The sequence below is a fragment of the Rutilus rutilus genome, assembly GCF_951802725.1.
Source record: "Rutilus rutilus genome assembly, chromosome: 15".
NCBI lineage: Eukaryota > Metazoa > Chordata > Actinopteri > Cypriniformes > Leuciscidae > Rutilus > Rutilus rutilus.
The window spans coordinates 15522480-15583427 of NC_140220.1; the positions used below are offsets into that span (position 1 = coordinate 15522480).

Genomic DNA, 60948 nt, shown 5'->3' on the forward strand with positions numbered 1-60948 from the left:
ATTTAGTGCTATTTGGTTCAACAAAAAAGCAAACATAGGGCTATACTGCCCTCTTGTGTCCAAAAGGACATCAAAATAGTATATAAAACTTTTTACCAGGTAGGCCAATATTGTATTTAAATATACATTTATTAGGTATGTGTCTGAGGATATTTTCCCACCGGTTAATCGACGTGTGACACGAGTGGGTGCTTTTAAATCTCTAATATAATAGTGAAAGAAAAATAATGATAATGTTGCACACACAAATCACACACATGTGGGAAAGAATGATGCTTTTAAACAACACTAAACCGCCATTAGGTGTCGCCAGGCATCCATCTTAATAAGCGAGTCATTGATTCATTCGTTCAAACGATTCGTTCGAATGAGTCGATCATGATTAAGACAGATGTTTATGGATTGATCATTCAATCTTTGAGTCAACCGATTCGTTAAAAATGCTGAATCGTTCAGTTATGAGAAAACACGTGATGCGTGATGGTTCTGCCGTGATCTTTGTTTAACTATTTTCGCTGCTGAAACAGAACAAAAACAGTCAACATTGCATTTAAAATGTAAGTGACTTAATTGTAACTGTTTATTAACCTGTTGTATGAAATCTAGGGGTGGGAGAAAAAATTTATTCTTAGATGCATCGCGATGCGGACGTGGACGATTCTGAATCGATTCACAAATGTCAAAAAATCGATTCTCTAAAAAAATATTTTTCTAATAACGTAATATTGACGGAAGGCAAAAGGCGGAACTCTAAGCGGACGTGCGTGCAGTCTGTGGCGCGCACATAACAGAGAAGTTTCTTCTGCTCACCAAGGCTGCATTTATTTGATTAAAAATACAAACAAAAACAGTAATATTGTAAAATAGTATTCCAATTTAAAACAGCTGCTTTCTATTTTAATATATTTTAAACTGTTATTTATTCCTGTGATCAAAGCTGAGTTTTCAGCATCATTACTCCAGTCGTCACTGTCACATGATCCTTCAGAAATTATTCTAATATGATGATTGATACTCAAGAAACATTCATTATTATTTTAAATGTCGAAAACAGTTGTGTACAGTCTTTGATGAATAGAAAGTTCAAAATAACAGCATTTATCTGAAATCTAAAGCTTTTGTAACGTTAAACACTACCGCTCAAAAGTTTGTGGTTAGTAATAATTAAAATTTTATTTTTGGGGGAAAGAAATAAAATAAATCAGTACTTTTATTTATGAAGGATGAGTTAAACTGATCAACAGTTACAGTAAAGACATTTATAATGTTAAAAATATATATATTTGAAATATATGCTGTTCTTTTGAACTTTACATTCATCAAAGCATTTTGAAAAAAAAAAATCTGTACACAACTGTTTTCAACATTGAAAATAATAATGAATATTTATTGAGCATCAATCATCATATTAGTATGATTTCTGAAGGATCATGTGACACTGAAGACTGGAGTAATGATGCTGAAAACTCAACTTTGATCACAGAAATGAATTACTATGTAAAATATTTTAAAATTGAAAACAGCTGTTTTAAATTGGAATAATATTTCACAATATTACTGTTTTTGTTTGTATTTTTAATCAAATAAATGCAGCCTTGGTGAGCAGAAGAGACTTCTCCTAAAAACATTAAAAATCTTCCTGACCCCAAACTTTTGAACGGTGTATATATATATATATATATATATATATACACACATATATAAATATATATATATATATATATATACATAAATAAATATATATATATATATATATATATATATATATATATATATATATATAAATATAGCTGCGAGCAGCGATGGAGGGCCAAAGCCGGCGGTACCGCCACCCCGGTGCCTTTAGGTAACTAAAGGCACCGGGGTTGCGGTGCCACCGGCTTGGGCCCGTAATCGCTGCTTGCAGCTATATTTATTATTATTATTATTATTTTGTCAACCTTTCGGGCACTTTTGGGGCCCTTAACATGCTCGAAAACTCTTGAAACTTTGCACACAGGTCAGAACCCGCGGCCATCAGGGCCGGGCTGAAGCTGGTACCCGGGCGTGGCAGGGGGGCTCGACAGCGCCCCCTGGAACGGGATCCGAACACGTGTCCATAAATCAAACACGCTTGCATGTAATAATATGAAACTCGGTACACATGTAGATCTCATCGGGCCGAACAACTTTCGTGCTCTAAGTTTTACGCCAGCCCAACAGGAAGTCGGCTATTATGGGTTGTTTGGAAACGCATGGTCTGGTATTTGAAACACTTCTCCTAGGGAATTCACCCGATCGCCACTAAACTCGGTGGGAATGAAGTCAAGACATTGAGGATGCTAAATTGCGGACGGATTTTTGATATCTCAAACGGTTTGGCCGTGGCGAGGAAACGAATTTATGGCGAATAATGGAAACAGGAAGTGTGTTATAACTTCTGCATACATTAACTGATCTTGATGAAACTTCAGCAGTGTGTTCGTGGTAAGAGGCCGATCACATGGATGTGACTATTGTGAGTCAAAGTTATAGCGCCACCAACTGGCAGCAGGAATATGTCACTTTCAAAATGCTTTGAAATCACCCTCTTATTTTTACCCGATTTGCTTCAGACTTTAGGTGTACAATGTAGACACACGGCAGATGTAGACCTGTGTAAGGATTATTTATATCTTAGATACTGTTGCCGTGGCAACGCATCAAACTTTAATATTCTTTTTTGATGCTTTTGAGACTCTTAACATACTTGAAATTGCATGAAACTCGACAGACACATCACATTTATTAGCCAGTAGACATGTGCAAAGTTTCAGAAACGGGCGTGGTGAGGGGCTCAGTAGCACCACCTTTAGTCAAAAATGGGGGCTTAGTTTTACATAGAGTCACTAAACTCGCTATGTATATTGTTCTCATTAAACCGGACAACTTTCTAATTCACACTTATTAGCTGAGAGCAACAGGAAGTCAGATATTTTGGTTTGAATGTGATTTTTTGGAGAATTTTCTCTCTCTCTCTCTCTGTCTCTGTGTGTGTGAGGGGTGGGAGGGAATTTCCAATTGATTTCAGTGTGTTTCAAGGTTTCAGGGGCTTTTGGGGCCCTTAACGTGCTCGAAAACTCTTGAAACTTTGCACACAGGTCAGAACTCGCGGCCATCAGGGCCGGGCTGAAGCTGGTACCCGGGTCTGGCAGGGGGGCTCAACAGCGCCCCCTTGAACGGGGTTCTAAAACTTGGTCCATATATCAAACACGCTCGCATGAATTAATATGAAATTCGGTACACATATAGATCTCATCGGGCCGAACAACTTTACCCCGGTCAAGTTTTACGCCAGCCCAACAGGAAGTCGGCTATTATGGGTTGTTTGGAAAACGCTTGCTGTGGAATGTGAAATACTCCTCCTAGAAAATTCACTGTGTCCCCTTCAAACTCGGTGTGCATGTAGTCAAGACTTTGAGGATGCTAAATTGCGGACGGATTTTTGATATCTCGAACGGTTTGGCCGTGGCAAGGAATCGAATTTATGGCGAGAAAAGAGAAACACGGAAGTGTTATAACTTCTGCATACATTAACTGATCTTGATGAAACTTCAGCAGTGTGTTCGTGGTAAGAGGCCGATCAGATGGATGTAGCTATTGTGAGTCAAAGTTATAGCGCCACCAACTGGCAGCAGGAAGTGTGTCACTTTCAACATGCTTTTGACAAAAGTGGGGGGGTTAGTTTTAACCACAGTAAAAAAAAAATAGTTTGTATATTGTTCTCATCAAGCCGGACAACTTTCTAATTTACATTCAATAGCTCTGGCCATCAGGAAGTCAGATATTTTGGTCTGAATGTGGATTTTTTTGCAAAATCAGCCTCTGAATTTTTAGCCACTCCTCTTAAACTATTTATTTTATTCGTACCAAACTTTTTCAACATGATGAAACTATATTAAATATGCTAAATTGTGAATGGATAATAAATATCTCAAACGGTTTTGCTATGGCGAGGGATTAAAGTAATGTCCAAAAAGGAAACACTAAAAATCTTCTAAAAATGTAATTATATACCATTTATTTCTATATAAAAGTATACAAATATCACAACTAAACCCATTTTATTCTGTTTTTTGCAATTCAAGAAGAATGAAAAAGTTAAAAACAGGCTATTTAGTGCTATTTGGTTCAACAAAAAAGCAAACATAGGGCTATACTGCCCTCTTGTGTCCAAAAGGACATCAAAATAGTCTATAAAACTTTTTACCAGGTAGGCCAATATTGTATTTAAATATACATTTATTAGGTATGTGTCTGAGGATATTTACCCACCGGTTAATCGACGTGTGACATGAGCGGGGGCTTTTAAATCGCTAATATAATTGTGAAAGAAAAATAATGATAATGTTGCACACACAAATCACACACACGTGGGAAAGAATGATGCTTTTAAACAACACTAAACCGCCATTAGGTGTCGCCAGGCATCCATCTTAATAAGCGAGTCATTGATTCATTCGTTCAAACGATTCGTTAGAATGAGTCGATCATGATTAAGACAGATGTTTATGGATTGATCATTCAATCTTTGAGTCAACCGATTCGTTAAAAATGCTGAATCGTTCAGTTATGAGAAAACACGTGATGCGTGATGGTTCTGCTGTGATCTTTGTTTAACTATTTTCGCTGCTGAAACAGAACAAAAACAGTCAACATTGCATCTAAAATGTAAGTGACTTAATTGTAACTGTTTATTAACCTGTTGTATGAAATCTAGGGGTGGGAGAAAAAATTGATTCTTAGATGCATCGCGATGCGGACGTGGACGATTCTGAATCGATTCACAAATGTCAAAAAATCGATTCTCTAAAAAAATATTTTTCTAATAACGTAATATTGACGGAAGGCAAAAGGCGGAACTCTAAGCGGACGTGCGTGCAGTCTGTGGCGCGCACATAACAGAGAAGTTTCTTCTGCTCACCAAGGCTGCATTTATTTGATTAAAAATACAAACAAAAACAGTAATATTGTAAAATAGTATTCCAATTTAAAACAGCTGCTTTCTATTTTAATATATTTTAAACTGTTATTTATTCCTGTGATCAAAGCTGAGTTTTCAGCATCATTACTCCAGTCGTCACTGTCACATGATCCTTTAGAAATTATTCTAATATGATGATTGATACTCAAGAAACATTCATTATTATTTTAAATGTCGAAAACAGTTGTGTACAGTCTTTGATGAATAGAAAGTTCAAAAGAACAGCATTTATCTGAAATCTAAAGCTTTTGTAACGTTAAACACTACCGCTCAAAAGTTTGTGGTTAGTAATAATTAAAATTTTATTTTTGGGGGAAAGAAATAAAATAAATCAGTACTTTTATTTATGAAGGATGAGTTAAACTGATCAACAGTTACAGTAAAGACATTTATAATGTTAAAAATATATATATTTGAAATATATGCTGTTCTTTTGAACTTTACATTCATCAAAGCATTTTGAAAAAAAAAAATCTGTACACAACTGTTTTCAACATTGAAAATAATAATGAATATTTATTGAGCATCAATCATCATATTAGTATGATTTCTGAAGGATCATGTGACACTGAAGACTGGAGTAATGATGCTGAAAACTCAACTTTGATCACAGAAATGAATTACTATGTAAAATATTTTAAAATTGAAAACAGCTGTTTTAAATTGGAATAATATTTCACAATATTACTGTTTTTGTTTGTATTTTTAATCAATAAATGCAGCCTTGGTGAGCAGAAGAGACTTCTCCTAAAAACATTAAAAATCTTACTGACCCCAAACTTTTGAACAATAATATATATATATATATATATATATATATATATACATATATATGTATGTGTGTGTATGTATGTATGTATGTATGTATGTGTATATATATATATATATATATATATATATATATATATATATATATATATACAGTGCAATGCATAAGTGAATACACCCATGCTAAAGTTGACTAAAAAGAGGAATAAAAAATCATATTTTGGAAATTGAACTTAATGCCTTAATTTAAAAAATTAGGAAAAATCCAACCTTTAAGGACACCAATTTTCTTTGTGAATGAATAATGTATCGTAAATAAATAAATGTTCTTCCTTAAAATACATGGTGCATAAGTGAGTACACCCCTATGTTAAATTCCCATAGAGGCAGGCAGATTTTTATTTTTAAGTATTTAAAAAAAATTTTTTTTAGGACACTATGCATCCTGATAAAGTTCCCTTGGCCTTTGGAATTAAAATAGCCCCACATCATCACATAGCCTTCACCATACCTAGAGATTGGCATGGGGTACTTTCCATAAGATCATCTCTCAATGCAAATCAAACTAGCTTTTAGGCTAACTGAAATAAAACCATGCCAATCTCTAGGTATGGTGAAGGCTATGTGATGATGTGGGGCTATTTTAATTCCAAAGGCCAAGGGAACTTTATCAGGATGCATAGTATCCTAAAAAAAATGTAAAAAAAATACTTAAAAATAAAAATCTGCCTGCCTCTATGGGAATTTAACATAGGGGTGTACTCACTTATGCACCATGTATTTTAAGGAAGAACATTTATTTATTTACGATACATTATTCATTCACAAAGAAAATTGGTGTCCTTAAAGGTTGGATTTTTCCTAATTTTTTTAATTAAGGCATTAAGTTCAATTTCTAAAATATGATTTTTTATTCCTCTTTTTAGTCAACTTTAGCATGGGTGTATTCACTTATGCATTGCACTGTATATATATATATATATATATATAAATATAGCTGCGAGCAGCGATGGAGGGCCAAAGCCGGCGGTACCGCCACCCCGGTGCCTTTAGGTAACTAAAGGCACCGGGGTTGCGGTGCCACCGGCTTGGGCCCGTAATCGCTGCTCGCAGCTATATTTAGGGCCCAAGCCCTGAAAGGGCGAAGGCCCTATTGTTTTCGTTAGGATTATTATTAGGGCCCAAGCCCTGAAAGGGCGAAGGCCCTATTGTTTTCGTTAGGATTATTATTATTATTATTATTATTAGGGCCCAAGCCCTGAAAGGGCGAAGGCCCTATTGTTTTCGGTAGGATTATTTATTATTATTATTTATTATTTTTCTGTCAACCTTTCGGGCACTTTTGGGGCTCTTATCATGCTCGAAAACTCTTAAAACTTTGCACACAGGTCAGGACCCGCGGCCATCAGGGCCGGGCTGAAGCTGGTACCCGGGCGTGGCAGGGGGGCTCAACAGCGCCCCCTTGAACAGGGTCCGAAAACTTGGTCCATAAATCAAACACGCTTGCATATAATAATATGAAACTCGGTACACATATAGATCTCATCGGGCCAAACAACTTTCGTACTTTTACTTTTTACGCCAGCCAAACAGGAAGTCGGCTATTATGGGTTGTTTGGAAAACGCATGCTGTGGAATTTGATGTACTCCTCCTAGGAAATTCATCCATTCGCCTCAAAACTCGGTGTGCATGAAGTCAAGACATTGAGGATGATAAATTGCGGACGGATTTTTGATATCTCGAACGGTTTGGCCGAGGCGAGGAAACGAATTTATGGCGAATAATGGGACACAGGAAGTGTGTTATAACTTCTGCATACATTAACTGATCTTGATTAAACTTCAGCAGTGTGTTCGTGGTCAGAGGCCGATCACATTGATGTGACTATTGTGAGTCAAAGTTATAGCGCCACCAACTGGCAGCAGGAAGTGTGTCACTTTCAAAATGCTTTGAAATCACCCTCTTATTTTTACCCGATTTGCTTCAAACTTTATGTGTATAATGTAAACACACGGCAGATGTAGACCTGTGAAAGGATTTTTGATATCTTTAATACTGTTGCCATGGCAACGCATCAAACATCAATATTCTTTTTTGATGCTTTTGAGACTCTTAGCATGCTTGAAATTGCATGAAACTCGACAGACACATTACATTTATTACCTAGTAGACATGTGCAAAGTTTCAGAAACGGGCGTGGTGAGGGGCTCAGTAGCGCCACCTTTAGTCATAAGTGGGGGGGTTAGTTTTATCAACAGCAACAAAACTTGGTATGTGTATTGTTCTCATCAAGACGGACAACTTTCTAATTTACATTAACCATCTCCGACCATCAGGAATAGAGATATTTTGGTTTGAATGTGGATTTTCTGAAGAATTTTCTCTCCCTCTCTCTGTGTCTGTGTGTGTGTGAGGGGAGGGGGGGGGGGGATTTGACTATTGCTTTTACATTGTTAATCAAGGTTTCAGGGGCTTTTGGGGTCCTTAACGTGCTCAAAAACTCTTGAAACTTTGCACACAGGTCAGAACCCACGGCCATCAGGGCCGGGCTGAAGCTGGTACCCGGGCGTGGCTGGGGGGCTCAACAGCGCCCCCTTGAACGGGGTTTTAAAACTTGGTCCATATATCAAACACGCTTGCATGAATTAATATGAAACTCGGTACACATATAGATCTCATCGTGCCGAACAACTTTCCCCTGGTCAAGTTTTACGCCAGCCCAACAGGAAGTCGGCTATTATGGGTTGTTTGGAAAACGCTTGCTGTGGAATGTGAAATACTCCTCCTAGAAAATTCACCGTGTCCCCTCCAAACTCGGTGTGCATGTAGTCAAGACTTTGAGGATGCTAAATTGCGGACGGATTTTTGATATCTCGAACGGTTTGGCCGTGGCGAGGAATCGAATTTATGGCGAGAAAAGAGAAACACGAAGTGGAATAACTTCTGCATACATTAACTGATCTTGATGAAACTTCAGCAGTGTGTTCGTGGTAAGAGGCCGATCAGATGGATGTAGCTATTGTGATTCAAAGTTATAGCGCCACCAACTGGCAGCAGGAAGTGTGTCACTTTCAACATGCTTTTGACAAAAGTGGGGGGGTTAGTTTTAACTACAGTAAAAAAAAGTTCATATATTGATCTCATCGACCCGGACAACTTTCTAATTTAAAGTCATTAGCTCTGACCATCAGGAAGTCAGATATTTTGGTCTGAATGTGGATTTTTTTGCAAAATCAGCCTCTGAATTTTTAGCCACCTTTATCTAAGTGGTTTATTTTATTCCCACCAAACTTTTTCAACATGATAAAAATATATTAATGATGCTAAATTGTGAACGGATAATAAATATCTCAAACGGTTTTGCTATGGCGAGGGATTAAAGTATTGTCTAAAAAGCTAACACTCAAAGGGTCATATATTCTAAAAATGTAATTATACACCATTTATTACTATATAAAAGTATACAAATATCAGAACTTAACTCATTTTATTCTTTTTTTTCAATTTAAGAATGAAGTTTAAGTTTAAAAACTGCCAGAATGGTTGTTTAGTCTAAACAATAAATAAATAAAGTCAAACATAGTGCTATACTGCCCTCTTGTGTTCAAAATCAGGTAGGCCTATTATATCTATATAAAAATATACTAGGTATGTGACGGTGGGAATATTTTACCACCGGTTAACTGACGTGTGACACCGCTGGGGGCTTTTTAATCGCTAACTTAAAAACGAAAGTAAAATATGTTCGTCCGCACGGACATTGATAATGGTGCGGAGCAGAGCGAGCGTTTTCAATAAATTTCTATGGAAGGAGGAATGACCTAAAAAACGTTGACTCTGTTCTGCTCGTTCCTCGCTGAGGACGCGCACCATTATGAATGCCTGTGCAGCCGTGAGCATTTTAGTTTCATTTTCTAGGCGGATTGCTTAAATGTATTTTAAAAAAGCACAATGTTGTGTTTTTTGCTACTGTACAAAAATATAAGTTAACACTTTGCAGTTTGAATGATGTTCTGAACAAAATGACAGTATGTTTTTATGTGTCCACTGTTCAATCGCGCCCTCGTTTTAGTGATTCCATTTTTTCATTTAAGTTTTTTCATTGTTCTAATCAGGTCAGGCAAGTAAAATTACCTGTGTCTTATCCCTTACATTTTAATATAATATATATACACTACTGTTTGGCGTCAGTAAGATTTTTAAGCGAAGTTTCTTCTGCTCACCAAGGCTGCATTCATTTGATTAAAAATACGAACAAAAACAGTAATATTGTAAAATAGTATTCCAATTTAAAACAGCTGCTTTCTATTTTAATATATTTTAAACTGTTATTTATTCCTGTGATCAAAGCTGAGTTTTCAGCATCATTACTCCAGTCGTCACTGTCACATGATCCTTCAGAAATTATTCTAATATGATGATTGATGCTCAAGAAACATTCATTATTATTTTAAATGTCGAAAACAGTTGTGTACAGTCTTTGATGAATAGAAAGTTCAAAAGAACAGCATTTATCTGAAATCTAAAGCTTTTGTAACATTAAACACTACCGTTCAGAAGTTTGGGGTCAGTAATAATTTAAATTTAAATTTTGGGGGAAAGAAATAAAATAAATCAATACTTTTATTCATCGAGAATGAGTTAAACTGATCAAAAGTTACAGTACAGACATTTATAATGTTAAAAAAAAAATATATTTGAAATAAATGCTGTTCTTTTGAACTTTACATTCATCAACGCATTTTGAAAAAAAATCTGTACACAACTGTTTTCAACATTGAAAATAATAATTAATATTTATTGACCATCAATCATCATATTAGAATGATTTCTGAAGGATCATGTGACACTGAAGACGGGAGTAATGATGCTGAAAACTCAGCTTTGATCACATAAATTAATTACAGTGTAAAATATTTTAAAATGGAAAACAGCTGTTTTAAATTGGAATAATATTTCACAATATTACTGTTTTTGTTTGTATTTTTAATCAAATAAATGCAGCCTTAGTGAGCAGAAGAGACTTCTCCTAAAAACATAAAAAATCTTCCTGACCCCAAACTTCTGAACGGTGTGTGTATATATATATATATATATATATATATATATATATATATGTTTGTATAATATATATATATATATATATATATATATAAATATAGCTGCGAGCAGCGATGGAGGGCCAAAGTCGGCGGTACCGCCACCCCGGTGCCTTTAGGTAACTAAAGGCACCGGGGTTGCGGTGCCACCGGCTTGGGCCCGTAATCGCTGCTCGCAGCTATATTTATTATTGTTCTTCAAGGGTTCGGGGGCTTTTGGGGCCTTTAACGTGCTCAAAAACTCATGAAACTTTGCACGCATGTCAGAACCCATGGCCATTAGGGCCGGGCTGAAGCTGGTACCCGGGCGTGGCAGGGGGGCTCAACAGCGCCCCCTGGTACGGAATCCGAACACTTGTCCATAAATCAAACACACTTGCATGTAATAATATGAAACTCGGAACACATATAGATCTCATCGGGCCGAACAACTTTCGTGCTCTAAGTTTTACGCCAGCCCAACAGGAAGTTGGCTATTATGGGATGTTTGGAAACGCATGCTGTGGAATTTAATGTACTCCTCCTAGGGAATTCATCCAATCACCTCCAAACTCAGTCAGCATGAAGTCAAGACATTGAGGATGCTAAATTGCGGACGGATTTTTGATATCTCGAACGGTTTGGCCGTGGCGAGGACACGAATTTATGGCGAATAATGGAAACAGGAAGTGTGTTATAACTTCTGCATACATTAACTGATCTTGATGAAACTTCAGCAGTGTGTTCGTTGTAAGAGGCCGATCACATGGATGTGACTACTGTGAGTCTAAGTTAAAGCGCCACCAACTGGCAGCAGGAAGTGTGTCCCTTTCAAAATGCTTTAAAATCACCCTCTTATTTTTACCCGATTTGCTTCAAACTTTATGTGTATAATGTAAACACACGGCAGATGTAGACCTGTGAAAGGATTTTTGATATCTTTAATAATGTTGCCATGGCAACGCTTCAAACTTTAATATTCTTTTTTGATGCTTTTGAGACTCTTAACATACTTGAAATTGCATGAAACTCGACAGACACATCACATTTATTAGCCAGTAGACATGTGCAAAGTTTCAGAAACGGGCGTGGTGAGGGGCTCAGTAGCGCCACCTTTAGTCATAAGTGGGGGGGGTTAGTTTTATCAACAGCAACAAAACTTGGTATGTGTATTGTTCTCATCAAGACGGACAACTTTCTAATTGACATTAACTACCTCCAACCAACAGGAAGAGAGATATTTTGGTTTGAATGTGGATTTTCTGAAGAATTTTCTCTCCCTCTCTCTGTGTCTCTGTGTGTGAGAGGGGAGGGGGGAATTTGACTATTGCTTTTATATTGTTAATCAAGGTTTCAGGGGCTTTTGGGGTCCTTAACGTGCTCAAAAACTCTTGAAACTTTGCACACAAGTCAGAACCCCCTGCCATCAGGGACAGGCTGAAGCTGGTACCCGGGCGTGGCAGGGGGGCTCAACAGCGCCCCCTTGAACGGGGTCCCAAAACTTGGTCCATAGATCAAACACGCTTGCATGAATTAATATGAAACTCGGTACACATATAGATCTCATCGGGCCGAACAACTTTCCCCCGGTCAAGTTTTACGCCAGCCCAACAGGAAGTCGGCTATTATTGGTTGTTTGGAAAACGCTTCCTGTGGAATGCGAAGTACTCCTCCTAGAAAATTCACCGTGTCCCCTCCAAACTCGGTGTGCATGTAGTCAAGACTTTGAGGATGCTAAATTGCGGACGGATTTTTGATATCTCGAACGGTTTGGCCGTGGCGAGGAATCGAATTTATGGCGAGAAAAGAGAAACACGAAGTGGAATAACTTCTGCATACATTAACTGATCTTGATGAAACTTCAGCAGTGTGTTCGTGGTAAGAGGCCGATCAGATGGATGTAACTATTGTGATTCAAAGTTATAGCGCCACCAACTGGCAGCAGGAAGTTTGTCACTTTCAACATGCTTTTGACAAAAGTGGGGGGGTTAGTTTTAACTCCAGTAAAAAAAACTCAGTTCATATATTGATCTCATCGACCCGGACAACTTTCTAATTTAAAGTCATTAGCTCTGACCATCGAGAAGTCAGATATTTTGGTCTGAATGTGGATTTTTTTGCAAAATCAGCCTCTGAATTTTTAGCCACCTTTATCTAAGTGGTTATTTTATTCCCACCAAACTTTTTCAACATGATAAAAATATATTAATGATGCTAAATTGTGAACGGATAATAAATATCTCAAACGGTTTTGCTATGGCGAGGGATTAAAGTAATGTCAAAAAAGTAAACACTAAAAGGCTCATATATTCTAAAAATGTAATTATACACCATTTATTACTACATAAAAGTATACAAATATCAGAACTTAACTCATTTTATTCTTTTTTTTTCAATTTAAGAATGAAGTTTAAGTTTAAAAACTGCCAGAATGGTTGTTTAGTCTAAACAATAAATAAATAAAGTCAAACATAGTGCTATACTGCCCTCTTGTGTTCAAAATCAGGTAGGCCTATTATATCTATATAAAAATATACTAGGTATGTGACGGTGAGAATATTTTACCACCGGTTAACTGACGTGTGACACTGCTGGGGGCTTTTTAATCGCTAACTTAAAAACGAAAGTAAAATATGTTCGTCCGCACGGACATTGATAATGGTGCGGAGCAGAGCGAGCGTTTTCAATAAATTCCTATGGAAGGAGGAATGACCTAAGAAACGTTGACTCTGTTCTGCTCGTTCCTCGCTGAGGACGCGCACCATTATGAATGCCTGTGCAGCCGTGAGCATTTTAGTTTCATTTTCGGGGCGGATTGCTTGAATGTATTTAAAAAAAGCACAATGTTGTGTTTTATTGCGACTGTACAAAAATATAAGTTACCACTTTGCAGTTTGAATGATGTTCTGAACAAAATGACAGAGTATGTTTTTATGTGTCCACTGTTCAATCGCGCCCTCGTTTTAGTGATTCCCAAGTTATTTTTTCATTTAAGTTTTTTTCATTGTTCTAATCAGGTCAGGCAAGTAAAATGATCTGTCTTATCCCTTACATTTTTATATAATTATATAAATATATAATACACTACTGTTCAAAAATTTGGCGTCAGTAAGATTTTTAAGCTAAGTTTCTTCTGCTCACCAAGGCTGCATTTGTTTGATTAAAAATACAAACAAAAACAGTAATATTGTAAAATAGTATTCCAATTTAAAACAGCTGCTTTCTATTTTAATATATTTTAAACTGTTATTTATTCCTGTGATCAAAGCTGAGTTTTCAGCATCATTATTCCAGTCGTCACTGTCACATGATCCTTCAGAAATTATTCTAATATGATGATTGATGCTCAAGAAACATTCATTATTATTTTAAATGTCGAAAACAGTTATGTACAGTCTTTGATGAATAGAAAGTTCAAAAGAACAGCATTTATCTGAAATCTAAAGCTTTTGTAACATTAAACACTACCGTTCAGAAGTTTGGGGTCAGTAATAATTTTAATTTTATTTTTGGGGGAAAGAAATAAATAAATCAATACTTTTATTCATCGAGAATGAGTTAAACTGATAAAAAGTTACAGTACAGACATTTATAATGTTTAAAAAAATTATATTTGAAATAAATGCTGTTCTTTTGAACTTTACATTCATCAACGCATTTTGAAAAAAAATCTGTACACAACTGTTTTCAACATTGAAAATAATAATTAATATTTATTGACCATCAATCATCATATTAGAATGGTTTCTGAAGGATCATGTGACACTGAAGACGGGAGTAATGATGCTGAAAACTCAGCTTTGATCACATAAATTAATTACAGTGTAAAATATTTTATAATAGAAAACAGCTGTTTTAAATTGGAATAATATTTCACAATATTACTGTTTTTGTTTGTATTTTTAATCAAATAAATGCAGCCTTGGTGAGCAGAAGAGACTTCTCCTAAAAACATTGAAAATCTTCCTTACCCCAAACTTTTGAACGGTATATATATATGTTTGTATAATATATATATATATATATATATATATATATATATATATATATATATATATATATATATATATATATATATATATATATATATATATATGTTTGTATAATATATATATATATATATATATATAAATATAGCTGCGAGCAGCGATGGAGGGCCAAAGCCGGCGTTACCGCCACCCCGGTGCCTTTAGGTAACTAAAGGCACCGGGGTTGCGGTGCCACCGGCTTGGGCCCGTAATCGCTGCTCGCAGCTATATTTATTATTATTGTTCTTCAAGGGTTCGGGGCTTTTGGGGCCTTTAACGTGCTCAAAAACTCATGAAACTTTGCACACAGGTCAGAAGCTGCGGCCATTAGGGCCGGGCTGAAGATGGTACCTGGGCGTGGCAGGGGGGCTCGACAGCGCCCCCTTGAATGGGGTCCGAGTGCGGTCCGAAAACTTGGTCCATATACCAAACACTCTTGCATGAATTAATATGAAACTCGGTACACATATAGATCTTATTGGGCTGAACAACTTTCGTGCTCTAAGTTTTACGCCAGCCCAACAGGAAGTCGGCTATTATGGGTTGTTTGGAAAACGCATGCTGTGGAATTTGATGTACTCCTCCTAGGAAATGCATCCATTCGCCTCCAAACTCGGTGTGCATGAAGTCAAGACATTGAGGATGATAAATTGCGGACGGATTTTTGATATCTCGAACGGTTTGGCCGAGGCGAGGAAACGAATTTATGGCGAATAATGGGACACAGGAAGTGTATTATAACTTCTACATACATTGACTGATCTTGATAAAACTTCAGCAGTGTGTTCGTGGTCAGAGGCCGATCACATTGATGTGACTATTGTGAGTCAAAGTTATAGCGCCACCAACTGGCAGCAGGAAGTGTGTCACTTTCAAAATGCTTTGAAATCACCCTCTTATTTTTACCCGATTTGCTTCAAACTTTATGTGTATAATGTAAACACACGGCAGATGTAGACCTGTGAAAGGATTTTTGATATCTTTAATACTGTTGCCATGGCAACGCTTCAAACTTTAATATTCTTTTTTGATGCTTTTGAGACTCTTAACATACTTGAAATTGCATGAAACTCGACAGACACATCACATTTATTTGCCCGTAGACATGTGCAAAGTTTCAGAAACGGGTGTGGTGAGGGGCTCAGTAGCGCCACCTTTAGTCATAAGTGGGGCGGTTAGTTTTATCAACAGTAACAAAACTTGGTATGTGTATTGTTCTCATCAAGACGGACAACTTTCTAATTGACATTAACCATCTCCGACCAACAGGAAGAGAGATATTTTGGTTTGAATGTGGATTTTCTGAAGAATTTTCTCTCCCTCTCTCTGTGTCTCTGTGTGTGTGAGGGGAGGGGGGGGATTTGACTATTGCTTTTATATTGTTAATCAAGGTTTCAGGGGCTTTTGGGGTCCTTAACGTGCTCAAAAACTCTTGAAACTTTGCACACAGGTCAGAACCCACGGCCATCAGGGCCGGGCTGAAGCTGGTACCCGGGCGTGGCTGGGGGGCTCAACAGCGCCCCCTTGAACGGGGTTCTAAAACTTGGTCCATATATCAAACACGCTTGCATGAATTAATATGAAACTCGGTACACATATAGATCTCATCGTGCCGAACAACTTTCCCCTGGTCAAGTTTTACGCCAGCCCAACAGGAAGTCGGCTATTATGGGTTGTTTGGAAAACGCTTGCTGTGGAATGTGAAATACTCCTCCTAGAAAATTCACCGTGTCCCCTCCAAACTCGGTGTGCATGTAGTCAAGACTTTGAGGATGCTAAATTGTGGACGGATTTTTGATATCTCGAACGGTTTGGCCATGGCGAGGAATCGAATTTATGGCGAGAAAAGAGAAACACGAAGTGGAATAACTTCTGCATACATTAATTGATCTTGATGAAACTTCAGCAGTGTGTTCGTGGTAAGAGGCCGATCAGATGGATGTAGCTATTGTGATTCAAAGTTATAGCGCCACCAACTGGCAGCAGGAAGTGTGTCACTTTCAACATGCTTTTGACAAAAGTGGGGGGGGGTTAGTTTTAACTACAGTAAAAAAAACTCAGTTCATATATTGATCTCATCGACCCGGACAACTTTCTAATTCAAAGTCATTATCTCTGACCATCAGGAAGTCAGATATTTTGGTCTGAACGTGGATTTTTTTGCAAAATCAGCCTCTGAATTTTTAGCCACCTTTATCTAAGTGGTTTATTTTATTCCCACCAAACTTTTTCAACATGATAAAAATATATTAATGATGCTAAATTGTGAACGGATAATAAATATCTCAAACGGTTTTGCTATGGCGAGGGATTAAAGTATTGTCTAAAAAGGAAACACAAAGGCTCATATATTCTAAAAATGTAATTATACACCATTTATTACTATATAAAAGTATACAAATATCAGAACTTAACTCATTTTATTCTTTTTTTTCAATTTAAGAATGAAGTTTAAGTTTAAAAACTGCCAGAATGGTTGTTTAGTCTAAACAATAAATAAATAAAGTCAAACATAGTGCTATACTGCCCTCTTGTGTTCAAAATCAGGTAGGCCTATTATATCTATATAAAAATATACTAGGTATGTGACGGTGAGAATATTTTACCACCGGTTAACTGACGTGTGACACTGCTGGGGGCTTTTTAATCGCTAACTTAAAAACGAAAGTAAAATATGTTCGTCCGCACGGACATTGATAATGGTGCGGAGCAGAGCGAGCGTTTTCAATAAATTCTTATGGAAGGAGGAATGACCTAAGAAACGTTGACTCTGTTCTGCTCGTTCTTCGCTGAGGACGCGCACCATTATGAATGCCTGTGCAGCCGTGAGCATTTTAGTTTCATTTTCGGGCGGATTGCTTGATTGTATTTTAAAAAAGCACAATGTTGTGTTTTATTGCTACTGTACAAAAATATAAGTTAACACTTTGCAGTTTGAATGATGTTCTGAACAAAATGACAGAGTATGTTTTTATGTGTCCACTGTTCAATCGCGCCCTCGTTTTAGTGATTCCCAAGTTATTTTTTCATTTAAGTTTTTTTCATTGTTCTAATCAGGTCAGGCAAGTAAAATGATCTGTCTTATCCCTTACATTTTTATATAATTATATAAATATATAATACACTACTGTTCAAAAATTTGGCGTCAGTAAGATTTTTAAGCTAAGTTTCTTCTGCTCACCAAGGCTGCATTTGTTTGATTAAAAATACAAACAAAAACAGCAATATTGTAAAATAGTATTCCAATTTAAAACAGCTGCTTTCTATTTTAATATATTTTAAACTGTTATTTATTCCTGTGATCAAAGCTGAGTTTTCAGCATCATTATTCCAGTCGTCACTGTCACATGATCCTTCAGAAATTATTCTAATATGATGATTGATGCTCAAGAAACATTCATTATTATTTTAAATGTCGAAAACAGTTATGTACAGTCTTTGATGAATAGAAAGTTCAAAAGAACAGCATTTATCTGAAATCTAAAGCTTTTGTAACATTAAACACTACCGTTCAGAAGTTTGGGGTCAGTAATAATTTTAATTTTATTTTTGGGGGAAATAAATAAATAAATCAATACTTTTATTCATCGAGAATGAGTTAAACTGATAAAAAGTTACAGTACAGACATTTATAATGTTAAAAAAAATTATATTTGAAATAAATGCTGTTCTTTTGAACTTTACATTCATCAACGCATTTTGAAAAAAAATCTGTACACAACTGTTTTCAACATTGAAAATAATAATTAATATTTATTGACCATCAATCATCATATTAGAATGGTTTCTGAAGGATCATGTGACACTGAAGACGGGAGTAATGATGCTGAAAACTCAGCTTTGATCACATAAATTAATTACAGTGTAAAATATTTTAAAATAGAAAACAGCTGTTTTAAATTGGAATAATATTTCACAATATTACTGTTTTTGTTTGTATTTTTAATCAAATAAATGCATCCTTGGTGAGCAGAAGAGACTTCTCCTAAAAACATTAAAAATCTTCCTTACCCCAAACTTTTGAACGGTATATATATATATATATATATATATATATATATATATATATATATATATATATATATATGTTTGTATAATATATATATATATATATATATATATATATATGTTTGTATAATATATATATATATATGTTTGTATAATATATATATATATATATATATATATATATATATATATATATATATATATAGCTGCGAGCAGCGATGGAGGGCCAAAGCCGGCGGTACCGCCACCCTGGTGCCTTTAGGTTACTAAAGGCACCGGGGTTGCGGTGCCACCGGCTTGGGCCCGTAATCGCTGCTCGCAGCTATATTTATATATATATACAAGAGCTCAAAAACTCTTGAAACTTTGCACACGAGTCAGAACCCGCGGCCATCAGGGCCGGGCTAAGCTGGTACCCGGGCGTGGCAGGGGGGCTCGACAGCGCCCCCTGGAACGGGGTTCGAAAACTTGGTCCATAAATCAAACACGCTTGCATGTAATAATATGAAACTCGGTACACATATAGATCTCATCGGGCCGCACAACTTTCATGCTCTAAGTTTTACGCCAGCCCAACAGGAAGTCGACTATTTAGGGTTGTTTGGAAACGCATGCTTAGGAATTTGAAACACTTCTCTTAGGGAATTCACCCGGTCAGCACCAAACTCGGTGTGCATGAAGTCAAGACATTGAGGATGAAAAATTGCCAGGGGATTTTTGATATCTCGAACGGTTTGGCCAAGGCGAGGAAACGAATTTATGGCGAATAATGGCACACAGGAAGTGTATTATAACTTCTGCATACATTGACTGATCTTGATAAAACTTCAGCAGTGTGTTCGTGGTCAGAGGCTGATCACATTGATGTGACTATTGTGAGTCAAAGTTATAGCGCCACCTACTGGCAGCAAGAAGTGTGTCACTTTCAAAATGCTTTGAAATCACCCTCTTATTTTTACCCGATTTGCTTCAAACTTTATCTGTATAATGTAAACACACGGCAGATGTAGACCTGTGAAAGGATTATTGATATCTTAGATACTGTTGCCGTGGCAACGCATCAAACTTAAATTTTCTTTTTGGATGCTTTTGAGACTCTTAAGATGCTTGAAATTGGATGAAACTTGACAGACACATCACATTTATTAGCCAGTAGACATGTGCAAAGTTTCAGAAACGGGCGTGGTGAGGGGCTCAGTAGCGCCACCTTTAGTCAAAAATGGGGGCTTAGTTTTAAGGAGAGTCACAAAAATCATTATGTATATTGTTCTCATCAAGCCGGACAACTTTCTAATTTATAGTAATAAGCTGTGACCAACAGGAAGTGAGATATTTTGGTTTGAATGTGATTTTTTGTAGAATTCTCTCCCTCTCTCTATCTGCCTCTGCGTCTCTGTGTGTGTGAGGGGTGGGGGGATTTGTCTTTTGAGTGAGATTTGTTTAAAATTCCTGTTTTTCAAGGTTTCAGGGGCTTTTGGGGCCTTTAACGTGCTCGAAAACTCTTGAAACTTTGCACACAGGTCAGAAACCGCGGCCATCAGGGCCGGGCTGAAGCTGGTACCCGGGCGTGGCAGGGGGGCTCAACAGCGCCCCCTGGGACGGGATCCGAACACTTGTCCATAAATCAAACACACTTGCATGTAATGATATGAAACTCGGTACACATATAGATCACATCGGGCTGAACAACTTTTGTGCTCTAAGTTTTACGCCAGCCCAACAGGAAGTCGGCAATTATGGGTTGTTTGGAGAACGCTTGCTGTGGAATGCGAAGTACTCCTCCTAGAGAATTCATCCAATCCCCACCAAACTCGGTGTGCATGAAGTCAAGACTTTGAGGATGCTAAATTGCGGACGGATTTTTGATATCTCGAACGGTTTGGCCGTGGCGAGGAAACGAATTTATGGCGAGAAAAGAGAAACACGAAGTGGTATAACTTCTGCATACATTAACGGATCTTGATGAAACTTCACCAGTGTGTTCGTGGTAAGAGGCCGATCAGATGGATGTAACTATTGTGATTCAAAGTTATAGCGCCACCAACTGGCAGCAGGAAGTGTGTCACTTTCAACATGCTTTTGACAAAAGTGGGGGGGTTAGTTTTAACTCCAGTAAAAAAAACTCAGTTCATAAATTGATCTCATCGACCCGGACAACTTTCTAATTTAAAGTCATTAGCTCTGACCATCAGGAAGTCAGATATTTTGGTCTGAATGTGGATTTTTTTGCAAAATCAGCCTCTGAATTTTTAGCCACCTTTATCTAAGTGGTTATTTTATTCCCACCAAACTTTTTCAACATGATAAAAATATATTAATGATGCTAAATTGTGAACGGATAATAAATATCTCAAACGGTTTTGCTATGGCGAGGGATTAAAGTAATGTCAAAAAAGTAAACACTAAAAGGCTCATATATTCTAAAAATGTAATTATACACCATTTATTACTACATAAAAGTATACAAATATCAGAACTTAACTCATTTTATTCTTTTTTTTTCAATTTATGAATGAAGTTTAAGTTTAAAAACTGCCAGAATGGTTGTTTAGTCTAAACAATAAATAAATAAAGTCAAACATAGTGTTATACTGCCCTCTTGTGTTCAAAATCAGGTAGGCCTATTATATCTATATAAAAATATACTAGGTATGTGACGGTGAGAATATTTTACCACCGGTTAACTGACGTGTGACACTGCTGGGGGCTTTTTAATCGCTAACTTAAAAACGAAAGTAAAATATGTTCGTCCGCACGGACATTGATAATGGTGCGGAGCAGAGCGAGCGTTTTCAATAAATTCCTATGGAAGGAGGAATGACCTAAGAAACGTTGACTCTGTTCTGCTCATTCCTCGCTGAGGACGCGCACCATTATGAATGCCTGTGCAGCCGTGAGCATTTTAGTTTCATTTTCGGGGCGGATTGCTTGAATGTATTTAAAAAAAGCACAATGTTGTGTTTTATTGCTACTGTACAAAAATATAAGTTAACACTTTGCAGTTTGAATGATGTTCTGAACAAAATGACAGAGTATGTTTTTATGTGTCCACTGTTCAATCGCGCCCTCGTTTTAGTGATTCCCAAGTTATTTTTTCATTTAAGTTTTTTTCATTGTTCTAATCAGGTCAGGCAAGTAAAATGATCTGTCTTATCCCTTACATTTTTATATAATTATATAAATATATAATACACTACTGTTCAAAAATTTGGCGTCAGTAAGATTTTTAAGCTAAGTTTCTTCTGCTCACCAAGGCTGCATTTGTTTGATTAAAAATACAAACAAAAACAGTAATATTGTAAAATAGTATTCCAATTTAAAACAGCTGCTTTCTATTTTAATATATTTTAAACTGTTATTTATTCCTGTGATCAAAGCTGAGTTTTCAGCATCATTATTCCAGTCGTCACTGTCACATGATCCTTCAGAAATTATTCTAATATGATGATTGATGCTCAAGAAACATTCATTATTATTTTAAATGTCGAAAACAGTTATGTACAGTCTTTGATGAATAGAAAGTTCAAAAGAACAGCATTTATCTGAAATCTAAAGCTTTTGTAACGTTAAACACTACCGCTCAAAAGTTTGTGGTTAGTAATAATTAAAATTTTATTTTTGGGGGAAAGAAATAAAATAAATCAGTACTTTTATTTATGAAGGATGAGTTAAACTGATCAACAGTTACAGTAAAGACATTTATAATGTTAAAAATATATATATTTGAAATATATGCTGTTCTTTTGAACTTTACATTCATCAAAGCATTTTGGAAAAAAAAAAAATCTGTACACAACTGTTTTCAACATTGAAAATAATAATGAATATTTATTGAGCATCAATCATCATATTAGTATGATTTCTGAAGGATCATGTGACACTGAAGACTGGAGTAATGATGCTGAAAACTCAACTTTGATCACAGAAATGAATTACTATGTAAAATATTTTAAAATTGAAAACAGCTGTTTTAAATTGGAATAATATTTCACAATATTACTGTTTTTGTTTGTATTTTTAATCAATAAATGCAGCCTTGGTGAGCAGAAGAGACTTCTCCTAAAAACATTAAAAATCTTACTGACCACAAACTTTTGAACAATATATATATATATATATATATATATATATATATATATATATATATATATATATATATATATATATATATATATATATATATATATATATATATATATATATATATATATATATATAAATATAGCTGCGAGCAGCGATGGAGGGCCAAAGCCGGCGGTACCGCCACCCCGGTGCCTTTAGGTAACTAAAGGCACCGGGGTTGCGGTGCCACCGGCTTGGGCCCGTGATCGCTGCTCGCAGCTATATTTAGGGCCCAAGCCCTGAAAGGGCGAAGGCCCTATTGTTTTCGTTAGGATTATTATTATTATTTTTCTTACGACTATTTAGGCATTTTTGGGGCCCTTAACATGCTCAAAAACTCTTGAAACTTTGCACACGAGTCAGAACCCGCGGCCATCAGGGCCGGGCTGAAGCTGGTACCCGGGCGTGGCAGGGGGGCTCGACAGCGCCCCCTGGAACAGGGTCCGAAAACTTGGTCCATAAATCAAACACGCTTGCATGTAATAATATGAAACTCGGTACACATATAGATCTCATCGGGCCGCACAACTTTCATGCTCTAAGTTTTACGCCAGCCCAACAGGAAGTCGACTATTTAGGGTTGTTTGGAAACGCATGCTTAGGAATTTGAAACACTTCTCTTAGGGAATTCACCCGGTCAGCACCAAACTCTGTGTGCATGAAGTCAAGACATTGAGGATGAAAAATTGCCAGGGGATTTTTGATATCTCGAACGGTTTGGCTGTGGCGAGGAAACGAATTTATGGCGAATAATGGGACACAGGAAGTGTATTATAACTTCTGCATACATTGACGGATCTTGATAAAACTTCAGCAGTGTGTTCGTGGTCAGAGGCTGATCACATTGATGTGACTATTGTGAGTCAAAATTATAGCGCCACCTACTGGCAGCAAGAAGTGTGTCACTTTCAAAATGCTTTGAAATCACCCTCTTATTTTTACCCGATTTGCTTCAAACTTTATCTGTATAATGTAAACACACGGCAGATGTAGACCTGTGAAAGGATTATTGATATCTTAGATACTGTTGCCGTGGCAACGCATCAAACTTTAATTTTCTTTTTGGATGCTTTTGAGACTCTTAAGATGCTTGAAATTGGATGAAACTCGACAGACACATCACATTTATTAGCCCGTAGACATGTGCAAAGTTTCAGAAACGGGCGTGGTGAGGGGCTCAGTAGCGCCACCTTTAGTCATAAATGGGGCGGTTAGTTTTATCAACAGCAACAAAACTTGGTATGTGTATTGTTCTCATCAAGACGGACAACTTTCTAATTGACATTAACTACCTCCGACCAACAGGAAGAGAGATATTTTGGTTTGAATGTGGATTTTCTGAAGAATTTTCTCTCCCTCTCTCTGTGTCTCTGTGTGTGAGAGGGGAGGGGGGAATTTGACTATTGCTTTTATATTGTTAATCAAGGTTTCAGGGGCTTTCGGGGTCCTTAACGTGCCCAAAAACTCTTGAAACTTTGCACACAAGTCAGAACCCCCTGCCATCAGGGACAGGCTGAAGCTGGTACCCGGGCGTGGCAGGGGGGCTCAACAGCGCCCCCTTGAACGGGGTACCAAAACTTGGTCCATAGATCAAACACGCTTGCATGAATTAATATGAAACTCGGTACACATATAGATCTCATCGGGCCGAACAACTTTCCCCCAGTCAAGTTTTACGCCAGCCCAACAGGAAGTCGGCTATTATTGGTTGTTTGGAAAACGCTTCCTGTGGAATGCGAAGTACTCCTCCTAGAAAATTCACCGTGTCCCCTCCAAACTCGGTGTGCATGTAGTCAAGACTTTGAGGATGCTAAATTGCGGACGGATTTTTGATATCTCGAACGGTTTGGCCGTGGCGAGGAATCGAATTTATGGCGAGAAAAGAGAAACACGAAGTGGAATAACTTCTGCATACATTAACTGATCTTGATGAAACTTCAGCAGTGTGTTCGTGGTAAGAGGCCGATCAGATGGATGTAACTATTGTGATTCAAAGTTATAGCGCCACCAACTGGCAGCAGGAAGTGTGTCACTTTCAACATGCTTTTGACAAAAGTGGGGGGGTTAGTTTTAACTCCAGTAAAAAAAACTCAGTTCATATATTGATCTCATCGACCCGGACAACTTTCTAATTTAAAGTCATTAGCTCTGACCATCAGGAAGTCAGATATTTTGGTCTGAATGTGGATTTTTTTGTAAAATCAGCCTCTGAATTTTTAGCCACCTTTATCTAAGTGGTTATTTTATTCCCACCAAACTTTTTCAACATGATCAAAATATATTAATGATGCTAAATTGTGAACGGATAATAAATATCTCAAACGGTTTTGCTATGGCGAGGGATTAAAGTAATGTCAAAAAAGTAAACACTAAAAGGCTCATATATTCTAAAAATGTAATTATACACCATTTATTACTACATAAAAGTATACAAATATCAGAACTTAACTCATTTTATTCTTTTTTTTTCAATTTAAGAATGAAGTTTAAGTTTAAAAACTGCCAGAATGGTTGTTTAGTCTAAACAATAAATAAATAAAGTCAAACATAGTGCTATACTGCCCTCTTGTGTTCAAAATCAGGTAGGCCTATTATATCTATATAAAAATATACTAGGTATGTGACGGTGAGAATATTTTACCACCGGTTAACTGAAGTGTGACACTGCTGGGGGCTTTTTAATCGCTAACTTAAAAACGAAAGTAAAATATGTTCGTCCGCACGGACATTGATAATGGTGCGGAGCAGAGCGAGCGTTTTCAATAAATTCCTATGGAAGGAGGAATGACCTAAGAAACGTTGACTCTGTTCTGCTCGTTCCTCGCTGAGGACGCGCACCATTATGAATGCCTGTGCAGCCGTGAGCATTTTAGTTTCATTTTCGGGGCGGATTGCTTGAATGTATTTAAAAAAAGCACAATGTTGTGTTTTATTGCTACTGTACAAAAATATAAGTTAACACTTTGCAGTTTGAATGATGTTCTGAACAAAATGACAGAGTATGTTTTTATGTGTCCACTGTTCAATCGCGCCCTCGTTTTAGTGATTCCCAAGTTATTTTTTCATTTAAGTTTTTTTCATTGTTCTAATCAGGTCAGGCAAGTAAAATGATCTGTCTTATCCCTTACATTTTTATATAATTACATAAATATATAATACACTACTGTTCAAAAATTTGGCGTCAGTAAGATTTTTAAGCTAAGTTTCTTCTGCTCACCAAGGCTGCATTTATTTGATTAAAAATACAAACAAAAACAGTAATATTGTAAAATAGTATTCCAATTTAAAACAGCTGCTTTCTATTTTAATATATTTTAAACTGTTATTTATTCCTGTGATCAAAGCTGAGTTTTCAGCATCATTATTCCAGTCGTCACTGTCACATGATCCTTCAGAAATTATTCTAATATGATGATTGATGCTCAAGAAACATTCATTATTATTTTAAATGTCGAAAACAGTTATGTACAGTCTTTGATGAATAGAAAGTTCAAAAGAACAGCATTTATCTGAAATCTAAAGCTTTTGTAACATTAAACACTACCGTTCAGAAGTTTGGGGTCAGTAATAATTTTAATTTTATTTTTGGGGGAAATAAATAAATAAATCAATACTTTTATTCATCGAGAATGAGTTAAACTGATAAAAAGTTACAGTACAGACATTTATAATGTTAAAAAAAATTATATTTGAAATAAATGCTGTTCTTTTGAACTTTACATTCATCAACGCATTTTGAAAAAAAATCTGTACACAACTGTTTTCAACATTGAAAATAATAATTAATATTTATTGAGCATCAATCATCATATTAGAATGGTTTCTGAAGGATCATGTGACACTGAAGACGGGAGTAATGATGCTGAAAACTCAGCTTTGATCACATAAATTAATTACAGTGTAAAATATTTTAAAATAGAAAACAGCTGTTTTAAATTGGAATAATATTTCACAATATTACTGTTTTTGTTTGTATTTTTAATCAAATAAATGCAGCCTTGGTGAGCAGAAGAGACTTCTCCTAAAAACATTAAAAATCTTCCTTACCCCAAACTTTTGAACGGTATATATATATATATATATATATATATATATATATATATATATATATATATATATATATATATATATATATATGTTTGTATAATATATATATATATATATATATATATATATATATATAAATATAGCTGCGAGCAGCGATGGAGGGCCAAAGCCGGCGGTACCGCCACCCCGGTGCCTTTAGGTAACTAAAGGCACCGGGGTTGCGGTGCCACCGGCTTGGGCCCGTAATCGCTGCTCGCAGCTATATTTATTATTATTATTATTATTTTGTCAACCTTTCGGGCACTTTTGGGGCCCTTAACATGCTCGAAAACTCTTGAAACTTTGCACACAGGTCAGAACCCGCGGCCATCAGGGCCGGGCTGAAGCTGGTACCCGGGCGTGGCAGGGGGGCTCGACAGCGCCCCCTGGAACGGGATCCGAACACGTGTCCATAAATCAAACACGCTTGCATGTAATAATATGAAACTCGGTACACATGTAGATCTCATCGGGCCGAACAACTTTCGTGCTCTAAGTTTTACGCCAGCCCAACAGGAAGTCGGCTATTATGGGTTGTTTGGAAACGCATGGTCTGGTATTTGAAACACTTCTCCTAGGGAATTCACCCGATCGCCACTAAACTCGGTGGGAATGAAGTCAAGACATTGAGGATGCTAAATTGCGGACGGATTTTTGATATCTCAAACGGTTTGGCCGTGGCGAGGAAACGAATTTATGGCGAATAATGGAAACAGGAAGTGTGTTATAACTTCTGCATACATTAACTGATCTTGATGAAACTTCAGCAGTGTGTTCGTGGTAAGAGGCCGATCACATGGATGTGACTATTGTGAGTCAAAGTTATAGCGCCACCAACTGGCAGCAGGAAGTGTGTCACTTTCAAAATGCTTTGAAATCACCCTCTTATTTTTACCCGATTTGCTTCAGACTTTAGGTGTACAATGTAGACACACGGCAGATGTAGACCTGTGTAAGGATTATTTATATCTTAGATACTGTTGCCGTGGCAACGCATCAAACTTTAATATTCTTTTTTGATGCTTTTGAGACTCTTAACATACTTGAAATTGCATGAAACTCGACAGACACATCACATTTATTAGCCAGTAGACATGTGCAAAGTTTCAGAAACGGGCGTGGTGAGGGGCTCAGTAGCACCACCTTTAGTCAAAAATGGGGGCTTAGTTTTACATAGAGTCACTAAACTCGCTATGTATATTGTTCTCATTAAACCGGACAACTTTCTAATTCACACTTATTAGCTGAGAGCAACAGGAAGTCAGATATTTTGGTTTGAATGTGATTTTTTGGAGAATTTTCTCTCTCTCTCTCTCTGTCTCTGTGTGTGTGAGGGGTGGGAGGGAATTTCCAATTGATTTCAGTGTGTTTCAAGGTTTCAGGGGCTTTTGGGGCCCTTAACGTGCTCGAAAACTCTTGAAACTTTGCACACAGGTCAGAACTCGCGGCCATCAGGGCCGGGCTGAAGCTGGTACCCGGGTCTGGCAGGGGGGCTCAACAGCGCCCCCTTGAACGGGGTTCTAAAACTTGGTCCATATATCAAACACGCTCGCATGAATTAATATGAAATTCGGTACACATATAGATCTCATCGGGCCGAACAACTTTACCCCGGTCAAGTTTTACGCCAGCCCAACAGGAAGTCGGCTATTATGGGTTGTTTGGAAAACGCTTGCTGTGGAATGTGAAATACTCCTCCTAGAAAATTCACTGTGTCCCCTTCAAACTCGGTGTGCATGTAGTCAAGACTTTGAGGATGCTAAATTGCGGACGGATTTTTGATATCTCGAACGGTTTGGCCGTGGCAAGGAATCGAATTTATGGCGAGAAAAGAGAAACACGGAAGTGTTATAACTTCTGCATACATTAACTGATCTTGATGAAACTTCAGCAGTGTGTTCGTGGTAAGAGGCCGATCAGATGGATGTAGCTATTGTGAGTCAAAGTTATAGCGCCACCAACTGGCAGCAGGAAGTGTGTCACTTTCAACATGCTTTTGACAAAAGTGGGGGGGGTAGTTTTAACCACAGTAAAAAAAAAATAGTTTGTATATTGTTCTCATCAAGCCGGACAACTTTCTAATTTACATTCAATAGCTCTGGCCATCAGGAAGTCAGATATTTTGGTCTGAATGTGGATTTTTTTGCAAAATCAGCCTCTGAATTTTTAGCCACTCCTCTTAAACTATTTATTTTATTCGTACCAAACTTTTTCAACATGATGAAACTATATTAAATATGCTAAATTGTGAATGGATAATAAATATCTCAAACGGTTTTGCTATGGCGAGGGATTAAAGTAATGTCCAAAAAGGAAACACTAAAAATCTTCTAAAAATGTAATTATATACCATTTATTTCTATATAAAAGTATACAAATATCACAACTAAACCCATTTTATTCTGTTTTTTGCAATTCAAGAAGAATGAAAAAGTTAAAAACAGGCTATTTAGTGCTATTTGGTTCAACAAAAAAGCAAACATAGGGCTATACTGCCCTCTTGTGTCCAAAAGGACATCAAAATAGTCTATAAAACTTTTTACCAGGTAGGCCAATATTGTATTTAAATATACATTTATTAGGTATGTGTCTGAGGATATTTACCCACCGGTTAATCGACGTGTGACATGAGCGGGGGCTTTTAAATCGCTAATATAATTGTGAAAGAAAAATAATGATAATGTTGCACACACAAATCACACACACGTGGGAAAGAATGATGCTTTTAAACAACACTAAACCGCCATTAGGTGTCGCCAGGCATCCATCTTAATAAGCGAGTCATTGATTCATTCGTTCAAACGATTCGTTAGAATGAGTCGATCATGATTAAGACAGATGTTTATGGATTGATCATTCAATCTTTGAGTCAACCGATTCGTTAAAAATGCTGAATCGTTCAGTTATGAGAAAACACGTGATGCGTGATGGTTCTGCTGTGATCTTTGTTTAACTATTTTCGCTGCTGAAACAGAACAAAAACAGTCAACATTGCATCTAAAATGTAAGTGACTTAATTGTAACTGTTTATTAACCTGTTGTATGAAATCTAGGGGTGGGAGAAAAAATTGATTCTTAGATGCATCGCGATGCGGACGTGGACGATTCTGAATCGATTCACAAATGTCAAAAAATCGATTCTCTAAAAAAATATTTTTCTAATAACGTAATATTGACGGAAGGCAAAAGGCGGAACTCTAAGCGGACGTGCGTGCAGTCTGTGGCGCGCACATAACAGAGAAGTTTCTTCTGCTCACCAAGGCTGCATTTATTTGATTAAAAATACAAACAAAAACAGTAATATTATTCCAATTTAAAACAGCTGCTTTCTATTTTAATATATTTTAAACTGTTATTTATTCCTGTGATCAAAGCTGAGTTTTCAGCATCATTACTCCAGTCGTCACTGTCACATGATCCTTCAGAAATTATTCTAATATGATGATTGATACTCAAGAAACATTCATTATTATTTTAAATGTCGAAAACGGTTGTGTACAGTCTTTGATGAATAGAAAGTTCAAAAGAACAGCATTTATCTGAAATCTAAAGCTTTTGTAACGTTAAACACTATCGCTCAAAAGTTTGGGGTTAGTAATAATTAAAATTTTATTTTTGGGGGAAAGAAATAAAATAAATCAGTACTTTTATTTATGAAGGATGAGTTAAACTGATCAACAGTTACAGTAAAGACATTTATAATGTTAAAAAAAATTAATTTGAAATATATGCTGTTCTTTTGAACTTTACATTCATCAAAGCATTTTGAAAAAAAAAATCTGTACACAACTGTTTTCAACATTGAAAATAATAATGAATATTTATTGAGCATCAATCATCATATTAGTATGATTTCTGAAGGATCATGTGACACTGAAGACTGGAGTAATGATGCTGAAAACTCAACTTTGATCACAGAAATGAATTACTATGTAAAATATTTTAAAATTGAAAACAGCTGTTTTAAATTGGAATAATATTTCACAATATTACTGTTTTTGTTTGTATTTTTAATCAATAAATGCAGCCTTGGTGAGCAGAAGAGACTTCTCCTAAAAACATAAAAAAACTTACTGACCCCAAACTTTTGAACAATAATATATATATATATATACATATATATGTATGTGTGTGTATGTATGTATGTATATACAGTGCAATGCATAAGTGAATACACCCATGCTAAAGTTGACTAAAAAGAGGAATAAAAAATAATATTTTGGAAATTGAACTTAATGCCTTAATTTAAAAAATTAGGAAAAATCCAACCTTTAAGGACACCAATTTTCTTTGTGAATGAATAATGTATCGTAAATAAATAAATGTTCTTCCTTAAAATACATGGTGCATAAGTGAGTACACCCCTATGTTAAATTCCCATAGAGGCAGGCAGATTTTTATTTTTAAGTATTTAAAAAAAAAAAATTTTTAGGATACTATGCATCCTGATAAAGTTCCCTTGGCCTTTGGAATTAAAATAGCCCCACATCATCACATAGCCTTCACCATACCTAGAGATTGGCATGGGGTACTTTCCATAAGATCATCTCTCAATGCAAATCAAACTAGCTTTTAGGCTAACTGAAATAAAACCATGCCAATCTCTAGGTATGGTGAAGGCTATGTGATGATGTGGGGCTGTTTTAATTCCAAAGGCCAAGGGAACTTTATCAGGATGCATAGTATCCTAATTTTTTTTTTTTTAAATACTTAAAAATAAAAATCTGCCTGCCTCTATGGGAATTTAACATAGGGGTGTACTCACTTATGCACCATGTATTTTAAGGAAGAACATTTATTTATTTACGATACATTATTCATTCACAAAGAAAATTGGTGTCCTTAAAGGTTGGATTTTTCCTAATTTTTTAAATTAAGGCATTAAGTTCAATTTCCAAAATATGATTTTTTATTCCTCTTTTTAGTCAACTTTAGCATGGGTGTATTCACTTATGCATTGCACTGTATATATATATATATATATATATATATATATATATATATGTATATATATATATAAATATAGCTGCGAGCAGCGATGGAGGGCCAAAGCCGGCGGTACCGCCACCCCGGTGCCTTTAGGTAACTAAAGGCACCGGGGTTGCGGTGCCACCGGCTTGGGCCCGTAATCGCTGCCCAAGCCGGTGACACCGCCACCCCGGTGGCTTTAGTGTAACTAAAGGCACCAGGGTGGCGGTGCCACCGGCTTCGGCCCGCAATCGCTACTCGCAGCTATATTTATTATTCTTCTCCGAAGTTAATCGCATTTTTGAGGTCCTAAACATGCTCGAAAACTAACGAAACTTTGCACACGTGTCAGAACTGGCGAAAATGTATATCTGATATGCGCCTCCCGCTGTGTTCCACTTACGTGTACGAAATTCGGTACATATATGTAATGACCTAATACCTACAAAAAAGTATCTTGGAGTGTAGCCCTAAACCCAACAGGAAGTCAGCCATTTTGAACTTCCTCTCAGATTTTTGTGCAGTTTTTGCCATTTTCAGGCCTCGTACTTTAACGAACTCCTCCTACAGTTTTAATCTGATCATCTTCAAATTTGGTGAGTGTAATCTTAAGGCCTTTGCGACGTTAAATTGCGAAGATCTTGAGTTTTCGTCGAAGGGCGGGTCCTCGGCGGCCTGACAAATTTCGATGTTTCGCCATGAAAAAGGAAGTTGCTTTAAGTCAGGCATGGAATGTCCAATCTGCCCCAAACTTCACACGTTTGATAAGAGTTCTGTCCTGAAGACATGACCATGCTCATATTCATTTATAGTCATAGCGCCACCTGCTGGCAACAGGAAGTGACATGTTTAACATTGTTGTGGACTCCTAATAACATAAAAAAGTGCCAGCAAGTGCTAAACATGCTAACAACTTACTAGAAAAATGCTAAAACATGCTAGCAAACACTTAGCTAAGTGCTAAAGCATGCTATCACTGCAATTAAATAGGAATTTGTTGTAACTCAGGCATGGAATGTCCAATCTGCCCCAAACTTCACGCGTTTGATAAGAGTCATGGCCTGAACACATCTACATGAGAATATTCAGTTATAGTAATAGCGCCACCTGCTGGCAACAGGAAGTGACATGTTTAACACTGTTGTGGTCTCCTAATAACACATAAAAAAGAGCCAGCAGGTGATAAACAGGTTAGCAACATACTAGAAACATGCTAGCAAACACTTAGCTAAGTGCTAAAGCATGCTATTACTGCAATTAAATAGGAATTTGCTGTGACTCAGGCATGGAATGTCCAATCTGCCCCAAACTTCACACGTTTGATAAGAATCATGGCCTGAACACATGTCCATGCTCAAATTCAGTTATAGTAATAGCGCCACCTACTGGCAGCAGGAAGTGACATGTTTAACACGTTGATGCTGTTCTAGCAACATGTTAAAAATGCCATTGAGTTCTAAACATGCTAGAAGCATGTTAAAACATGCTAGCAATACTTAGCTAAGTGCTAATGCATGCTAATTCAATGAAACAGGACATTGTTGTTACTCAAGAAGGCAATGTCCAATCGGCGCCAAACTTCACACGTTTGATAAGAGTCCTGCCCTGACTGCCGGACTCACGCGTCCTCCATGTCTGTAGTTTTTTAACACTTTTCACTCGTGTTTGTAGTTCTAACCGAATCCTCGTCCAACATGCGATGGGTTGTGGACAATATTAGACGTTAGAGTGCGCATCGATGTGCACTTCGGATTCTGACCGGAAATAGTAGACCATCTGGGTATCTTTGGAACACTTATTTCAACATACTACGATTTGGGACATACTAATTCTGTCTTTGAATACTATTTAGGACGGATAGTATGCAAATTGGGACGCAGCAATAGTAAAATATGCCATTGAGTGTTAAACATGTTAGAAACATGCTAAAGCATGCTAGCAATACTTAGCTAAGTGCTAAAGCGTGCTATTAATGCCATGAAACAGGAAGTTGTTGTAACTCAGGCATGGAATGTCCAATTTGCCCCAAACTTCACACGTTTGATAAGAGTTCTGTCCTGAACACACGTCCATGCTCATATTCAGTTATAGTCATAACGCCACCTGCTGGCAACAGGAAGTGACATGTTTAACACTGTTGTGGTCTCCTAATAACATATAAAAAAGAGGCAGCAGGTGCTAAACAGGTTAGCAACATACTAGAAACATGCTAGCAAACACTTAGCTAAGTGCTAAAGCATGCTATTACTGCAATTAAATAGGAATTTGCTGTGACTCAGGCATGGAATGTCCAATCTGTCCCAAACTTAATATGTAACATGCAAGAAACTTGCTAGCAACACTTAGCTAAGTTCTAAAGCATGTTATAAAAGCTCAAGGAAGTTGTTGTAACTTAAGCATAAAATGTCCAATCTACCCCAAACTTCACACGTTTGATAAGAGTTATCTCTTGAACACATGTCCATGCTCATATTCAGTTATAGTCATAGCGCCGCCTGCTGGCAACAGGAAGTGACGTTTAACACTGTTCTGGACTCCTAATAACATATAAAAAATGCCAGTAGGTGCTAAACATCCTGCCAACATACTAGAGACATGCTAAAACATACTAGCAAACACTTAGCTAAGTGCTAAAGCATGATATTACTGCAATTAAATATGAATTTGCTGTAACTCAGGCATGCAATGTCCAATCTACCCCAAAATTAATATGTAATATGCTAGAAACATCATAAAACATGCAAGAAATGCTAAAGGAAGTTGTTGTAACTCAAGCATACAATGTCCAATCTGCCCCAAACTTCACATGTTTGATAAAACTCCTGCACTGAACACATCTACATAGCGATATTCAGATATAGACATAGCCCCACCTACTCGCAACAGAAACTGACATGGTTAACACAGTAATGCAGTACTAACCACATAATTATTGTGTACTAAGCATGCTAGAAACATACTAAACATGCTAGCAACACTTAGCTGAGTCATGAAGCATGCTATTATCACCATTATACAAAACATTTTGTAAATGACCTTGACATACTCTTACTATATATACCTCCTTAAATGTACATTGCCCAACCATGCTCTGTCTTCCTAGAGCCACCGAGTGATGATGGCACGGGTGCGAGGGCCCTTTCATCGCTGCTTGCAGCTTTAATTACAATTTGAATCCCTCACCTAGCCAAAATCATAAAACATTCTTTGGATTTACAAATTTAGCAAAAATTTAAGAGATTAATAAATGCTGAAGAAGTTATTGTTCATTCTTAGTTCATGTTAACTAAGGTAGTTAACTAATGTTAACTAATGAACCTTATTGTAATGTGGTATTCCTGTATCATGAGGGGCAAAGGAATCGTCTTGATCTCAATTTCTCAATCAAGTCCATGTACTTGAACTGTAAGTGAACTCTCACTAAATATCCTGACAAGAAACAATGAGGATGTTTTCATTTTAAAAGGCGATGAAAGTACGCCACACAATGGCCGCATTTTTAACAAAAAATCTGTCTGAAATTTGATCAATTTTAATTTCCAACCTTTCCTCCTAGATATGTTTGATGCCTTTAAATATTATTTAAGAGGATCAGTTTAAAACTAATTAAAATAAATGTATAATATGCTTATATTTCCAAATACCTGCAGTTCTTCCACTTTCTGCCACAAGGAAAAGTGCGTAGGCTATATCTGCTTAGAACCTGAGCACTTTTCCACGTCAAAGACCGTTTTTATCAATATGAACGTTGTCGTGGGTTTTAGCATATGCACACTCTAGTTGAAATCGTTTTATTAATGAGGCCTCTCATTAGCACACGTACATCACGGAGACATCTGTTTTATGTGCGTGTTTGCTCATCTGCAATGTATCTATAGAACGTTTCCTGTCAGATGTCAAATAGATGTTTCAAAATGTTTTTAAGATGTTTATGATATAAAATGTATGTAAAACTGATGTATGTAAAAAAGACGTCTATCAGATGTTAGTAAACAGCAGATGCTTTCCAGATGAAGTGATCTTTAACAGACATCTTGCAGACACATGTGTGTTAACTGTCTACAATAGACTTAAAAAATAAGGTGGTGACTCTCACATATGTCCAACAGTATATTATTTTCCTGGATCTGTAGGCTATGGAAGCCTCTCAAAATACACACTACGGTTATAACTTTTTGACTATTTTAAAATAATAGATTTTCTGTATAACTGATGAACTTTTGCTTAAAAACAATGAAAAAGGCCCTAATTGCTCTGTTTAAAAAAAGATCACCCCAGATGAATAATTGGAACAAACATATAACAAACTTTCTAAAGCTTAATCCTAAAACTTTCTAGAACTGTTTAGAACATTCTAGGACTGTTGAGAACTTCCTGGAATTTTCTAGAATTGTTTTTATTTTTAACTGTTTTAACAATCCAAATCTGGGTACACATATATATAGGAGAGACGGAACTTTATGAGCAAACAAAAGTTGTAAAATAAGCTTTTGTTTTTTTAAGCAAAAGTTAATCGATTTATGAAATAGGAAATCTTTTATTTGAAAAATAGTCATACATTTATAACCCTAATACACACTCTGTTGTAGTTCACTTTAAATACAGAAAATTGCAAAAAGGTATCATGAACATGTTTTCACCTCAAATATATTCTCTGCTCTAAAGTTGTTTGTTCTACTTATTTTAGTTGTGTAGATATAAAGTATTTTATTTCCAAAATGGGTGTTAATGGCTTAAATAAATGTATTACAAATTAGATGAAAATTCGAATACACTTTGGATGGTTCATAAAATGATATCAGTGACATCTGTCAAAACTTAGAATGAATTTACATTACTCAGTGTTTATAATAAAAGAAAAAGGTACATAACAAAATCAAATAAAAAGTGTTAACAAAAGCTGGATTTGGATTTGAGCGGATCCCAGTCCTATGATATGAAACATGGATGTAAAACTGTCGTCACAAGATAATTGCTGTTGCTATTAGTCTGGAAGTTCTACTAGATTACACATGGCTCACATGCAATAATTCCAAAATAATTATTTAATTTGCATTTGATACAACAAACCATTCATAACACCCAGGTAAAAAAAAAAAAGCAAACTGTTTAATGGTGAGCTGATAAACCACTAAACAAATCTACTGTATACAATCATTTCTTAGTGCAGATATTTAGAAACATTTTTTCCTAGATTGACTTGATTATACCAGATACCAGGATTGTAGAGCCTTTTTATCATTAATTGTTAAATAAATAAATAGAAAAAAAAATGCTGTAATGGAAGATCACAATTACAGAGACAAAGCAAATACAATTCAATACTAACATGGTGTCGTTTACTTAATAATGCAATGTGTTGATGGGACGCTGGTAGGCAGAAAGATGTTTTGTACTGTCTGTACAGTTGTGTGGTTAACTGCACATTCACACTGTTGTCATCAGAAGATACTGGTTGTCGCAATATTTCTATACCGGCCAGTTGCAAACTAAAACGGGGGAAGATGCCCCCTCCCCCCTCCTCCCTCCTTAACAACAATGTGCATCAACTTTGAAACTGTAAAATATTTCGATATAAGTTTAACATGCAGGATTATAATGCATTGGACTTATTAAGTGAAATAAATAGAAACGTTGTCAAATTATTCAAAGAGTTCTTATAAGGTAAGATGGCCCCTTCCTGGGGGAAACTATGAATGTATAAATGATATCAACCTTATTATTTTTGTCATTTTAAAAGTCATAATTATAAAATACTAAATCAACCATTCTATTTAAAATTGAGCATAATTTTTTTGGAATAATTGAATAACTTATGACAGATAATTTATGGCAGAATCCCAGTTAAAAGAGATTCATCTGAAAGGTAACTTTATTCCATGATTTATATACAGGCTTATGAATATTTACATATTTAATTGACTGTATTTTAATTGAAGATATGTCATAATAGCAACACTGAATTCAAATGTAATAATTTCACTCATTTAGGCTATGGGTTTTATTGAAAAGCTTCTGACATGTACAAAGTAATTCATGGAATTATTAAATAAAAAACCCATGAATTACAATAAGTATAAATAAATAAATAAATAAATAAAATAATGATAGTGACAACATTCCACTCCGGGTGAATTCAGGGGGACATCTTACCCCAAATGTCTAATTTGAACTCTAACCCAATGGTTTTCACAGCACTTTTGACAACACTGTTCCTTAACTTACTAATATGTACAGTTTCCTAAATTGAATATTAGTGTGACATTATTGTTGTGGATCTCATTCAGGATATTTAAACATCATTTTGATGCTTTTAAAACATTCAAAATCACAAATACATAGAATATATGACACTTAAAGAATACATGGCTAATGTAAACGTAGGGGTGATAGCCTGATACATCCAGCGGTTTTCTGTTCTCACCAATGATAGCTTTTTGTCATCCCAAATTAAAAACAATCACTTTGTTGCATACAATCATAAAAGCATATAATAATAGTGGGGCAGGGTGAAGGTAACCCGTTTTTCAAGTTTTTACCTGTAAGTTCACACAGCAACAACACTTCACAGCATCACACATGATTCTATTATAATCTAGCAGTCGCTTACACACGTAAACTTAAACACCCTAAACACTCCAGACATACAGTTTGTGGTGTAGTCGCAAAACTACGGTGACCAGGAGGTGACAAGTTTGGTTCACTTAGGTTTGTCCTGGCCATGAGATATTGATTTGTGGGAACCCTTATGTTGATCCACAACATCTTAACAAGAGTTGATTCAGTGAATGTGACATACATATTCATTTTATTTGTACTCTTATGTCATCCAAAAGCGTCATTGTTATAAAAACGCCCTTGTATGCAATTGTATTGAAATCAGTTATTAATTTTAACCTTTAACAATAAAGTACCCGCTGACAGGGTTCCCTGTATAGTTTACAACATTAGCTGAGAAAGACAATTTTTTCTTTGAGAAAAAATAGCATGTACTAGTCTGTATATCCATATATATAACCAAATGAATCAATGTTGAAATTTGCGTCAATACCACAGTTTTACAAAGTCTGGTTTTCCTTTGGAATTGGGTTAGTTTTAAATTGTTGCCACAGGTTGATTTAAAAAAAAAAAAAAAAAAAAGTAGCTTTTAAAAAAAATTCTCAACATAGGATCTCATGACTACTACAAAAGTGAACCAAACATATCCCCTCCCAGTCACCGTACTATACATTTATGCCAAAGGTTGATTACTTTAAACAACATTTTTGATACGATTAACAATATTTTAACTTGCTATATCTGGGAATTCAACAGTAGCCATATTCTCAGAAGCAGCAATATTCAATTAATAGCATTATAGCACGATAGCATTATATCTAAAACAACTGGTAAATCTTTTTTCAAGGCAAGCTAATGTCTATGCCCGTGTTGAAGGCAAGCACTAGGTATTGTGTATTCATCCTTTTTGTCATGCTGTAGATTTGTAACAGCCAAGTGCATTACATGATTGACAGTGAATTTAATTGGAAAGTGGATTGAATGCTACAATGGTTTTCAAAACAAACGGCAACACAACACCCACGCATTAACTCAATCATGAATGACAACATGGCATACGGACAATCGCTCAAGCAAGCCAATGATTACAACTGTTGAAAAGAACAATGTTTACAACCTACTTTAGCTTGTGAAGTGTGTCCGCAATCTTAGAGAAAGCATATGACGCATATTTGCACCACAGGTAGTCTTACAATACTTTTACAAATACGCCACAAATATTGCAGTCTCCAAAGAAATGTGCAGTTGTTTACTATGCTTATACTACATATCGCCCTCCCTCGGGCCCTTTGGGACCTCGCTTTGCACTTGCATTGGCATTACTAGACGTGGGGCTGGTAAACTCCTTGGAAGCAGATTTGTTTTTTCCCCTGGGAGAAGGTGCCACAGGGGGCATCTTTAGGATTCCTCCAGGCTCAACAATAGTGTTGATCACTAAGGCAAGACAAAACACAATGGATATAGGGAAAGCCCCAGAATGTGTAGCATACAAGGTCAAAGTTAAAGATCTAATGCTAATAAACTCACCCTCAAGTTGTCTCTGGACTCTTCGCAGTTCTTGGAGAATAGATGAGATTTCCTGCTTCCAAAGAAAGGAAAATAGATTACAAAATCTCTGAAATGAAAGTCTGGTCTAAGAAATTGCCTTTAATCAGGACAGAATTTACCTTATTAGATGTCTTAAGGACAGGAACCTCATTTTCAGCATTGATTTTTGCCTCTATTTCCTCCCAGACTTCAGTCTTGTTATGAAACAGAACTCTAAAAGAAACAATATTTGTGGGACTATACAGACAAAACACCTGAGCACTTTGTTTTAAAGAACATCAAAATGCATTTTGTGCTTTTCAAGTCTATTAGCTTTAAAGATATCTACTGTTAGCAGGGGGTATTAAGGGAATGGAGATTCTCATCCTAGAGAATATGTGAAAATATGTGTAGTCCTCAATATTTAGACTTTGTGTATCTGCTAGAGATTGATTTTGTCAACCTTAGGAGGTCACTAATATATACAGATATACTAGTGACCTCCTAAGGTTGACAAAGTCAATCTTTAGCTGATACACAAAGTCTAAATATTGAGGACTACACATATTTTCACATATTCTCTAGGATGAGAATCTCCATTCCCTTAATACCCCCTGCTAACAGCTAGCAAGTGGTTTATGGTTATGATGTACCTACAGCCTATTTGACCTTTAAATAGGAATCATACTTCATTTTCTCTGCTAGTTGCTCCGTGTTCTCTCTGATAGCCTGGGAGAGCTGGGAGACTGGGTTCAGCATTAGATTGTCCAGAATTACCTGTGATTAAATTAAGAGTCAAAGGTTAAAATTAAAAATGATGTAATTGTAGTTTATCTATACCGTATCTGAGAGACACTGCCATTGGCTATGAAGGTTGTAACACCCTAAGCAAATGACCAATGGATCAGTTTATTAGTATAATGAGCAAAGGATTTGACCAAATTTGACCTCTTCACGGTTCCAGGGACGTCGTCTGGAACTGTCATGGTCGTTCATATTTGAGTCCTGGTCTATTGGACTAGTTGAGCCTGGAGGAACCTTTTGATAGTTCAGACTTGCCTCGGGTATATGCTGTACCAGCTGTAGATTAATCAGGGATGGGAAAGCACTAGTAAGAACATGTGGACATGACAATGGCAGGTAAAATTTGATGTTAACAGACATACATCTCTGAGCTCAGATTACAATAGAGGCTTCAGAGATACAACTCTGGGAAGATATCTGTATGATCATGCTAATTCAATTGTGAATAGCAAAGGGTTCTATGTTCACAGTCAACATAGTTGGACAATCTCCTTAAAGTGAACATAACCTGTTTTGTGAACATACAGCCTTAAGAGTGAGTTTGGAAGTGAAGTTCCATGCATTAGGGATGCATTAGGGAATAAATCAATTAGAGCAGCAGTTTCAACAACAGGTTCCAAAGGTGGACATCAGACAGCTGTTAGTACATTGATTTTGGACAACACTTGGTGATAATGAGTGATGAACTCAGCACCTGAGGTAACAGGAACCTCTGTAATGATGCATATGGTCTCTGCACAAAAGAGAAAATATACAACAAAACGTATGCAAGATTACAAAAAAACCTTGTACTTTAATCTTAATCCTCTTTGGGGACACAATATAATTATCAGGTGTAGTACCATGCTACTTCACCATGACTTCTTGGTTACAGAACATGCTTCGTTACCTTTGACTTTAGCATTTTATCTACTATGTTTTCTCCTCATTGTGCTAATGAGGAGATTGCAAACATTTGCAGCATGTTCTGCTTCATACTGAAAAGGTAGTGGAATGGGCCAGTGTATATGATGGGATGCCATTTAACCAAGCAAACAAACTTTAGGCCTACCTCCTCTCTGGTCGAGATAGTGGATGCAGGGGTATTTGGCATGGAGCCTGGGGAAGTGGTAGCTCCTAAGCCTGAGGATGTCTGGGAGTCACCATCCCCTGCTACATCATGGATTTCACGTGCAAGAATAGCAAGATCTTTGGCCAGGTCTTGACTCAGCCTAAAGGATACAAGTATTCATTTTGAAATATATATTTTTAAAAAATCATCAATCATAAATATGTATGCATGCACACACTACCCAATGCATTACCATATTACACCACAACAACAACAACAACAAAACAAAAACCAAATAACCTGGCAATCTCTGCACTATGAGTAGACCAATTCTGGAAGTGTTCATTCTGAGTTTCGTCTTCTTCCGTTTCCAAAGAGCCACATTTCAGCCTCATTTGAACAGTCTTCTGTGGTGTCTGTGTCTGAGTTGAAGCTGAGGCATGGGAGCGCTTTTGCTTAGAGATGGATTTGGTCTCAAACTCCTCCTCTGAGGTAGAGGAATAGTCTGAATCCTTTTGTCTATGGTGGGAACCTCAAGTTTAAAAAAAAAAAAAAATTGGAAGTGAATATTTCTAATCAAAGTATCATGGTTGTAATTTGAAACATCAAATATTGTCAGTAATAATGAAAAATTATTCAAAATGTTGAAAAATGTTATGGCACTCCAGTGGTCTTGTCTATAGAAACTGTATTTATAGATCTAAGAGTATTAAACTGACAGATACTCACCAGCTATGCTACTGTGTTTAACTTGGTTAGAGCGGGTACGAGTGGAGGAGTGTTTCCCTACGGATGCAGTCCCTTTGCTAGAAGCCTGCCTCACCTCACTTGAAGTCCCTTTCCTCGCACTGCTACTCGCCTCTGTAGGATGGTTAGAAATGCCATGCTTGCTTGAGGTGGATTCATTGTCACTTGGAACAGTGAAAGATCTAGTTCGTTTCCGAGGCATAGCAAGAATGTCCAGCCTTGAGAGTTTCTTGCCTTCAGCAGGAGTCTTACTGTGGTCGGAGCTCTGAGACGCATGGTCCGTCTCTGCACCCTCATTGTCTGAGGTCTCACCTAGTCGAGCTCGGCGGAGCATCGAGGCACGGGTTGGTCTTGGGGCTGAAAGGCTATTGGATCGGGTGAGCACCTGAGGACTTCCTTTGGTCACCTTACTGGGGTCCTCCTTCTGCAGGGGTGCAGTGAGTTTTTTGCGGCTGTTGGGCCGTGAACTTGACTCATGGTCAGAAGCAGCAGCTTCATGCCACAGCTGTTGACCATGCTGATTATCTGAAAGGTCTAAAGAACCACGGTTACCAGCACTGCGACGAAGCTGGAGACGACGACTCATTTCAGCTTTACTAGTATTATCTGCAGAGGCATGATTTCTGCGTTTTTCTGATAGTCGTTCACGTGCTGTAGGTTGCCGTGCTTTGTCTTTTGCAGTTAAACCGGAAGATGATTTCTCCTTACGCTGGTCACTTGCAGATGTACGCTTCTTAGGTGCAGTGACAGGAGCATTTTTACTGCTGACCATGCTTACAGTACTGGCAGTATCAACATCTGAATCACCAGACAGGGAATCCTCTTGTGCAGGAGAGCTTCCTGTTTTTGAGCGTTGACTAGATCCAGGTAACTTCTCTTCTGGTGATGCCAATGATTTATCTGCTTCCTTAGGAAAGGGAAATGTTTCTTGGACAATTTCCTCTGTATCCAAGCATCTCAAAGCAGGATGACTAGAGATATGTGGTAGTTTCTTGACTTGAATGTTGTCACTTGGCCTATCTTTGGTAAAACTCTCCTGTCGAACAAATGAGGTTGAGGTCTCTTTGGTGGGCACCACATCCCTGTTATGTGCCTGAAGGTTCGGGGCTGACGAGTTGGGCTTCACTGGACGCCTAGACTCATGGCCACTCAAATGTCGTATCAAGACAGTAGTTGGAGGTATTTTGGGAGAGCAGTCTCTCTCTGGCTGTGAAAGAATTGGACTTTTGGATGCATCTGACTTGGATGAACCATCTTCAGAACCAATATAAAATGAGGTGGGTTTGGGAGTGGGTGGTGGCTTCTCTCTTAACCCTTTAGAATGGTTTACATTTTCAGAAGGTGAGGGTATTGAAGTTCCTCTCTTTTCTTGGCTCCTTCCACTCCTATCAAGGATGGAGCTGTCATCTGAACGGCTGGTGTCACTCAGACTGTCTGGGTCCACATCGTCTTGGACACGTAGCCTCTGATTACAGTCCTGCTGCTGTGGTGCTCTAGAACCTTTCTCCGGTGGTTCATGGTCCACGTTAGTTTCATGCCGGATCAAGATACTAGGGGTTGTGTTCTCCAGTTTTTCTCCTGGTGGAACCTGAGGAAGTAGTCGTCTGGTCCTGAAACCTTGACTGCCATCTGATTCCGAGATATCCAAGCTTTGACTTAATGTCACTCTATCATCTTCGAAATCAAAAGAGTGAAAATAGTTATTTTGTTGGCTATCCATAATGAAATCAAAATTTGTATTGCCAACTTGTTCAAACACAACTTGTGATTTTCAATGAAAATACCTCTGTCTGCAGGCCCATTTTTAGGTGGAATTCCCATAGATCCTTGTGTAGATCCAGGATCACTATAAGCGTCTGCTAGGCTGGCCCAGCGTGAGACCCATTTAGGCTCTCCTACACCAGGATGTGCCTAAATCACGAAGGGCAACAACTATCAAACATGATTGCATTAATTGTTCACTATTCACTGACACCGTTAGGGCGACATTTAGTAATGAAGGAGAGTACTGTTGTCAAAGCAGCACATAATTGCAATACCTGCAGTGATTTGACTTGGTCCCCACCTTGGCCCTGTGATGATGTCGACATTATATCAGCTGCCATACCGTGGCTATGACTAAAGAATAGTTGCTCATCTTTACCATCATCAATCACAGGCCTATAAACTCCAAGAGTCTGACCACTGTATTCTGGAGCATCTAAAACACCAAACACCTGTGAAATGAGAACAAATATGATTTACTATGTTTCTCAAACACTACTCAAATATTTTCAGATCACATTGGTCAAACAGGCGGTGCACCCCAAATTCACACCAGAAGTTGAAACAGATATTTATATTTCGGACAACTCAAACATTGAACTCAATAAATGCTTTGAAAGTGCCAAAGAGCCACAATTTTCCACTCTTACCATTCAACTTACCAATCACTTACTTATAGTATCTGTACAGTACACTGGGATAAGAAAATTTTACACCAATTGTAATATAGAATCTACATATCTCTTTCGCAAGAAAAAAAAAAAAAAAAAAAAAAAAGGCTGTGTCACCTGGTCAATCATACTTCTAGCTTCCTCCACTTCCTTATCTTGTGACTCTGTCTCAATTGTGTAGGTACCAGCATCACTCAGACTGTCCTCCTCCTCAGTTCGTGTCACCCTTGAGCCCTTAGTTTCAACACCACTAGCTAATAGTGGTGAAAACGGGGGCACAGATGACCCAGCTGAGCAGACTGGGGAGGCACTAGAAACTGGAACCCTTCCAGGGGCTTCCGAAGGGACGGAGACAGGGGAGGATATTGGGAGAAGAGACTGGGATAATGCAGGTAGTTGAGAAGGAGAAGATGGGTACGACAGAGATGAGGGTCCAGAGGGCTCTGCTGGGGAGGGTAAAAGAGCGTGTGATGGGGACATCATCACAGGTGGGGCAGAAAAGGGAGGTGGGGAAGTTTTTCCTGTATCCTTCAAGAACTCTGCAGTAAATTCCTGAGCAAGATTGGACTTCTTGCCCACACTCCCAAAAGGCTTAATGGTGATAGCTGGTGAAGAGCGAGAAGAGGTCCCTAATAAAGATGTGCTGGTCCCATTGTCTTCTGTCTTCTCTCTCTTCAGTGAGCTTGATCGCTGTGAACCTCCATGGCTTGAACCTTTCAGTGGAACAGTGATTTGCTGTGTTGGAGGAACATGCCCATGCACAGAGGCTGGCCTTTCCCCATGAGCCAGGCCTTTGCGTCTCTCCAGTTTGGCCTTCAATGCAGAGTATGAGTCAGCATGCGCAGAGTTGTGGGTAAAGGACTGTGACCGCTTCTTTCTGGGATTATCATCAAAGAACTCAATAATGAAGGCTTGCTGGGTGTGAGGCTCAGGGGGAATGGGCTTAACCTCTGTCTGGTGAAGGGAGGAGGCTTCTTGTACAGGATGAGCCTCACTTTCATCAAGAACACCTTGATGGGGTTTGTGTGGTGAGACTGACTGAGGATGATGAGTATTTTGCATTGAGACAGACGGCTGGGACAGAACTGATTCTGATGGTTCAGATGGCTTAGATTGCGCTGACTGGTGTGACTGTACTGATGATTGTGATTGCATGGAATGATGTGACTTGCTGCGTTTTCCATTCAGCACAGGGTCTTCTGAATCACTCTGGGTTCCATCATCATGATGGTGTCCTATTAGGATTGCAAATATAGTGTATATTATGGCTGTCAATCTAATAAAAAAATAAAAAATAAAAAGTAATAAAAATTCAGGCAGTTAATCATTCCTCATAGCCTGTATGTCAATTCTATAATAATTTGTTTTACTAAAATCGTGACAATCAAAGCTTGAAGTTTGTTTTTACGAAGACTACAGCCAGCTTGCCTCGTCTAGACCTACTAAGAGCGAGCACAGCCACAGAAAGAGTAACAAGGTATTCACATAGGACGCATATTATATATATATATATATATATATATATATATATATATATATATTTAGAACATTTTGTATCAGTGTGAGTCTAACAGAAGGAAGTGCAAGATGTCTCTTACCTTTGAGTGTCCGAATATGCATTGCTAAGTCACTCTTAGTGCTGTACACATCCTCGCAGGGTGGCCGCCTGCACATCATACTGACATCACTCTGCACAAGCCAATCTGCCACCTTGCTCTCAGCTGACAGAACCTCAGTGGGTGTGGCTGCCAGTGAATTACTGGGCTGTAGCAGCTTGCTACGCTGACGAGAGGAGAACTTGGTCACGTGATCCTTAATTTTAATCTTGCCTGGCATGCAGTCATCAAACTCGATAGTAAAAGAAGCATGACTTTGGACAACTGGAGGTGTAGAAATCAGAGAAACATTGGTGTCTTTGGTTGGGATGTCAATCAAATCCGTCGTTGGGGACTTGGGTTGCATATGGAACTCCTTTGTTGGAATTTCAAAATAGCTGGGCTCTCGATGGTACAGGTAGGTTGACTTGGGCTGGCCGTCACGGATCTCTTGAACAGAGACGTTAAATTCATCCTCAGCTATCTCCTTTGTGATCTCTGTCAACAGACACCCACACCAAACTATGAATATGGTAATAAGACAAATGTCCATATTAAAAACTCATGAAAGTGGCCGTAAGGGAGGACAAGTGCTTACCTGCATGATTATCCCCTGACCTTTGTGCTTCATTGTGTGCTCCCTTGTTCCCAGAGTCCTCCTCACCCCACCATGATGGCTGTCCATACAATGGTGTTGGCCGGGGTACAGGGGACTCTGAAGAGGAACACATGTAAACACAGAAAGAGAAAGAGAGATGATGAGTTGGTTATTGTTACATCCCAGGGTGTTCTAATATCATTTGTTGTGAGAAAATATTCGCGTTCCCTGTGTTGTGCTCTGTTTCTCTCCCTCACTTTCTCACTCAAGTTAATTACTATCTGCTGGAACTCATTGTGAGCATGCCTGAGACTGAGCAGAGGAGTATAAATGGTGCACTCACAGAAGCCAGTGCTGTAGAACATTCTAGTGATGGGAAGTTCGGATCATTTTACTGACTCTCTTGTTTGATCTCGTTCATCAAAATGAACAAATCTTTTTTCGAGTCATTTTGTTCATTTAAGGGGCTTTAAATGTTATACTTTTAACTGGCAATTTCCCTGAACACATCCACCTATGCAATCTTGATCATATTCTGAATTAAGAAATCATTATAATGCAGTCAAAAATAATTTACAGGGAACATAAATAATTACTTTACCTTCCGAGTCTTTCGTTCATTTGTCAAGTGACAAACGTAATGAACGGATCGTTCATGAACGACTCATCACTAGAACATTCACCCCAGCCTTAGAATGGAAATTGTCTGTGTGAGTGTGCACGCACGCTGAATGAGCACTAGTGCTTACCTTTGAGTTAGGAGTGGGACCTATGCTCATTTGCTGTGTGGCAACAACAGTTACCAGTTTATCCTCGTGAGGGTAACTGGAAGGTATTGTAACATTCTAGTGTTGACTTTTTACCTGTGGGTAACTAAAAGGTATTGTGAAAGCAGGTATTAATTTAATTTTCTGTTGGTAATTAAAAGGTATTGTATCACTTCTTATTTTGCTCTGTTTAATGGTTTATGTTTATCTGGGAAATGCTTTTTTATTATTATTTTGTGTATATTTTTCTCCTGTTTTTGGTTCGAGAGAAAGCTCAGGGAAGTTCACGAGTTCACATCTACATATAATTATTACGGTAAAGGTTATGCGTATTTGGCGTGCTGTCCGGGTGGAGGGCTCCGAGCTCGGAATTTCTGCCCGAACCCAGAGTACTCCCCCCGTTGGTGAGAGTAGATGGAACTAGAAGTGAGGAGATGGAACTAAAAGTGAGGAGATGGGGTGGAGGTGGGATGCTGAATAAACTGTCAAGGAACAGAGGTGGGTTCTGCTGTTATTTATATTGTCCTGAGTTGATTACTGATTGATCTCCACTTGTGCTAATTGGGTTAATTATCTGCACCTGCTCCTCCCGAACCTTGTTAATAAAACATCATTTTGTTGTTGATTTTTATCTTTGTTTTTGTGCAGGGTAGGTAGCTTAGTTAGTTAGCTTCTGTTCTGTTTATTATTTTAGGCCATACTCTCTCCTGAAGATTTATTCCCATCTTTTGATAAGCTTTTTGATATACAAAGGAAATAAATAACACAACTTTAAGGAAAAGTAAAAGTATGTTTTCACTCTGAGACTGAGGCTGAAGTGTGTTCTCCACGTATTTTTACGTCTCTACGTTACTTTTTATTATCATATTTTCTTTTCCATTGTTACCTCCCCTCCTGACCCCTAGACTGGGAGGGGAACGTAACAATTGGGGGCTCGTCCATTCCCATTACATGTTAAGCACAAGCAATTCTTTAACACTTCATCACTGTCAGAAGGTAGGAGCAGCTCTTATATCAGTTTACTAAAACACAAAATATATAGACTATCCTCCTTATTCCAAACATCTAGTATCATGGGCATATTTCTATTATATATTCTAAAATATTAGCCATATGACCTGAAACAAGTTTTCTTGTGTCAAGTCAAGTCACCTTTATTTATATAGCGCTTTTTACTATACAGATTGATTCAAAGCAGCTTTACAGAGATAACAGGAAAATAATGCAACAAAGTTTGTTTTGGCTGTACAACAGATCTAGAAGAAAATAGTGTCATAATCCATCTTAAGTTCGTTCTGTGATGGTTAATTTTTGTTATAAAAAGTTATTAATTTAGTTCATTTATAGTCGCTCTGGAGAAAACAGTGATGTCATCGCCCAGCTCAGTTCAGTTCTCACATAATGGTGTCAATGCAGGTAGATCAGATTGTGAAAATGTAATGTCCAGTATACAGGACGTTAAGTAGGCTTTTAAGTGTCTATATTACACAATAATATAATTGTTAACCACTTACATATGGTTAACAAAAAATAATACATCATATTAAATGTTGCTCATTAGTGTTACTCTTTGCATACTCACTTTACTATGCATTATTTCAAAAGTTTAGATTATTATTATTTCAATATTTTATCTAAAAACTCAAACAACCCTCATGTTGATTTTTCTATTTCTGTGTCTTTGTATTATTTGTAATAAAAATAGATATTACATATATAGAAACAATAGTGATGTCAGACTTTTAGACACCACTGTATGTATATAGATTTAATGAGCTTTTCAACACTCTACGGGTTGAGCAGTCCATGAGCCATGTGGTGCCAACAGATGCTCATTGATGTATGTGTCAATGCAGTGCCAGCAGCTGGACTAAGGCAAAAGGATTATACTGTATACTGCAGTCTTACAGATAAACAGAGATTAACAAATGCTGTAGAATAAGAGACATAATCTTGTTGTTAGATATCCTCTGTACTACATGTTGCAAAGCATTTTTTAAATTATTTTTATCACTCTCTGTCTTTTTCTCCTGACTTTGGTCATTCTTCATCACTCTCACCTGTGAGACTCTTGCGTTCAGAACGCTCTAATTTGGTCCTTTCTTCCTGCAGGTTCTGTTGCTTCCCCTCTACAGATTTTATGTCCATCTGCAGCTGACTGGTGTACTTCTCATGCTGACACAGCAGGAGGCAGTCCACCAAAATATTAAATGTATAAAACATACCTCATTATTTTTATATGCTTCAGATAGAACATAAAAAGACACACACTCACAAACATGTAGAACCATACCTTGAGGGCCTCTTCAGGGACTTTATGTTGACTCTTCTCGAGAATATACACATGTGAATGTGCTCTTCATGTTAAGTCAGTGCACTACAACTTAGATGTATATAAATCTTCTAATTACCTGTATCTTAAGCTGACAGGAATTTAAATCATGGTAACACAGTCTCTCCAAAAGGTTGTACAGAGAAAGCTCAATAAATTACACAACAGACAACAAACTGCCTCAACCAAATTTAAAGTGGCATGCTTTGGCATGCATAGAAAAGCTAATCAGATAAAGGATATCATATCCAAAACGAACGATGTCTGACAGCTTGAGGGTTATGTATGTTTGGTCTGGAATTCTCAAGTCATTCACAAAGGTCTGAAATGAGAGAAGAAAAACAAATTATATATATGTGCCTGAGATATTGGAATGCCACAGCGAATGAAGGCAGGTTATTAGGGAAAATGCTTTTGTCTCACAAAACAATGTGCTTTAACTTCAATCTGAAAGGGAAAAAAAAACATTTATATTTACAGTAATTCATTTAGCAGATTATTTTTTATCTAAAGTGATAAATAAGGAACATGATCATCACAAGAAATTAGTCAAGATTTAACAATATTCATAGTACAGAATCTACTTTTGAGTTCCGCAAAAGAAAGAGTTTCAGAACGATATGTGAGTGTGAATGCACTATAAAAAGTGAACATGCAGTTATTGCTTTAAGGAGGTATTTCTACCTGATTCTATCTACGAAGTCCAATTTTGATATAACCTATACTTCAATCAGGTTTATGTAGTATAAAACAAGAGAATGCTGTTTTAACTTAATTGAGTTACGTTGACCCAATATATAATTTCCATTAAAGCTCAGGACAGACACATTCATCACATGTGCACCTGCTCTTTGCTAATCAGCAGATTTTGCTTCAATGAGAAATTGTGATTTGGGGATATTAAATACATTAAGTTGTATAAAAGTGAAAATCACAACTGACAGCGCTACTCTTCACCACAATGGTAACAACAACAATAACAGAAACTTCTCAAAATGTCCAACTATGTTAAACATTAACATAAACTACCAACATCTTTCCCTTTGCTGTAAAACACATAAAATAACACTTAATACCTTGAATTTGAATTTAATCTCCTAACGCAGCAAGGCATGCTGGGAACTACAGATCAACTTCCCAAGGCTGTGTTTCTCAAAAGCATCGTGACCTAAGTTGATCGTAGAGACCATTGGTGGCAAACGCTCTACGCTCTACAATCAAAGGCAGTGGATTTAGAGTTCCCAGCATGCTTTGCAAGGGGCTGCAATAGGAGAGTAAATTTAGGTATTCAAGTGTTATTTTATGTGTTTTTCAGTAAAGGGAAAGATGTTGGTAGTTTATGTTATGTTGGACATTTATAGGAGTTTCTGTTACTGAATGTTGCGGTTACCACTGTGCTGAAGAGTAGTGCTTGTGTTCAGGCTGTGGGCACTCATAAATTAATGTTCGTTATACTTAGAGATTCATTATGTACGTATTGTTTAATGATAAACATCAGTGTTCGTCCAACTGAACGTTTTATGTATAAAAATGTCTTCAATTAAATTAGTTTAGTTTACATACAAAGTTTGACTTTACTTCAGTGTTGTGACGTATTTCCAAGTGAAACAGAATATTTAATAGAGAGGGTGTTTATTTTAGCGCACCTCCTCTCCATCCCTCGCTCATAGCAGACTGATGGTTGGAGGGGAGTGAGTGGTTAAGGATATTCAACCCAAGCTGTCAAACTGATGTCATCAGAGAAGGAACGCCATTCCAGAGCGGAAACACCACAACAAACAAAAATGTTTCTGTGTATTAACTTGTACGGATTAATTGTTCATCACAAGATTAGTAATAGTAGTGCGCCAACAAAGTAAATAGTGTAAATTTTGATTTCACGACGACTTTAAGAAAGTTTCCTATCCTAACCCTAACACATTTGTCATTGGGACTGGGTCTGATTCAAGGGTTAATTGATTATCTCTGTACTGCAGTGACGGCACCAGCAATAACTTTAAGTTTTTAAGTCTGCAACAGCACCATAGTGACAAAAAGTCTGTTACTTCTGTCCATTTTATTTTTAAAACCAAGGGGAAAGAGAATACAGATTGTCTTTTACAGATAATGTCACAGTAGTCTGTTAAAATGCACTCATGTTTTTATGACAGTAAAAGTCCCTGTTGCCTTTTGTTTAAAAGCTTACCCCATTTAAACTTCCAAGATCCTTGACAAGGTGCTCATCTGTGGCAGGGTTATAGTTGATAACAGCATGCTGTTTATCCACACTCCGAGACTAAAGGTGAAAAAGACATCTATATTAGCCATCTTGATGATTCTTCACACTTTTTCACTCCACCCAAACAATACTCTCATACATGTTTGAGGCCTCCCACCTAATTCAGCTGGAAAGGTAGTGCTCTTTTAGCAAAGTAAACATAAGTTGGATCTTTAAAATCATTAAACAGGTCCCACATTTCTGCTCTATGAATCTTACCTGTGTGGCTTGCAAGTACTTAATCTCAAAATATGGTTTTCTCTCATTCATGGAACACAAAAGGGGGATTTTTTTTATTTTTTTATTTTTTTATCCTGGCTACAACAGCTCGATCTAATTTCAAGATCAAACTTTCAATTATGATCAGCAAAGCCAAATCTGTTTACCCCTTTGCTCATTGATTATATGATCAAGTCAAGAAATGCATGTTGCAGGTTACATGTTTACTGGTACACGGTAAAAACCTCTTGTAGTTGTAGTTAATGACAAAAATAGTAGATTCACTCTACAAGTAACGACTGACCATTAGTGACGACACCTTTTTTTTATATGGTATGTGTACAAAGGTTGTTGAAATCTGAAATTGCTTGCAATCTTTAAAACTCCAGTCATGGAGGACCAGTGTCCTGCTTGAGTTTTTGCTCTAACCAAACACACCAGGACAAGCTAAGGATTTCAAAATTGCTTGCAAATCACAGAGTTGAAGAGCCCTGGTCTTCAGCATTTCATGCTCCTGACAGCAATGACATACTCTTTACTTTTACACTTTTTGGGATTCAGTGACAGTCAGCCAGAATTTGACACATGCGAATTCCCAAATATGCATGCAAGGAACTACAGTACTAGTCTTTAAACAACAGCAACTTTCAATTTTGAATTTTTATTATTAAAAATTGTATTAATAAAAGATTAATACCTGCTGTTAACAAGCACTGAAGTAAATATAAACACAAGAACTACAACTGACTTCCAGCCACAGCCTTGATGAAACATCTACAGAAGTTGTTACTGAGAATTAACAGAGGTTTAGAAGTTGATGATTTATTGAGTTTAGTTTAAGGTCACCATGATCATTATTTGCTTTAGTTGGGCTCTTAACCCTTGACTTTTTTGCAACAGTTTTCCTTTGGCTGTTGTAATTGAGTGCTTATAAATCACATTTGTTATGGCACAAACTCCAAAAGAAAATATAATCAGGTGTTGATTTTTAAGGATTGATGATTACAATCACTGTTTAGTGACCTGCTTGGGTTAGTTAATTAGTGTACTGATTAATTAAACAAGCGAGATATTATTAATGTTATTCAAAACTGTTATTCTACAACATAAGAGACAACAGTTTTATGGCAAGCAGGTCAAATGAAAACAGTTTACAAACAATTTGTACTCAAAACATTTTCATTGATGGCATTGTTAAAGGGGTCATATAATGGTACATGCACTTTTACAAGTTGATTGTACTGAAGTGTGTGTTGGTAGTGCCTGTACACAACCATCATATAATGATAAAAATCCATCCAGTGTTTGTTTTTTTAATCTCCTTATATATTTTCCCGTCTCAAATCGAGCCGTCTGGTCGGACGCCCCTATTACGATTGTTAATTGACAGCAGCGTTTCAACACAGACCCGCCCTGAGCAAGCTGTCATCATAGTCCGCGCGGACATTGTTGATACGCTGGAGCAGAATGGCGTCTAAGCGATTGTGGTGTTCTGTTCTGGGTGTAATAACGAACACAGCAGTCATTTTGATGTTCCCAAATCCGAACCGCTGAAGTGGCTGAGTTTTGTTTTCGAAGGGAATATTCCCCACGATCAACATCAATGCTTTCATGTTTGCGCGAATCATTTCTCACCAGACTGCTTTATAAACGAGGGTCAGTATAAAGCTGGTTTTGCTAAGAAACATTCCTGCCGTGACCTCATGTCAGTGTTTCAGCCCTGACAGTTGTACCTAACACTGCATAGATAACGTTACGCATCACTGACAAGCCTACATTTACCGAAAAAAAGTTTTTTATGACCATGATCAATCTGTCAATGAACTAACGTATACATCAGTAAACACATAGCGTTCGTACCTCACTACTCTAACGTTACCCTACAAAATAGCTACAAAATAGCTGCATGTGTCTCAAGCTCAAATATGTTGTTGCTGTTATAATAGCAAGTTTTCTATGAAAGCTCCTTTCTGCCAAGAAAAAAAGGTAATTGTGACTTTTTATCTCACAATTCTGTCTTTTTTTTTTTTGCAATTGAGATTATATCTTATATCTTATAGTATATGGTATATTGTGAGATTATATCTCACAATTCTGACTTTTTTATCACACAATGGCATATATATTTCACAATTCTGACTTTTTTCTCAATTGCGAGTTAAGTCCAATTCTGAGGAAACAAATGTTTTATCTCGCAATTCTGACTTTATAACAATTTTGTTTATATCTTGCAATTCTGAGAAAAAGAAAGAAATGGTAGCTTGTTTCTGCCACTGAATAAAAAAAATACAAAAAGCAATTGCGACTTTTAATCTCACAATTCAGACTTTGTTCTCTCGCAATGATGGCAATAATGGCAAGGAAAGCTTCCATTTCTCCTTTATCTTTTATCCACATGTATTTTTATTTGAATTGACTCTAAATAAGTCAAGCATTTGCTAAGGCATGTTACATATAAAAAAACTTATGCACATTTTATCTTTTTTGCTTTCTTGATAATGGTTGAGCAAGCAACACATTTTACTCCAGACTTTGTGGGATCCCATTAAACAGATCAAAACTGATATGTTGACTCATTTTGATGCAACAATAGTCTGAGCAGTATTCAGATTTTTTTTTTTTTTTTTTTTTTACATGAATATAATTATATAACAACCTATTTTAAGACTCATTTTTACATCTGAGGCATTCAAATATTTAATGCAAAGTCCTTTATTATGATCTACTTTTTTTAACATTGTTAAAAAAACTGACCCTTGTTCTGTCAGGACCACTATCGTCAAATACGATTGGCAGTTGCATACAGTTTGGATTGGCAGTATGGTTCTGTTCTGGGCAAGAACTCCCTGCGCATCCATGCAGCCTAGCATGGATAAGAGCAGAGAGAGCAGCAATAACCCTCCTCAGGGTAAACAGAACAGAACCAACATGAATGTATTGCATATATCACTAATTCAAGATTTTAAAGTACAACATAATTCGAGAATTTTCAAATGCATAATTCAAGGGGAATCAGAATGCCATACTGACTGACGAGAGGAGGAGCTGGGGATGGAGGAGGGTAATTCGCTCCTGAGAAACGCGATAGCTGCTGATAATACTGAAGGAGCTTATATACGTATACAGTGATAGGCGTCGTATTCCTATAGGTAGACATGGATCAGCTGAGAGTCAGCTGATGCGAGCTTGACTAACGTGACCTGCCAGAACTGACGCTACGCTTAATTTATCCACTTCAGAAAGTGAACACTAGGTTTCGGCTCACACCAATGGACCATTACTGACACAAGCTCATAAATCTGTTCTCCCAACAACAGTACTTCAACATGACACAACACAAAATACTACAGCTGTAATGCTAGCTTTGTAGACCATTTCAGCTATTTCTTCCAGAAGATGTTAAAATAACTACAGATAGTATAGAATAGATGTTCAAATGCAAAATGTAACATTATTTTGAAGAATTATATGTAATTATTAAGTACAATCTTCAAATGATTTTCATGTATGAAAACTTAAACATGCTTGTGTTCAGCCATGAACCCTACCTGCAGCATGAGCTCGCAGTCCTCCCGTCCAACAAAGATCATTTCCCGTGGCAGACGGTGACGAGTACCAGAGCTGCTGACCAGGAACCATGATGTCACACTCATCTTTGTTGCTCAAAGAAACCCCTTTGCATCCTGTAAAAGATTGTTTCTTGAGAAGAAATACAGGTTTTATGTCATATTTTAATACAAGAAGGAGAAAACTGTTAATTGTACAGTATGTTACTGTAAAAATACCATGCACTAAATTGAAACTTGAGTTAACTAATTTCATTTGCAGGAAATCGACGGTCTTAAATTGACCAATAAATTGACCAGTATATACCTGTTTTTTTAACTTTCAGTTTGTTACTGTTAAAATACATTTGGTGGATGTGTCTTTTTATTTTACACTATTAACCCTTTCAACCCGACAGGAAAATCCTGTAGTTTCCACACTACAAAGAGTAAAGTAACATTGACACTGTGTTGCAGTGAGATAATTGAATGAATATGTAAGTGATTGTTGAACATTAATTATGAACACCAGCTGTTAACAAGCAGAATCACTGAAGGAAAGAGGAACATCCTCTTCATTCATTGATCTTTTGCAGAGTTTAATCCTGTATCAAAAGTGCTACATTACCATCATTGTAAAACTACAGCAAGAATTCTAACAATCATTTACAATGAAGAATTTCTTTAGCCACATCATGCACATAAAAAAACGACATACTCCGATATAAAAAATCAACACATGAATCTCAACAATGGTGGCAATAAAAAACCCATAAAGTATTCATGCTGCAGTGCATGCTGGGAGTGTTATACTATACACTGTAAAAAACAAAATCCAAATTTTACATAAAATAACAGAATTTTTGATGTTCATTTTCTTTCATTTTAAATTGTACTCAAAACTCTGTAAAATTACAAATGATATCTGTAAAATAAAAATTCAGCTGTTATTTTGATATAGGTATTGTGACATTAATGACAAATTGCAGTAATTCACATTTTTTATACAGAAAATGTACTGTGTTTGTTCTGTTTTCTTAAATTACATAAAAATGTATGTAAAATTATAAATATAATCTGTAATTAAACAGTAACAAAACAGTTAAATGATAAAATGGTCAAATGACTGGCAGCCCAAAAAAAAAAAAAAACCCTGTAACATTAAAGTAAAACATCCTTAATTATATAAACTGAAAAACACTGTTATTTTACAGGTATATCCTGAATTGTCACGATCATATCGTGATGTGATCGAATAAAAAAAAAAAAAATCTTTAAAAAATGGTCAAATGACTGCTATGGCTGCCAAACAAAAACTATAAAATGAAAGTAAAATATTCAAATTTAAATAAACAAACAAAAAAAAAAACCACACTGTTATTTCACAGGTATTTTCTGAATTATTACGATCAAATACCTTCATTGTAAAAAAATATTTAAAAAAAAGGGTAAAATGACTGGCAACTATGGCTGCCAAAAAAAAAAAAAAAAAAAAAACATAAAATTAAAGTAAAATATGGTTATTTAAATAAAGTGCAAAAGACTTTAACAGAAATTTGATGTCACCATGATGGAGGTCAGTGTTTGCTTTAGTTGGGCTCATGACCCTTGACCTGTTATCTATAGTTTGTCTCTAGTTGTTTTAACTGTGTTTTTTGATGCGCATTTGTTATGACAAAACAATCCAGGAAAAAAGTCATCAGATGGTGTTGGTCACTTAATTGATTATGTTAGTCATCATAATGTGGCCTGATTCACTAATGTGACTGATTTTTTTTACATGAAGATATGACATTTAAAAAATATATAAATATATATTAGAAAGAAATCTTAATCAAATATTAGACTTAAGGTGGTATCAATAGACTAAAAAGTGAACAAAAGCATCTGATATGAGTTTCTATTTGATTCCTACCATAACAAATATGTATCAGAAACACACAGTTGAAGCAGCCAGAGAAAAACTAAAGTTAAAACTGAAGGGTCAAGAGCCCAACTAAAGCAAGCACTTATTACCATAATGGTGACATCAAACTTTATTATTTTCTATAAAACATCAACATCTAAACCTCTGTTAATTCTCAATAAGAACGTCAGTATGAAAGAAATAAAGTATGGATTGTAATAAGTGAAGATGCTGAGATCTTGAGAGCATGTAATGTTCTGTTGGGATTTAAAGTGTTTCTGTATCGTGTGTTTTGTGACACGATACGTATATACGTATATATATATATATATGTATATATATATGTATATATATATAGCTGCGAGCAGCGATGAAGGGCCAAAGCCGGCCAACCCGGTGCCTTTAGGTAACTAAAGGCACCGGGGTTGCGGTGCTACCGGCTTGGGCCCGTAATCGCTGCTCGCAGATATATTTAAAATTATTTTTAGTGGTATCAAATGAAATAAGTTAACAATAATATGCTCATATTAGAGCGTTAATCAGTTAATAAATTCAAATGGCAGATGGTCCATTTAAGGCAGTCGCTTCTGGCAAATGAAATGAATTAACTGAAGTTTTAATTTAGTGCATGGTATTTTTACAGTGATATACTGTAGATTACAGTAAGAACTGCACAATTAACAGTAAATTACAAGCAAAGGTGTTTCCAGTATTTTACCATTAATTTGCGGGACAATGTTTAGGCAGCAATTTGCTGCATGTAATATGGTCAAGCCATCAAGAATTCACCTTAATTTAAGGTAATTCATGTACCTATATCCTAACACAGAACTATAGACATAATGTGTTCGGTTTCCTCAAAATGGAAGCTTAACAGTTGCACATTTACTGACAGTTTTAATACCTTATTAGATAAGACAGCTGTCTAGACATATTACATCGAAATAACAGCCAATTTTTCATATTTTATTTGAAATGTAGGAAATGTAGATTTTTTTTTAAAGATATTTTTAAAATGTGCCAAAGACCTGTATGTAAGAAGCTATGATATTTCAGCAGGCCTGCAGATAATTCATCTTTCATCTGTTCGTCTCAAATAGACGATGCTATCAATTATTCATGTCATACACACGCAATTTTCATGCTATTAGTGGACAATACGATTCAGCATGCACGCATAGTTCTTGTATTTTAAGTCACATTTGCATTAAATCGGGCCTGTCTGCTCCATGCGATCATACAGTAAGTGAGTCTGAGCAGCAATGGGTTGGTGATGGAGGATCAGCTGCCGTCGCAAGAGAGACGCCTTCTGCTGCCTTATTTCACTCTCTCCTCCACAATTACATCAGACATCAATGTTACATCAGTATACGTCAACCAAATCCACGAATTTACAGATATTGAGCCATATTAATTATGGTAGAATTAAGACATCTCCGATCTGAATTTATTTGCGTAATTCAAGCGCATCAAACTCTCATGTAGGCTACATGAATTGTTATGAGGTAGCAAAACATGAACGTTTCTGTATTGTGAAATAGATACATCTAGTGCGCATCTGCCCTTTCATCCACAGCCTCTGATGACACGGAATATCCTCCGACCTTACCTACTCGACTCCAGATGCGCTGATCTCTCCCAGATAAACGAATCAAACGTCGTCTTCTTGCTTTCCCAAATGTGATAGGCGCTTCCCCGGCTGCACCGTTATTCTGTGAAGTCCAGTTTAAAAGTCGTGGATTCTCATCAGTGTTGTGGTTCCATGTAGACAACACCCTCTCCCGTTAGACACGGATCATGCTGTCATGACATCTGCGTCCAGCGCCGCCACCGGTGCATGTGTACAGCAGAGACTGCAACACCAGCGCCTGAACAACCGCGCACTCGCGTGGGGGATCAATATAAGCTGGCCGTGCTTATTGGCAGCTATTAAAGAAAATGTGCATTCATTCCAAACATTTTTGGCTAACTTCAAATTTGATACATATTCAACATATTCTTTTTTTTGTTATTCTTTTTTTTTTTTTTTTTATATATATATTTCACCACAAATATGAATTTTCTATTGATTTTGTTTTAATGAATAATATGGGTAACCAAAAATGTAAAGGTATTACCAAAAATGTATAACACATGTATAACATTTTACAGGTTGATGCAGGCAAAGGACAGATTTAAAGGAATAGGTCACCCAAAAAATTAAAATGCTGTCATTGCATCCTCAAGGTTTTCCAAACCTGTACCCCATTTCCTTCCATAGGTTTTTTTTTTTTTTTTTTTTTTTTTATACTATGGAAGTCAATGGGGCCCATCAACTGTTTGGTTACCCATATTTTCTTTTGTGCTCAGCAGAAGAAATAAATTCTTACAGGTTTGGAACAAACTGAAGGTGAATAAATTATGACAGAATTGTAAACAATACTACAGTTTAAAATAACGGATTAATTAATATTTCTATGATCATTTAACCATAATCGTGCAATATTTCATTAATTGTGTTTATCATGGGGCATAATTTTATTAATATGCTGTCATAAAGTACACCG

At 36.8% G+C, this 60948-nt stretch overlaps 1 protein-coding gene across 9 annotated transcripts; it reads right to left on the reverse strand.

The window, feature by feature from the left end:
* Window positions 1-36645: 36645 nt before the first annotated feature.
* Window positions 36646-60681, reverse strand: cep170bb (centrosomal protein 170Bb). Of its 9 annotated transcripts, none has more exons than XM_084432469.1 (20): window positions 60016-60681; window positions 56500-56634; window positions 52661-52750; window positions 50717-50797; window positions 50437-50493; window positions 50204-50318; window positions 47377-47493; window positions 46782-47300; window positions 45301-46418; window positions 44788-44964; window positions 44533-44659; window positions 42731-44422; window positions 42302-42533; window positions 42002-42161; window positions 41645-41683; window positions 41095-41226; window positions 40835-40923; window positions 40287-40380; window positions 40147-40201; window positions 36646-40053 (listed from the first exon to the last, which is right to left on the reverse strand). In XM_084432469.1, exons 2-20 carry the CDS (start codon window positions 56602-56604, stop codon window positions 39878-39880), a joined length of 5175 nt encoding a protein of 1724 aa, XP_084288595.1. In that variant the 5' UTR covers window positions 56605-56634; window positions 60016-60681; the 3' UTR covers window positions 36646-39877. The 9 variants fall into 9 exon arrangements, with proteins under 9 accessions (XP_084288595.1, XP_084288594.1, XP_084288597.1 ...); XM_084432468.1 differs by having other exon boundaries at window positions 60012-60681; XM_084432471.1 differs by having other exon boundaries at window positions 46782-47276; window positions 56500-56650; window positions 60012-60681.
* Window positions 60682-60948: the final 267 nt, after the last annotated feature.

What these genes read in the sequence shown, in the direction of transcription:
- cep170bb (XM_084432469.1), bottom strand. Translation starts at nt 56,604, where the DNA reads ATGAGTGTGACATCATGGTTCCTGGTCAGCAGCTCTGGTACTCGTCAC. An exon ending in AGAGGTTCCTGTTACCTCAG is followed by an intron (nt 41,227 to 41,644) that starts GTGCTGAGTTCA and finishes ATTAATCTACAG; the next exon opens with CTGGTACAGCATATACCCGA. An exon ending in GTCCCTGGAACCGTGAAGAG is followed by an intron (nt 40,924 to 41,094) that starts GTCAAATTTGGT and finishes ATTTAATCACAG; the next exon opens with GTAATTCTGGACAATCTAAT.